The sequence below is a fragment of the Aplidium turbinatum genome, chromosome 9 (genome assembly GCF_918807975.1).
Source record: "Aplidium turbinatum chromosome 9, kaAplTurb1.1, whole genome shotgun sequence".
NCBI lineage: Eukaryota > Metazoa > Chordata > Ascidiacea > Aplousobranchia > Polyclinidae > Aplidium > Aplidium turbinatum.
Genome location: NC_137480.1, coordinates 26234624 through 26306712, shown reverse-complemented (window position 1 = coordinate 26306712; position 72089 = coordinate 26234624). Strand labels below are relative to the sequence as shown.

General features: G+C 39.3%; 2 protein-coding genes across 2 annotated transcripts; one reads left to right on the top strand and one right to left on the bottom strand.

Annotated features, from left to right (window-relative positions):
- Nucleotides 1–14229: 14229 nt before the first annotated feature.
- LOC145777118 (endothelin-converting enzyme 2-like) lies at nt 14230–51412 on the top strand. The gene is made up of 21 exons (XM_082588413.1): nt 14230–14383; nt 25024–25107; nt 25622–25790; nt 26685–26889; nt 27450–27508; nt 28945–29066; nt 31893–32042; nt 32744–32812; nt 33237–33425; nt 36676–36827; nt 37613–37727; nt 37978–38088; nt 38805–38903; nt 39314–39391; nt 39945–40051; nt 44100–44158; nt 44518–44637; nt 45099–45223; nt 45743–45808; nt 48291–48395; nt 48693–51412. Exons 1-21 carry the CDS (start codon nt 14339–14341, stop codon nt 48867–48869), a joined length of 2406 nt encoding a protein of 801 aa, XP_082444539.1. The 5' UTR covers nt 14230–14338; the 3' UTR covers nt 48870–51412.
- Nucleotides 51413–63169: 11757 nt separating this feature from the next.
- LOC145777119 (transmembrane protein 8B-like) lies at nt 63170–67312 on the bottom strand. Its single transcript, XM_082588414.1, has one exon. It carries the CDS (start codon nt 67263–67265, stop codon nt 65382–65384), a length of 1884 nt encoding a protein of 627 aa, XP_082444540.1. The 5' UTR covers nt 67266–67312; the 3' UTR covers nt 63170–65381.
- Between the last annotated feature and the right edge of the window lie 4777 nt (nt 67313–72089).

Genomic DNA, 72089 nt, shown 5'->3' with positions numbered 1-72089 from the left:
TCCAAGACCATGGCGATTTTTCTGTCGCTTTTTCTCATTTAAAAATCTACTTTTCTAAGCCACTTTTCGAACAGGACAGCGGTCATCCAAGCTTTGGAATTGGCTTCATAGGGAAGTGGTAGTTTTCTTACGTTTTTAAAACATCTTGGGTTTGCCGCTTTTCCAATGACCAGAGGCTATAATTTTTCTCCAGTCATACTAGCTGTCACCAACACAGTTAATCTTTCTTTCGACAATTTACCACCTGCACATTTTTCGTCTTTCAAAACGTGCGTCTTGTCAGGTAAACACCTATAAAATAGACCCGTTTCATCTGCATTGAATATTTCTTCTGGTTTGAATTCTTTTAAAAGAGCAGGAAGACGGTGGTTTTGCCACTCATTGACACCATCTTGGTCGACCGACGCTGCCTCGCCATGAAGCTTTTTGCAAACGACTTCCTCTCTTGCTTTCCATCTGTTCACCCAGTTTATATCCAGCCGCTCCGAGTTTTCATATCCACTTGCACGGGCAAAGTTTTGTGCTTTTAACAATAACATCTCTCCGCTCACCGGTATTTTTTCATCCCTTGCACACCTGAACCATTTCAACAATGGCTCATCGACATTTTCATAGTTGTGCTTTCGCTTTCTTTTTAGTTTTGGATTGCGTCCTGCTTCAAACTCAGACATTATCTTTTCTTTATTGCATAAGATTGTTTGCAATGATGACCTCGGAATTTCATATTCTTTTGCAAGCTCTGAAACGCTTGTAGCCTTACCGCTGTTGAACCGGCTAACAATTTCATATTTTTTCAAAAGAGGGAAATGTCTTCGTTTGTTTGGCATTTTGCTTCATAGATCTCTTTGAGTTGTTAAAGGTCAGCTGTAGAGCTGCTTTTTACACGTGATAGTTTTTCACGTCGGAAAAAAAGTTAATTGAGTTACGTAATTAGTTTATACAGTAGCCTACTGCACCTGCACGTAGGGATGGGCAAAATAGAATAATTAGCTATTCTAGAATATTCTAGAATACCGAAACCGAATATAGAATACACATATCTATTCTAGAATAATTGACCGTTTTTACCATCAACACATTTTAATGATTTCACAAAAACAATGAACATCACCAAATTGCTTATTGCAGTGTAACAAATTTAGGCTTTTTAAATGTTCACCAGTCAAACAGGATCTCATCTTGGTAGCAGTTAGTGTTGGGCGATAGGCTATATCGAATTAAAATTTTCGATACGATATTTTTTCAATATCGATATGTATTTCAATTTCATTCGATGTTTTAACTGTCACAGCCCTAACTCGTAACTGCAAACCCTTACAAAAACGTTGCCGAGGCCAAACGGCAAAAGTTCAAATTGCCTCGGCAATTGCTTTGAACGTTTATTACGAAAAAATTGTACCAAAACATGTAAAGCGAAAAATATACTAGAGTAGTCCATCACGACCGCGCTGTTTGATTTGTTGTGATGTAATAATGCCAAAAGTAGCGATAAAGTGAGCAACGCGATACGCACGCTGCTACGGTAACTCACGTTAAATAACTCACGGGGAGGAAAAGTAAGTTAATTTTGGGTTGATTCAACGTTTGAGTCAGCACAAATCGATTTAATTTTCCCGGCGGGTTATATTGCGTAACAACAATGCCCAAAAAGAAATTTACGTTTGTTTTATATTAATTCGACATCTAGCGACGTTGAATTATCATAAAACAACGTTAATTGCTCAACCAGGTACCGGTAACAAATTAATAGCTCCCTGCGAGAAGATTGCCTCGATTTACGTATGCACTAACATAGTTTCGGCACAATTGGGATACTGCGAGCAACACAAAGTCTATTTGATAACGAACTAGCTGTCAGAATCGAAATCATCAGATCCTGTATCGGAGCACAAGGTTGTCGCGTCATCACTGGAATCAGACACATCAAGAGGCTCATCGCCTGGCTGTAAATCTACACTGTCTTCGCCGTTCGCAATGAAGCGTCCACGTTTTGCTGCTTTCGTGTTTTGACACTCATCCACACGCCTCTTTCGCAGAGCTCCATCAGGGTATTGACTATAATGACTAAGGAACAATTCTATGGCTGTGGCATAACGACTGGCAGGAATGTCTAACCCTAACCTTACAAGCGCTCGTGTGGCCTCGGCATTTTTATTGCCGACGCTAATTTCAAAGACTGAGAAACTCTTTTCTTAATTAGAACAAAAATATCGAGTATTTTTTCAAATATTTGTATCGTTTTGTTTTTTTCAATATCGCCCAACACTAGTGGCAGTTAAACCTGCACTTGAAAAACATCTCTCTGAAGAAGCAGATGTGGCAATTACACAAAAACATTGCGCTTGACAAGAAAGATCTCTTTAATGCGAACAACGAAACTCGTACGTTTTTCCTATGCCGGATTGCACTAAATCGATAAACAATTCTACTTTCGCTGCAGCGAATTTGTTGCGACCAGACGGAGCGGCTCGGAGTCGATCGTTAAAGCGGTTTCAATTATCCGATTTCATATGCATTTTGAAACCGGTTTGGCTTCACAACCGGTTATTCTATATTCGGTATTCTATTTTGCCCATCCCTACCTGCACGTACCTGCACCTGCACAACTGTTGCTTTGAGTTGTTTAAAGCAGGGAGTCGAACCGAACCGGATTTTTGTAAACCGGTTTTGGTGCGATTTTGTCTGAACCTTAACCGGAACTGAACCTAAAACTTGAGTTAGCTTAAACCCTAACCGAACCCGAACCGGTTGAAAAAAGCGGTTCAATCCAGCATTACGTCATTGTTCGCATTGTGGTAAGTGAAGTTGTACGTAGCATGTTGTTATCTTGGAGGCCACATTGTACGGATGAATTATAGCCTATTCCGTAACACACAATCCACTATCATCGATGCTTTGGAGAGGAATTTTTTGAGGTAAACAACTTCTGTTCTGTGACATCATAGACAATATAGTTTGATTGTAACTTGTGCAACAAACAACAAAGGCAAGTTAATTGAGCAAAGCAGTGTTGAGATCAGTGTTGCCAACCTTGCGGTTTTCACGCCCAATTGGGCTAGTTAGTAGTTGGGCAATAGTAGGCCTAGGCCTAATTTTATCGGACCTGAACCGGAACTTATAAAACCGGTTTTAAGTTTCTCCGAACCTGAACCGGAACTGAACCTAATTTTGAAACAATCTTTGAACCGGACCCGAACCGGAAAAATCAAACGGTTCGACTCCCTGGTTTAAAGGTCAGCTGTAGAGCTGCTTTTTACAGGTGATAGTTTTTCACGTGGGAAAAAAGTTAATTCAGTTAACTAAAGTCCCTGCTGCGAACGACGTAGCAAAATAAAGGGAAGACATTTTGCAAGCAGCAGCGCTAAAGTGACATTATAAACGAACAAAAGACGTCTGGGGACCAATAAAGGGTGCTGGTACATGCGAATTGACGTTATAGGCGATGCTGTTGTAGCCGAACTACAATGTACGTAAAAGATAGGAATTTTGCCGGGACCGAGCGAAATGTGACGTTATAGGCGAATTGACGTTATAAACGAAGCCGTTATAGGCGAATTCTACTGTACAAACCAAGTCAACTTTGGACTTAGTCAGAGGATTGTGCACAGGTGTCACACTTAATATCAGTTGTTGAATGTTCTTTGCAGATAAATATCTTGGTGTCATATAAAATAAGCTCGTTTACCTCTGCTAGACTACGGTATGTTTGGGAGTTGCAAATTACGCACAGAGGCCACCTGCATGTCCAATTGTCCATGATACAATTTAATAATTGCCACGGAATTGTTCATGTTCTGTATCTACCTCTCTTTTGGTAGAATTATGGAAGTGAATAATTTCTAGTTTTTTGTTTCGGCATCAACTGAAGCATTGTGATGCTCAATGGAAAGCAAAAACACAGATCTGTTTGTTTTTGTGTGTAATGGAGACCAAAGTAGCTTGCTTTAGAAAGGCAGCATTGATAAAGAAACCTGGGAGCTGGTCTAGAAGTCTCCACCCTGGTCATAAATGCTATGAGCTCATGAATCAGATTGGAATTCAACCTGCAGGGTTAGGGGAAGGTTTCGGTTGGGGTTAAAAATAGTAAAACAAAGGTAAAGTAGTCAAGACACAAAACAGCTACCGGTACCTACTTCACCCTATATTTTTGGTTAATTCCAATCTGATTCATGGCATTTATGACCAGTTACAAAATAGTGAAGTAAAGGGAAAGTGGTAAAAGCATAAACAGCTTTCACTTGGTTGAATGCTGTTCAGTGTTCATACACTTCACTCTATATGTCTTAGTTGATTCCAATTTTTAACATGAATTTATTTAGCATTTATAACCAGTCCGAAGATTTATATATACACCAGCTTCGCTGATAGTCCTAATACTAAATTTACAGTACAAAATTTGCTCTTTGTGTCATGTAAAATCCTTTAATATTTTGATGATAAACCTGATGATATACGGTACAATTGTATTTGCGTGTTACTGATGAAGATTCATTGTGTTGTATTAAGTCAAAATTCCAAAAATGTATGGTTGATATCTCAAATTGGATGTCTTATAATATGTTGAAACTGAATCAAGAAAAATGTGAGTTTATTGTATTATCTCCGAAACGATGTATTTCAAAGTTTAATGGCATGACCCCTACCCTGAGTAATATCAATCTTTCTTCTTCTAACTCAATTAAATTGCTTGGTGTAACATTAAATCAACATTTGTGTTAGAGATGTACGGTACCGATATATCGGTATCGGTGATATCGGCCACTTTTTGAGTATCGGTATCGGCAAAATTTGGCCGATACTGTGGCCGATACTAAACATGTAAAAAAGGCGCTTGCTGCGGATTTTCCACAAAATAAAGATACAGATTTTTTAAAGTTGTAACTAACGTCACATTGATATAGAAAAATAACAACCTGTTCAAATTGCTGATATCTCACACTCCCATGACTTCTTGCGCGTGCCTTTTGGCATTGGTTGCTTGCAGTGATTCTTTCACTCAAACAAAACGTTTTGTTTCAGCAGTTTTGCGTTGTTCGATTCTTAAGTTGTCAAAGAGACTCAATTTCTCCAATATGTGTTTCTTTTTTACTCTCAGCAGAGTGTAAAACTTGTAAAAGTTTTTCATCCACACGACGTCATGAATGAAATTATATCTCAAATCGGCGTAATGACGTGACATCATCTAAATATTTTATCGAATAATAAATTAACAAATTCGATTGTCACAAGTGGTTTGGTTGTGGTAAACAAATACGTTTTAACTTTGAAGTGCATTGAAACAAAATATCCATTACCGGTAATCGATATGTAATATAGGCTATGTACGGTAGTCAAATTCCATATCAAGAATAAGTCCATATTTTTAAGGTTTACGTCAGCTCCAGAGATCAGTAGGCACAACAAGACCTTTTACTGATTGGTTCAGTGAGGATTCGTGGTCCCATTGCTCTCCTTTTTAGTGAATAGACTCGTTTTCAATTCATTCTTATAAGACATTACGTTGACATGTTATTGCTTTAAGTTGCATTGTAATTTACGTCGTTACTGATTGCTTTGTTGCTGATTGCTTTGTTACGTTGCCTTAAGTTCCTTTGTCGTTTTTACTGGTGTTTATTTTCAGTCTCAATTCAGTTTGCAGTTTATGTCGTCAGAACAACCTAGTTGCATTTTAGCGTAATAAACTTCTTAATAGAGGAATTGTAGATGGTTTCACTACATACGTAATGAAAAAATATGTGATAAGGTTGGAAGACATTACGCCATGTCTTTTCAATACAAATTGAAGTTTAACATTTATTCTTTTGTTCATAGTCGCCCACCTTCAAAGCGGTATTACAAAGAACAATTTTCGTTATGGGGGGCATCAAGAATATGTCGACATGACTTTTAAGGTTTACGTCAGCTCCGGAGATCAGTAACATAAAATAGGCCTAAGGTTGTTCTCTTTGATGCAACAACACCATTGATTGATTGGTTTAGTGAAGATTCGTAGTTCCATTGCTTTCATTTTGAATGATTATACTGATTTTCAATTTATTCCTACAAGACATTACGTAATGAAAAAATATGTGATAACTAAGAATGGAAGACATTACGTCATGTCTTTTCAATTCAAAATGAAGTTTAAAAATTATTCTTTTGTTCATAGTCGCCCACCTTCAAAGCGGTATTACAAAGAACAATTTTCGTTATGGGGGGCATCAAGAATATGTCGACATGACTTTTAAGGTTTACGTCAGCTCCGGAGATCAGTAACATAAAATAGGCCTAAGGTTGTTCTCTTTGATGCAACAACACCATTGATTAATTGGTTTAGTGAAGATTCGTAGTTCCATTGCTTTCATTTTGAATTATTATACTGATTTTCAATTTCTTCCTACAAGACATTACGTAATGAAAAAATATGTGATAACTGATAACTAAGAATGGAAGACATTACGTCCTGTCTTTTCAATTCAAAATGAAGTTTAAAAATTATTCTTTTGTTCACAGTCGCAATCCACCTTCAAAGCGGTATTACAAAGAACAATTTTCGTTAAGGGGGGCATCAAGAATAAGTCGACATGACTTTTAAGGCTTACGTCAGCTCCGGAGATCAGTAACATATAAGGTTGTCCTCTTAGATGCAACAAGACTATTGATTGATTGGTTTAGTGAGGATTCGTAGTCCCATTGCTTTCATTTTGAATGATTATACTGATTTTCAATTTCTTCCTACAAGACATTACGTAATGAAAAAATATGTGATAACTAAAAATGGAAGACATTACGTCATGTCTTTTCAATTCAAAATGAAGTTTATTCATGACATTGTTGCTACTTGTCGGTTTGTTGTCATTAGTCGAATCCGGGGCTCACCACGTGGAGGTTGACAACTTGAGCCACCTTGCGTACAAGTGCACTAGCCTTGGTCTACAGCTCAGCCGAATATGCCTCAGCTGTGTGGAACCGCAGCAGACACACAAAAAAGATGGATGTATGCATTAACGACACCTTGCGCATCATCACTGGCTGTCTCCGCCCCACACCTACCGCTTATCTGCCAACTTTGGCTGGCATTGCTCCTGCTCATGTCCGTAGGGAAGAAGCCTCTTACAAACTGGCTCTACATGCGAGACTCGATCCTCAACACCTTCTCCACAGTCACTCCCAAACAAATGGACCAGTCAGACCTCAACGCCTATCATCAAGGCGCCCATTCCATCGATATGCTATACAACTTGTGGATAAGAACTTCAGCTGCATGGAAACATGGGCCCAAGAATGGAACGAGCTGCCACATATCCCTCCCCAGTTTTCAGTTATTCCAGCACTCTCCATTAAGGCGATGTGAAATTTGAATGGACAAAATCGAATTATCACACAGGGTGACTACTGTTGTGTAGAGTATTTTTGTGAAGTTTTATGCAATAAAATCCAGTATCCGTAAACATGTAAGCGTTTTAAGGTTAGTATTTTCTAATTCTTGCAAGGTGATTCCACAACAAATGCTATCACAACGCATCAATCCACGTGATCCAGATAGCGCGCTCTGAATGGCTAGTTAGGGAAAACGCGTTGTGTGCCGCACACACGCGCGCGCGAACGATTGCTGTCTGCTGCTGAGAGATTTATAGCTTGAGATGCTGAATTGCTGATTATATTGAAGATAAGGCTGCAAAATTCAGATAAGAAGTTGTGTTCAGCCGAAATGTTTGTTATGATTTTATGCTTGGTTGTTAAATAATCATTCAGGGTTCGGTTCAAAGTTAGTTTAGGCTAGGTTTTCCAAATTGTGTAAAGTAGGCCTAAGAGGCAGTGTCTGTAATTATCAGGTCTTCTGGAATGAGAACTGCTTATTCAGGTGAAGTTGCTGTTTGTGGTTCTGCATTTTTTATATGTAGCTTTGAGAATGACACTAATAAAGTTCATAGTATTACGGAAGGCTCAGACAACTAAGTTTTCAGCACTTAAACTCTTAGTTCTGTGTAGGGTAAGTGGGCTATGTTTATTTTTCAAAAAATACATTAATCTCTTCACATATTATCTTTAGTTCATAAAGCTGACCTTGTTGTGGGTAGCATTGTTAACTGTTAAATCATGCCTAAAAGTTCTAAAAAGAGAGTAAGAAGCATGGAAAGCTCTTCTGTCATTGGACCCTCCAAGGAGCTTCCCACTGCTGATTTACCAACACTACGATATGTTCTTGCATTCTGTACTTTGTTAAAGGTGATACTCAAGTACTTTATTACTGCAACTTTTTCTCTGACCGGTTTTAATTAAGCTTGGTAGTGACATAAAACATAGACCAACTCGTATATCTTCGTATGGATGAAGGGTAGTTGTTAAAAATACTAACATATAGCTTGCATGAATGAACAGTACACGTAGGCTACAATAACCAACTAGCAGACACTTTTCAAAACCTTAATGTGTTGAAATAATTAATTGCACGTTTGCAGAGACAGAGCACTCATAAGAAATTAATTTTTCAGGAAGCTGGAAAAAAAGCTAACTATTCTCTTTTCAAATAAAACAATTGAGTTTCTCCTCTCCCAACGTTATTGTGGAGTAGAAGCACCGTTATACCAAATTGGGCCTCCTGACAAAAGGACAACGAAAACGCTTCAAAAGAGAGTTAACAAAAGGTAAGTTTTTACATACGGTATCTTTTCAAACTTTTTTGTCGAGTAATTTTCTATGAAATGTAAGGCTTTTATAAGTATATTCTTTGATAACAGGGTCAATGGGTCATGCATAGACATGTCCCATGTTTGTAATGGGGTTGGTCAGCTGTTGTCATTGACATGGCTCTTCTAACAACATTTGTTGAATGGAGCCATATGAGAAGGAGAATGGGTTACTGCCAATTCTACAACCCCACTTCACCATTGCAGATGTAGTGCAACCAACTCTAGATAGTAGGTGGTTTAAGGATTTTTCGCTTTCCTAAAGCATTTCCTCGTGGGAAAGTGATTCAGATGTTCTGATTTCTTTGTCTGTAAATGCAGGCAGCTTGTGCTTTCACTAAAGCTAGTCGTGCTATGGCGAGAAGATTTTTCTTGACTATCACTGATTTTTACTGCCATTTGTCCGAAAGAGTATTATTTGTTATGTTTGGCATATATTGTTTTTTGTTGTGATAGTCAGAAATAAAAACAAACTGAACTGATTTACATGGATTATTTTGTGTTCTTTACATTTATCATTCACACAAAAAACTTGTTTTTCAAGAGCCTCAAACAACAGCGAGGAGATGATTTCGCTGCAGCAAAGAAGTCACAAGTGATAGAGGAAGAGAACTGGAAAAAAACAGCAGTTTTCTGCAGCAATTGATGAAGAAATTGGCTCTCCTTTCGAACCAGCTGCACCTGGTACATCTGAATGTGACAATGCCCCGGTATCCAGTGATGATCCTGCTCTGCGATCTTTTTCTGTGAACATGTTAGAAAATATTCGCAAAGGCAGTAACTCTTGTGATGTTTCTGTCCGCACTTTTACCCAACCAAAATTAAATTTGGATGCCAACTCACTGTTCTCTTTGATTGGGACCATGCCACGTTTACTGAGTCTATCCTTACTTCACACTTGACCATAGATGAACTAAAGGGTTTGATAAACACAAAGTTTGAATGCCCTCATTTTCCTGCCCATACTGAGGCTGTGCAGCGTATCATTTGGGAAGTCACTAACGACTGTGGAAGTGTTGCTGGCCATCAACGACGGTATGGTTTCATTCGGGCGAGAATTGCTTCGCGTAGGGTCTTGCCGAAAGCAGACACGAAATCTGACTTTCATTGGCTGCAGTACAATGTTTTGATATTCACCATTGTTTCTTGTTCATTGTCTTTATTCTTCATTCGTTTATGCACGTTTTACAAGCACATATAAAGTTGGTTGGTTGATGTGTAAGCTACCATTGGAAAGTTGCAGTTACTATATCTGTCAAAAAACAAATGTAAATCTGCGAAAACAATCGAATATTAATGCAGTGCGTTGTGTGATTATGTAATACATATTACTACAACAAAACCAAAGTGTCATCTTATGCACAGTGCATTCCTACTCTTGCCATAGAAGTGAAAAAGGCTTTAATATCATCAGTTTTTGCTGACCAAGCAAAAATAGGGTTGCCAGGTGATTGTTTAATATCTTACCGTACACCGCCAGCCTTTACCTAAAAGGGCAACTAGCAGTCGCATCATATGTAATTGTTGTTGTGGTTGTTAAAGTTGGAAATTGTTACAATTTAAAAAAGATAAACAAAGTTATTTCTTCAAAAAATTTGTACCTGGCAACTCTGTGCTGGCAACAAATGCCAAAGACAAAATCGACTACATGTTTAAGGTTACTGAATATTTTTGCGTGAAATTTTACAGAAATAATCTACATAGCAATAGTCACCCTGTGTGATAATTCGATTTTTGATTTTTAAAAATTGTTTGATTTTCACATCGCCTTACTCTCCATCCCTCCTGGAGCAGACCTCTCAAGAAAGGCATGGGTCACATTGAACAGGATCAGATGTGACGTTGGCTGTACTGGAGCTAATCTGTTTAGGTGGGGGTTGCATAATTCGCCGATATGTGTCTGCGGAGCGGTAGAACAAACAATGCAACACATACTCCACGAATGTTCCATCTTACGACCCCCAAGTGGAATCACTGGTATTCGACAACTGGACCCAACTACCGTATCTTGGCTGCACGAGGAGGCATTGCCAATCTAAGCTGCTACAAGTCAAACGAGAGAAGAAGAAGAAGAAGAAGATGACATTGTTTAAGCTTAATAATAATAATAACAATATTAAATCACAAGCTGATAGAACCAGCTTACTATAAAAACAACCAAGTTACATGGGTTTTTTAAACGTTTAGTAACATAAAAAAGATGCAAAATTATACGCTTTTGCTACCTGGGTAGTCTTGGCCCGGCAAAAGCTTCTCAACCAAACAACATTGCACATTACTTGTCTAATAGTTTTTGTTCGACTACACAAATGACTTGGTTTACATCTTATTATGAATTATGATAGCCTATTTGGAGAGTTTACGCAAACCCTAAAATATTAATGTTTCAGAAACCCCAATTATGATGTAATGTTTCTTCCCTTATACCCCAGTCCTCAATTACGGTGGCCTTTCATTACCAAAACCTACTATTATGACACAACAATGCGGTTGAGATTGAATTTTTGAATCTTTAATAAACTATGCCAATTCAAAGCTTTTTTTAATAGTTCTATATGCAAATAAGGTCAAACTTGGCGGTGGGATGGTGCAACGGATAAGGCGTTGGCTTTCCAATTATGCAAACCTGGTTCGACTCCCGGCTTCAGCTGGTTGTTGATAAACACCGCTCACCTATACCCAGGGTGTAATAAATTGGATGGGCATAGTTGCTGAAGTAAAGGCGGCCGAGAGAGAGGAACTGGCCACCCTACTCTCCTTAGTGTCGAAGGCTTAGTATAATGAGAACCTTATATCTTCTCATTCCCCAAAGCTCAGTATCTGAGTATGGGACCTTTAAAAAAAAGGTCAAACTTAGCATTTGATACAATTCCTTGCAAATACCAAAATTGCTTCTATTTGTAACACTAAACTAAAGTATCGGCCAAAATATCGGTATCGGTATCGGCCTAAAAAAGTGATATCGGTATCGGCCAAAATATTGGTATCGGTGCATCTCTAATTTGTGTTTAGAAAACTTTGTCAGTTCCACTGTTAAATCTTGCTTTTTTCATCTTAGAAATGTGACATCCAGGCTTGATTATTCAAATTCATTGTTAAATAACATTCCACATTGTACTATTTTGCGTCTTCAAAGAGTTCAGAATGCTGTTGCTCGGTTAATTACTTTAACACGTCAACGTGAGCATATCACTCCTATACTAAAATCTCTGCATTGGCTTCCAGTATTGTATCGTATTCACTTTAAATATATCTATTAATTTATAAAGTTTTCCATGGTTTTGCTCCGAACTATCTGGACACTTTGCTTGTTCATTATAAACCTGCCAGAACTTTGCGTTCTCAACATCAATTGCTCTTGTGCAACCCTTCATATAAGACACAATATGGAAATCATACCTTCCCAGTTGTTGCTGCCAGTTGCTGGAACTGTTTGCCTATTTGTGTGAAAGAAGCAGAAAATTTAAATGAAGTCAAAGCTCGCTTGAAAACGTTCCACTTCAATGAGCATTATGACTGAAAGTACCGTATTAATTATCACCATTGTCATGTACATTGTACAGCGCCCAGGAGCATAGTTTGACTGTGGATGTGGCGCTATATAAATATAATATTGTTATTATTATTTTCTTCTGTCGCAGACAGATGTTCAAGGCAGTTACTTTGACTGTGAAAGTGCTGAAATTTCCTTGTATCTTTGGGTGTTATTGGTAGGGTAGGTGACGCTTGAGTGAACAATGAACATTTCACTTTCTGTAATAGCATCATTTGACAAGAGTTTTACTATGGATTTAGGCTAAAAGTATTCTCAAAATGCTCAACTTTATGGACCTACCGATACTTTGTTTCAAAATTTTCTGGGGAAGGCCTTCCAGACCACCCTCTCAGTACTCTGCTTTCGCTGACTCATTAGCTGATGTAAACTGTCATGTGTATGATAATACTTATTTGCCCCCCGACGTTTTGTGTTTGCTACACCCCTGCGCACACCATACTAATGTGTGCTCCCCTGAATAATAACCCCCGCCTGAAACAAAGTTTTATAACTTCATTGTTTTTCAGATTAAGCTTTTTTGGTCTCGCATGAGCGTGCTCTAATTATTATAAAGCCATTATTCTTGATTTGACTTAAAAAATCAATGAAATAATTTTCGCTGACTTGTTAGCAGATGTAAACTGATATCTATATATGATAATACTTATTTGGATGCAACCTAATTCGTACCATAAACAATTTGTACCGTCAGTTCGTACCTTGAAAAGATCGAGAGAAAAAAATTAAAAAAGCCGAAGTTGCTGATGGCTGTTTCCGCAAACATTTTAAAATTTTTCGCAACAAACAAAAACTCTTTGGATCATTACCAGAAATTTTAAAATGTTTGCGGAAACTCTGATCAACCCTAATCCTAACCCTTTTAAAATGTTTGCGGAAACTGCGATCAGCGACTTCAGCAAACTCTTAGGATCACTACCGGAAATTTAAAAATGTTTGCAGAAACTGCAGAAAAACTTAAACTGCGATCAGCGACTTCGGCTTTGTTCTATGTTTTTCTCTCGATCTTTTCAGTTTGTTTGTTTGCGGAAACACCCTAACCCTCTTAAAATGTTTGCAGAAACTCCGATTGGAAAAATCGTATGGAAATGCATTGTGTGTGGCTGCATCTTTGGGTTTAGTTGAGCAAGGGTTGAGGTGTTTTGTCGCTTCTACCCTTTTCTCGACCTTTGCTATGTTGACGTGTATTGTTTTTGATATGATGGTCAGAAATAAAAAACAACTGAACTGAATCGATCAACCCTAACCCCTTTAAAATGTTTGCGGAGACTGCGGAAAAACGGAAACTGCAATCAGCAATGTTCTATTTTTTTCTATTGATCTTTTCAGTTTGTTTGTTTGCGGATACCGCTAACCGATACTGCGATACCCTAACCCTTATAAAATGTTTGCGGAAACTGCGATCAGCGACTTCGGCTTTTTTTTGTTTGTTTCTCTCGATCTTTTCAAGATACGAACTGACGGTACGAATTGTTCATGGTACGAATTAGGTTGCACCCTACTTATTTGCCTCCCCCCCCCCGACGTTTTGTGTTAGCTACACACCTGCACATGCCATACTAATGTGTGTTCCCCTGGTTAACAACCCCTGCCTGAAACAAAGTTTTATAACCTCATTGTTTTTCGGATTAAGCTTTTTTGGTCTCACAGGAACATGCTCTAATGATTATAAAGCTATTATTCTTGATTTGACTTAAAAAATGTTGTTGTCAGATAAGGAATTCTTCTCTAATTTGAGAAAAGTTTAAAGCTGTTGAAAACAAAAACATGTATAAAATTTGGGAATTTTTTTTTCAGTTCTGGGCAAAGATCAAAACCCTAACGTTATTTCTAACTCAAACCCTTCCTAACTTTAATCCCAACTCTGGCAACACTCATTGTAACCATGGCATTAAGTGTGGAAAAATAGCCACTTCCAATAATTTTTCAGCAACCCAACCCAGATGTGTGCTGTTGGTTTCAGCTAACAAGATACTCCAAAAATTCATTTAAATTTTAGAAATTCTTGGCTAACATAGGTTATATATAACTGCTGTGCCATCTATGCTGCTGCATTATACTTGTTGGTTGGGATCTGAACACTAAAGTCAGATTAGAAGGTTGGCATTTTTATTTCATGCCGAATATCCAAGTCAAATATGCCCCGCTTACACAGCATGAGGTGAGTAGCAACTGTTTTCCTTGAAAGTTTTCTTCCCTGATAGCTCAGTTGGTTTACTTGGTTAGCGCATGACTTTGTGAACAAAGAAGCTTCAAGATCAAGCGGCTCGGGGTGTGCGCTTGAGCACCGCATTCTAAGGACTGCTCTCCATTCAGCGGCACCTAAAGGATGGAATGATTTACCGGCAGCAACACTTCAACAATCGAAAACTACACTCTGTCAATCTCTGTAACTAGCCCTGTGTAAAAGCCTTTTCAAGTATATATGCGAAACTACCAGGAATAACCTATCAAGGCTTTGTCAGTCCGAGGATAAAGATTCAAAACCAAACCTATGGTTTGGTTATCTTTCACGGTAAATACTAATGTTGTTTTTGATTAAATTGGATGGTAAATGTTGGTCAAATGGTCATGCCAGCCATAGCATGAAACTTAAAGGTGGCCTTGGCAATAGTTTACGAGTAGAAGGCTGCACACAGGGTTGGTTGGGTAAAACCTCTGGGAGGTTTTTCCCAGTTTCCCATGGGTAAAACTTGGGGGAAACTGGGGAAACCCTTAAAACTTCTAAATGTGTTGTTTGTGGAGTTTCTTATGCAATATAATGACTAATCAGCTGTTTAGCTGTTATCTCATGACATTTTCCATCTGAATTGCATCAATACTTAGATAAAATAGATAAAGCTCCAGATCATCACAGAGTGATATTTCAGGTTTTTCTTTTGACACTTTCTCAATGCGTACTGACTCACGTCTGCTGGCGGGTCTTCTACTATTCGGTGAGTCCGATTCGGTGAGTTCCTAACCTCTAACCCCTAACCCTAAAACGGCAATGATAATTAGGCTACGGTACCCAATAATTTAAAAAAAAATTGAAAAAATCCCCCGTTAAGGGATCGGACTCACCGAATCGGACTCACCGAAACGGGCCATTCCGTCTGCTGGCAGTACCAAACTACCAATAGTAATTTCTTATTGAATTCAGATGGTCTATCTTCAGCTCAAAGACCACGCCAGTCAGTGTTGTGTTGTTGTGACTAATTGCTTCAGTTTAAATTGCAGCTTGCAAACCAACTGATATCTTCCAGCACTTTGCCGGAAAGCAGTAGAGGTCGTCCACACAGCCTTCCCAGTCCGAGTCCCTCAGTGGTAAGCACTTTCCTAAAACGCTTCTTCCCACAGAAAAAAGAAAAGCCTCAAAAACGATGTCTGGTGTGTTACTCTCATGGAAGGAGAAAAGTGAGAAGATTGATTGATTGAATCTTTATCCTCGGACTGGGAAGCTGTTCAATGTGGACAACGAAGACTGTTGACATGTTATCAATGACTGAGATTATATCGGCTCTTTATCTTTTCTTTCTTTTGGCTTTTGTTGTTCAAAGTTTACAATTTTGTTTGCTGACTGCATGTTAGGCACAGGGCAGCATCTGACTTGGTAACATACTGGTATGTTCAATTGTTCATCTATGTAAACTAATAATTGGACCAATGGACCTACTTGTTATTATTAGATATTAGTAAATCACAGTATTTTGCTTTTTTTTTTGTAGGATGAGCACAGGAAATCTTATAGGTTCATTGAAAATATTATGATAATAAACATTAACTATGAGGAGTAATCATTATTTCATTCACATTTGCAAATATTAACAACTCAAGTTTTTTCCAGTTTCCCCCAAAAGGTTTTTCCCAGTTCCCCCCAGGGTTTTACCCGGGTAAAACTAAAGTGGGCGAAACCTCCTTGACCAACCCTGGCTGCACATAACTCCAAGCTGCATGTTTTCATCTTTGTTAATATCCATTGTGGATAATATCAAAGAGGTGTTGTCCAATTGCAGAGTCGGGTCTGCTACTATTCGGTGAGTTCGATTCGGTGAGTTCCTAACCTCTAAGCCCTAACCCCAAGGGTCTGCTATTATTCGGCTAGTCCGATTGGGCTAGTCCGATTTGGCTAGTCCGATTGGGCTAGTCCGATTCGGCTAGTCCGATTCGGCTAGTCCGATTCGGCTATTTCCCTTTTCGGCTACAGCCCGATTCGGCTAGTCCGATTTGGCTAGTCCGATTGGGCTAGTTCCCTATTTGGCTACAGTCTTTATCGGTTGGTTCCCTATTCGGCAATTTTTTGAAAATCCAACGATAATCCTTCTGTAATCCAAAAAAATCCTTCTGTAAATCCAATGACGCCTTTTGTTTATTTAGAGAGTTTTGTATTTTATTCCACAATATGATTTCTTTTGCATTCCGACAAAGAAAAACAAATTGAAATGAAATTTAGCGAAAAATGTTTGAACTATTAAATTGAACTGTTTGCTCACATAAAATCGACAACGACGCCTTCTGTTTATTTAGAGAATGTTGTATTTTATTCCACAATATCTTTTCTTTTATAGTTGAAATTATCGAAACTTTAGATGAGTGGGGTTTAGACCTAACCACTGAGATCTTAAATCATATTTATGACACCGGAATTGTTCCACAGTTTGGAATTGTTCCAAACAAAGAGACCACAAAAGGAATTTTTACATTAAAAATGATAACAGAGAGATGTATGTAATGTCCGATTCTTCTGTGTATTATATTTAGAGAATTTTGTATTTTATTCTACAATATCGTTTCTTTTGCATTCTTGCAATTTTATCCAGTGTTTACCTTTGAGTGCCTTCCCAGACGGCAAAATCCGTCATTTTTACATTGATTCAACGTCTGCAGACGTTGAATCAATGTAAAAATGACGAATTTTGTTGTCTGGGTTTGTTCAAAATATGTTTTTTTTACATCAAAACAACATTTTTCATTATTACCAATAGAGGTTAATGAGATAAATAGAAGTGTTTTGTTAGTTGTTCGAGTGTGTTATTGTTCAAAATACATGTAAAAACTTACATACGAGTTATTAATTACGGAGATAGCATAAATTTGATGCTGTAAAACAAAGTCATATATTATCATATATAAAAAAATATATATATATTATCATATATATATACTGTAGTATAGTCAAACTGGCAAATGCGCGGACGAACAGTTTTTTACGATAATTTGCGGTCCATCAATTTAGAGTGTTAACTGGCGGTAAGTATTAACTGGCGATTCAATTCGACATACTCGCCGACTTCTGGGGGGCGGCGCCACCCGTAAATTTATGGTTGAGGGGCAACAAAAGTGGTGATTACAAGTGGTGTTTTAAAGATAAAACACTTCGCGAAAGAGATTTAGATAATTTAAACGGACGACTTAAATAATGCCGAGAGCAAGAAAAGCCTACGTTGCTCTTGCCCGCAAAACAGCAGCTGATCGCATGGCTTTCTCATACGGTATGGAAATTTCAAAGTGGATGGTAGAGTAACTTACGCTGCTGGAATAGTCACGTAACTATGCACTGCAATATTCAGTAAACCAGCTAAATTAGACGCGCTATTTTCAACGAGGTCTTCCCGCTGTGAGACAATTATGATTCAACAGAACGCATTGTTTTCTTCGCAATGTGTGAGAATTAAATCGAAAACCGATAAAAGAAAAGGTGTTTAATGGTCTTGGTCGCAGATATTGCCTGCATTAACGACGTCTCTTACCGCTATTATCACCTAGCTGACCTGACATCATTGTTTTATGCGGCCGCTAAGGTTTGACATCGACTTTAACGATCATGGAATGTTACGTAATAATAAGAACGATTATATCCTACACGCAAAAATAAAAAAATGATCTCTTAAAACAGCTCTTTCTGTTTTGTCTCGTGAGCTTTGCATACTGCTCAACAAGTGCATAAAGTTTAGAATTGACAAGAAATCATTGAATTTGAAAATTAAGTTTGAATCACTGCAAATAAACGTGTTCAAAACTTTTACTTAGGCACACTCCGTAATCTACGTCGACAATGATTTTTAGTGCGTTCATTTTGAAAACTGCCGAGCTGGAGACAACAGCACGTCCCGTGTTAGTTGAACTTGTCTTTTTGATGTGAAAATCACTTGCGAACATCTCGACCTTTACTCGAGTATATAGCCTACTGTATTCAATAAAAGACTACAAAGACTTTCGATAAAAAACAGAAGAGAAAACACTTCGCCGTTGTCAACGCTTTGAAAGAAAGTAATTAGCGAAACGAGGTTAATAAAACTGATAGCGGGTTTTCACTCTGCTTGAGATCATGATTTTTTACGTTTTATTTCGATAACTTCACTGTCTTGATCGTTGTTATTCACTCGCACGAAAAGGAAACGAATCGTCTTGTTTTCCAACTGTTCCAATTATGAGCTAACAATATCAAAATTTTTACGACTAGGCGTAGCCTACTGCATGCGTAAAACTAATCCTTTCAAGCAGCGGTTCTAATAAATTCGGTTTGCGACCTAGGTGTCAATATAAACAAGACACTAAGCTTAATCAAAGACTATTTTAATTGAGTAAAATAGCGTTACGGTTATGACGTCATCACCTTTCTCGCCCCCCAAGGTTTTTTGAAAAGTCGGCGCCTATGCAATTCGATAATATCAAACCTCCATCTTTTACACTCTGACTACAAAAAAAAAATTAGGCCTATATCACGTGAAAGTTACGAGTAATTAAGCATTGATTTCAACAACCTAATTTTTGGGCAAAATCAATTTTACGACCGGTTTTGCGAACTTTGATCTTCCGCTTTGCAAGGCAACTTGATAGTTACTTTGCGTTTTAGTCCAACGTAGAGTGGTTTCACTTTAACCTGAATAAAAAAATGTCTACTTCTGGCTTTCTTTCCCAATTCAAATCATTAATCAACGCATTCGAAAAGGTTTTCAAGAATTTCGTTAAATTGCTTTGTGACAAGCATTACTTTTTTCTCCGCTATTCTTTTTTAAATACCGGCGCGCGTAGTCTTGCTCCTCGGTCTAGGAATGGTAATTACATAGTTCATTATGACGCAACCAAAGGCTTTAATTTATCACATGGCTCACCCAGACAGTAAGATCCGCCATTTTTACATTGATTTAACGTCTGCAGACGTTGAATTATTGTAAAAATGACGGATTTTGCCATCTGGGAAGGCACTCAAAGGTAAACACTGGATAAAATGCAAGAATGCAAAAGAAACGATAAATTGTGGAATAAAATACAAAATCTCTAAATAAACAAAAGGCGTCGTTGGATTTAGAATTTTGTAATAGTTGAGGATTCTAATATATTCTAAGTTTGCATGCAGACGGCGGCGCAGGATACGTGTCAATTTTATCTGAGCAAACATTAACAGTTCAAAAATAAATTTAATTCGCTTATTAGTTTTAAGATCTCAATGGTTAGGTCTAAACCCCACTCATCCAAAGCTTCGATAATGCAACTATAAAAGAAAATATATTGTGGAATAAAATACAACATTCTCTAAATAAACAGAAGGCATCGCTGTCGATTTTATGTGAGCAAACAGTTCAATTTAATAGTTCAAACATTTTTCGCTAAATTTCATTTCAATTTGTTTTTCTTTGTCGGAATGCAAAAGAAATCATATTGTGGAATAAAATACAAAATTCTCTAAATAAACAGAAGGCGTCATTGGATTTACAGAAGGATTTTTTTGGATTACAGAAGGATTATCGTTGGATTTTCAAAAAATTGCTGAATACGAACTAACCGATAAAGACTGTAGCCAAATAGGGAACTAGCCCAATCGGACTAGCCAAATCGGGCTGTAGCCGAATAGGGTAATAGCCGAATCGGACTAGCCCAATCGGACTAGCCGAAATGGGCCATTCCGAACCCCAAACCCTTAACCCTACAACGGCAATGATAATTAGGCTACGGTACCCGATAATTTAAAAAAAAATAAAAAAATTACCTAATAGGGACCGGACTCACCGAAACTGGCCATTCCGTGCAGAGTCAATAGGTATATTTTTGTCATTTACAGTTTTGCAAGCGCGATTTGGTTGGGTTCTAGTTATATTGTTTCCTTCTCTAATTATGTTCGAGACAAATTGTTTAATACTGTGAATGACAAAAATATATTTAGTAACTCTGCAATTGGACAACACCTCTTGAATATCGAAGAATCTGCTTTGGACTTGACATGTTTTCAATTCTTGCCAAAGGCTGTTCTTCGTTCCGCCTTGCAGCTCTGGAAGCTCTGGAAGCTTTACCTTGTGTTAAACTTCAGTATCGTTAAAGCAAGCGAGAAGGATGCCAGGACTCCTTTGTGATATGTGTGTACTTCGGATTTGAGTTTAACCATTGGGAAGATTCATTAGTGTGTACAAAAAACAGGTTTTTAACCCCACTTCAGATTCAATAAATCAAAGCAAATATGTATACGATTGCAAGTTATGGTTGTGACAGGAAGAAGGGATTCTAGGCAAGCATTAAGCTCCTACTCTTGTAACCAGTCACTGAAGGTAATTTTTTAAGTTGCAACTGAAAATCTGATGAGAAGTGTTTGTCTCTAGTTGTGTCGTTGAGACTTGACTGAAGCAGTTACACATACATGCATTTTAAAAAATATTGCCAGTTAAGTTTGTTTATAGACAAGCTTGATTTGGCTGTCAACACAGCATAGGCAGGCATCAAGAGTGTCTGGTAAACGTCGTGGCGTTGCATGGTAAGCCTATGCATGTTCATACATTAAGATGTTAAGTTTGTATCATTGATAGAAACCATCTTTGCATCACCAAATAATCTATCCATTTCATGAGTGTTGATGTGGTCTTTGCCGTTCATGTTCGTCTTGTAACTTAATGGATTACTGCATCATTGTTTACTTTGGCCTAATGCCGGACTTAAGTTGTTACGAACGTTTATACTTGGGGCCTGTTCCATTGCAGATATCTTGTTGGTGTCAACATTTTTGGCATAGTCTCCTTAATAAGGTTTGTAGTTTAGTGCACTTGTTGTGAGTGAGTCAAGTATTCTGGACTGGTTGCAGCCATAAACTGACTAGTCAGACATTAGTTGGTTTCGAATCTTTATTTTCGGACTGACAATGACTTGATAGGTTATTCCGGGTAGTTTCGCATACTTGTAGAGGTTTTTTACGCAGAAAAATTGAAAAAATGAAAAATTCCATTCATTAGGTGCCGTTGAAGGGAAAGCAGTCCTTAGAATGCGTATGCTCAAGCGCACATTCAAAATGCATATATAGGTACATTTATTCCAATACACATTATTTCTGAAAAATCTTGTGGTAGCGTAGGTATTTTGCACTGTTTCCGTTTAAAATGCGCGCCTGGTGGACGGTCTCATGTAAATGTTAGTTCGTTTCAGCAACCGGTCACATCGCACGTTTCCTCAGTTGTTGTAATCTTCCGACTAGAATGAAGTTAATGTGAAGGCATTAATTTGTTGAAACGTGATGCCCACCAAATGTGCGTGGCAAACAGATAAAATGTGATTTGAGACTTGGTTTAGCAAGCAGGTGAACCTAGCCAGGAGGTGATTCAAACGTGGAACTAACCTGCGTAGGAAACGTCAGTTTTATAGTTACTTCCTGCATCACATTCGAAATTAAACTTGTCTCACAATTTTACGTGTGATTGTTTCTCTGCTGACAATTTTTCAGACAGCAAAATCCGTCATTTTTACAGTGATTCAACGTGTTCAAACCTTGATAGATATAAAAACGATGAGAGATTTAAACTCAACGATAAATTTTGCTGTCTGGTAGTTGGTTGCTGATAGGATTTAATTTTGGCGTCGTTACACGTTGAAATGATATTAAAATGTCAACTTTTGTTCCATCGATTGATTCGCGGTTTGACTTGAAATGGAACCAAGTGCTTGGGTTATAACGTATTACTGGTTTGACGTCAGCCTTTAAGCCTGATGAGTGTTTTGCTTGGGACAATTTTGTAGCAGATTTATGCGTCTCCCGCACGTATGTTAAACAGACCTGCGCTGCATCGGAATTCTAAAGTTGTGATTTTTTAATGCAGGAATCATAGGAATGTGTTGTCCCTTTGAAGTTGTTTACAACGTGGTAGCTCTGAAAAGGCAAGCACGGCTTAGAGTGGTAATTACCTGTCGGCATTTAATTACGCTGCAAGATTGTGAGACCATATGCATTAAGCAAGCAGTGACCGCGGCGCGATATTTTGCAGTGTGTGATATGGATCAGTTGCTTGTGTACAAATATACTTCTCATGTAGCGACTGGGTTGATATGTTTTGGAAATAAGTTTGAGTTCTTCTACAGTAGGTGAGCCTGCCTCAACAAGACAGGATGATAAAAATAGACTCTTTATTTAATGGCTTGGAAATGATAAGTTTGAAAAGCAGCTGACGAAATATATTATTATAGGAGCTCTTCGGGTATCACTTGGAGCAAGTAGAGACAATGAAACGTAGTTCTTACATTTTATTTTATATATTATATATGTGAAATAGAGAAAACGGTATATATCACGTTTTATTTTGCTTTAACTTAGCAGCTTTTAGTTGTATTGAAGCTAAATTCCTGTGTTTTCATGTCTGTGACCGACGAATCCGACAGCTCCATGCAGTTGGTGGTAAGAAGTTATGTTGCTTGTCAGTTGCTCTTTGTCGCTGTAATGCTGTCCTCTGTTTTGTAAATGTACTGATGCAAGATATGTTTCTATTTAAATGGTTGTTGTGAAAACTAATCAAGCATTTCAAGCAGTGTATGTCGTGCGATGGTGATATGCTGTCTTGTGGTGGGCTACATGGGAAGATGATAATTTTTTCATCTGCACGAAACATTGTATTGTAAAAAGTTTTATTTTTTAACTTGATTTAGCTCTCCTGACTTGTCCGGTGACAGTAGCGGCAAAGTTTTCCCCGAGGTGTCGTCAAACGTCAGCGTAGGTTGATTGATAAATATTCTTCTTTTAAGCAGTCAGTTATATGCAGGTGCGGAAACGATTACTAAATGTTTGGTTTTCAATTGATGTTGACCTTGCTACATACCTGTGTTGTGTTGACCATTCCCAGGCAGCAAATCAGTCAGACATTGAATCAGTGCAAAAACGATTCAAAAGGATTTTGCTGTCTGGATGTGATAAGAGCAGGTAAGATGAACTTGATGTTGGCTACCTCAGTGCAGCTTCCTAAACCCGCCGACTCTTGTTCATCCCGTATTTTGGATATCTCGGCTGTACATGGTTGTGCCGATTTCTCCTTTATTCTTGCTTTAGTTTGAAGATGATCAATTATCCTGTATTGTAATGTCATTTACTTGTTGTTCGACACGGCCACGGCCCTTATTGTGACTGATAACTAGGGCTAAGTCAAAGATTTGTTCACAGCGTGTTGCTTATGTTTGTTACCCCATCTTGGTAGGCTAACTGGAAGTTGCAATACATTACTTAGCATGTAGTTGGTGTAATTTTATAGTTAGCCAGTTACCATCGACAATTTGTGTATGCTGCCTGCTGTAACAGGGTTGAGAAAAACCCGGGTTTTTTTAAAAAATTCCAACCCGCCCGGTTTTTTTTTAAAAAAAAACGTTTTTTTTGGGGTTTTATTGTTTTTTTTTTAAAAAGATGCAAAAAAAGGTAGATTGATGCTTATTTCACCTCAAAACTACTTTTTACGAATGAAGTGCCTTTCACTCACAGTACATGCTTGCATAACTTAATAAAATAATGCTCTAGGGTTGTTGTTGCTTGAATGTTGCATCATCCATTAATTTCAAGATCAAGTTGGAAGTTGCATCATCCACTGATTTCTATACCAAGTTGATGCTACCGTGGTAGAAATCACATTATTGCATCATTTGCTTTAGATTTGAAGGCAAGGAGCATTTATGCCATCATGTTTAAATCTTTTTTATCATTTATATATTAATGGATGAGCAATTGCGTGGCCAATGGCCATTTAGGCAAATGCTCTGAAACAGCCATGCGTTAGAATCCAGAATCTGTAATTGGTAAATAGCCTCCTAAATTGCATTTCACATCATATATATATATACAGACTACAGTAGAGTAGTACTTTCACCAGTCTAAGGCCTTCTTGCATAAATGAGTTTTAGTGTAGTACAAAGTGGCATTACTTGATTTTTGTGTACAGAAATATCCACTGCGTTTTCAGTTTATCCTTTGAAATTTCCTTCACAATCACATCCTTAAGTCCTAATTTGAAGTTTGTTTTAAGTACCTTGTAGTGTTTTTGTTAATTTTTTTAATTTTCTAATAAAAACTGGACAAATATGATGCTCTGGGTTTTTTTATGTTTTTTTTTGGGTTTTTTTAAGTGGTTTTTTTCAAAACAACCCACGCGGGTTTTTTTGGGTCGGGTAAAATACCGACAACCCTGTACTGTAAGGTTATGTTTGTAATTGTACATTCGTTTTTGTACAGTAAGATCAGGGATTCGTAGTATAGGGATCGTCAAATCGGCTGGATATCTGACAAGCGGAGTGTAAAGGTGTTGCCAAATATTTTTTAAATTTTTAGAAAAACTAATTTTTGGCATTTTTAAAGAATAATGCTCGACCGAAGCTTGTCCGTTTATTTACAGGCAAGTTTTGGGCAACTACTACTTTAAAAATGCCAAAAGGAGATTTTTTTCTAAAAATTTTAAAAATATCTGGCAACATTTTTACACTCTGCTTGTCAGATATCCAGCCGAGTTGGCGATCCCTATACTACGAATCCCTGAGTAAGACAAAACTGTAATTTAGTTTTAAGACCTGATGGCAACTTGTGTTGATCCACTTTAGGTAACTGCCACCAACGGAGACCACCACGTTAACAGCCGAGCAACCATGGATGACGTCATGCCGGTCATTGACGCAGAAGATGACGTAATTATTTGTAGTTTATCGATGATTGAAAGCGTATGAAAACTAATGTCATTGATAGTGGACGTGTTAGACCAGTGCTGTGCCAAACCGGTGCAATCGTTTCATTGTTGCCATTGCTCTTGAAATGACTTGTTCTAATGGATGATGAAACCAAAGACTGGCTGCTCTCTAGTAGCCTTCCCGTGTACTCCGGGAACATCGTGCATCTGGGGTGGTAAAAAGATATACTCTCGGCCCCAGAGGCTCACACGACGACGACACTTCATTTGTAACAAACTACTCAATTATTACCTTAAATCACGGATTCTAATGGTTTTAAGACTAATTTGTGAACATTAACAAAATTAATGCTATTTTCCACAGCTCAGAAACTAGAGCTAAGCAATGAATGTGAATTATTAGGTGACAATGAGCAGTTAGAACCGAAAGAGCTTCCACAGCGCCTGGCAACGGTTTCAGTTGATCGTTTACTTGGGCAAAGTTTTACTATTTTTAATTTTCTGTTTTATTTCAGCTGACCTTCCATAAGTACTCAGGAGACTCAAGGTACAGAAGGATGAGATGTTGGTGCTGCAGAGGCATCAAGTCTCTCACCAATCTTGAGAAGGTTCTCATCTTCCTTGTCGCTCTACTTTCCATATTGCTTGTGGTCAAATTAGTGATGGACGATGCCAATCCATCAGGTTCGTCTAGTTTCTTGCTAACATAATAAACAAAACGAACCAAATCGATTAAGCCATCACGAGTTTTGAGTCATGCATCCGTTTATGACCTATACGATTTCCAGTCAACTGTACTTTTGTATTGCTGCATAAATGCAGAGATGTACGTATACGCCGCAAATTCTACGCCGCATACTTGCGGCGTAGACTTTTTGTTTACGCTAACGCTTGCGGCCACATTTTTTTGGATAGTTTACGCTTGAGGCTACGCCGTAAAATTTTCGCGTTTTTTTAGCGCATAGCGTCAACGCATACTTTTTAATGTCTTTTTTTCGCTACAACACTCCAATACCTTCCAGCGCTGCAGTTAAAAGAATGTTTGCAATGGGCAAAGACATATTGGAACCAAAACACAGCAAAATGTCAGATGAACACTTTCAGATGCTTGTGTATCTGCGTGAAAATTCAAAATAAAACTTATTTGTTTCGAGTCGTTTATACCGTGTGAAATTGTGAATGTTTAGCACCTAGGAAACAAAATTAGTTTTCGCTAGTGTATGCACTGATGCCGCCAACTTTTTTTACAAGTTACGTTGACGCATACGGCGTATGGTTTTTCGAACGTTTGCGTTTGCGCTGACGGCGTCAATATTTTTTGTATGCGCGTACATCACTGCATAAATGTCGCTTAACCATTGCCTAGAGATCATGTGGCCCTTCGTTGAGACGAAACGAAATTAATCTCTTAGTCTTTTTTGCTGTATCTGATATTCTTGCCATCATCTTGGATGTTTGTTGGAAGGCAGAGAAATCCTTACGAGTTATCAAATGTTTTTGACTTTTTGTATATTTTTTGAATACGTCACAGCAGTGCGCTACCGTATGCGTCTCTAATTGCCACGTTTTTTAATGCAGATGAACAATGCAGCCAATCATTGTTCACTACATCGTCACCACTCGACCAGAACACGACCAAGCCATGCGTGACACGGGACTGCGTTGAAATTGCGAGTCGGGTGGCGCTATCCTTGGACGAAACGATGGACCCTTGTCAGGACTTCCATCAGTTTGCCTGTGGGGGGTGGCAGAAGAGGAACCCCTTACCTCCGGGACAGGCCATGTAAGAATGTTACAGTAAAATACTTCTTAACGTGACGCTGTAGCCTATACGTTGCAGTGCCATCTTATGAGGTTGTGCTCAACTCGCCCTGATAATGCCATAGAACCAGATCATGATCGCTCTGCGTTTGGTGAGACTTAGCTTGAACAGTACATGTCAACCTCCTTCGGCTGCAAACGTTTCATTTTCCCATTAAATTAATCGCTAAATAAAGAACCATGTACAACTATGGTGGAGAACAATACTGCATTCTGCTATGTAAAACAGTGATATTATAATAATGCGAAGTACGGTATCACATGGAATGATGAATTCAATCTTGCTCATGTTTTTCGAGACGTTAGGTGTGCCCTCCTAATAAGCCCTCAGCCAATGCAATTGTGCTTGACAATGTATGTCAATTGTCAATGTACTTATGATTTTGATTGAAGATACTCTATTTGAATAAGACCCACGAGACTCTTAGAAGACCGTTAACCTTCAAACGGAGTGAATGAATGAACGTGTCATGTTGTGCGGGTTTCAGACTTAATGAATTAACCGACGTCATGTGCGTGCAGATGGAGCACATTCAACACGTTGTGGCAAGAGAACCACGTGATCATGAAAGCAATGCTGGGTACGTCATCAATAATTTATGCTTATCGATCAGTGCACATTTTGCTGCATCTCGTTTGATTGGTTTCGTCTCGGTGGAATCCCTTGCGGAGAATCTCAGCTTGTGACTGGAACGAGTCGTCATTTCTGGGTTCCCAATCCAGTCAGCGAATCAACCATTTTTCACATTTGTCATCAATGTAAAAAGGACTGATTTGCTGGCAAGGAAGTTTAATCTTTGGTTTCTTGTGTCCGTAGATTCCGTTTCTTAACAATTTGTAACGAAGACAAAACCCTAGTTTGATCTTGAAGGTGCAAATCGTGTGGCAAATCCCTCAGGGTAACCACTCAAACGATTCCAGCCAAGAATCGGTCCCGTTTTTACATTCATCAATCATTTGTTTGTGGTATTCTAAAAACTAAAGAGTCTGAATTGCCGCCTGCATGAACCGCACGCTTTCCTCGTGCAAAGTCAATTTCTCTATGATTGGTCACATTGCCAAGCAGAGGTTGGGGGTTCGACACCCTGCACGCACTTGGTGTCGTGAAGGAACGTTTGCACGGAAGTAACAAGGCAATCCACACGCGACACAATTCGTGATCAACTCCAGCCAGTAAAGCGGTGCCTTGTTACATTGATTCCATGCCTGCAGACGTTGAATCAATGTAACTAGACTGACTTGCTGGCTAGGCATGTATGCTTGGCCACAATGTCAGCTTTGTCTACAACAAAATAGTGACGTCAACTAACGTCTCTTCTACGTCTAAGCGACTTTAGTCAACATAAGCAAGGTCGGAGCCTGGGGTGGTTGACACTATTTGATTATTATCTTGTTTACACCAATCATTGAGATTTTATCTGTCCATTTTGAAGTGTTTCTTGTTTTTTACTGGCAGAGTGCCAAGTTGTTCTGTGTGAAATGTTAGTTAAACAAATTGGTGTGAAAGTAACTTGACTCAAATCTTGTAATTTGTTTCAAACATAATACGCCAGAATGTTCGCCACATTTCAATCAGAAACTCCAATGTGAAACATTTAATTGTTATAAAAGAATTTGTTCGTCTTCTGGGCTGCGATGTCATCCATGGCGATGGTCTGAGGAGTTAATGCCCGTTCCCTTCAACTATCGAGTCGAGTTGAAGGTCACTCTTCTTTGCACTGTTTTTAATTCTTACTATATCCACTGTTCCATGACTATGTTCACTGTTCCGTCACTGTTTCCAGTGGTTTGTTATGTCACACTATTACCGTCTTGACGTAGAAAGCAACTCAGAAATCAAAAAGCTAGAGAACGTCTTCTGCGGCATTTTCTCGTTCAACCTTTAATCAGGGTCCATCGCAATGAACGTATGTGCATGAGAGTTGTCAAGGTTAGGACACATTTTCCCCTCACGTGGGAGATTGGGTTGACTGTTTAACCTCTCGTGGGATTACTTACTTTTGTAACCTTTCACCAGAGTCCAATGTGACGTCACAGTCGTCTGCTGAAGAGAAAGCGCGGGCGATGTACCGGTCTTGTCTGGACATGGACAGCATCAATGCGGTGGGGGCTGACCCTCTCATCTCCTTCATCAACAAGGTCAGTAGCTCCGACATGGTTTCCTGTGTACCAAGTTATTATCCCCACTGCACTAGCTCATTCTCTAGTTTGCTTTAAGGTTTTCTGGCAATATTACAAACTATGATATTTGCTATTTTTATTTATTAATATCAAAGTTTTGCAAAATATCAACGAAACGTTGCTCTACGGATCTGAAAACGTTTGTGATTAGAGATGTAAAAAAACGTTTTTTTTTTTTTTTTGAAAAAACGAGCTCGTTTTTTTTGTTTTTTATCGTTTTTTTTGTTTTTAATTCGTTTTTTTTTGTTTTTTTTACCTATTTTGACATTAAATGTCACAATATGCAGCAATTAGGGTAAACTCATTGCAATAGCGTCTCTTTCAACAAAGAAACAGTCTCATAACTCGTATAACTTACTTTAAATCAGACTATATATGTCTGGTATAGGCCTATTTTTTCATTGCAATTTTGTAGATTCCAAGTCTCAACAAACGAGCCATAAAGATTTCTCATTGTCTCAAATAGTAGTAACAGTGTCCTATGGTTGGCACATCTCAAGTATTGTCTGTAATTTGGTCGAGCCAGTTGTTAAATGCAGTACCACACTCGTGTACAGTTTCGAAGCCACCTGGGATTTTGGTTAATGGGCATGTTAGGACCAGGTGGTCAGTGTCCTGTTTTTCTACTTAACACAGGCACTTTTGACCAGCACTCCACACCTTTTCCAGTACAACGTCAAGAGGTTGTTCCAGTTGATGTGCATTTGGTGCAAACTTGATAAAAATCACACAAGCGGTTCTCGAGTTATAAGTGAAGTAACCTTAGCCACTAGATGGCTTCATGGATAAGGAGCAATAGAAAAATGGCAATATCTCAAGAACCGCTCAACATATTTGGATGATGTTCAGCTCTACCCCATGTTTTCTGGGGTGGGCTATCTGTTAATGAACATTAAAACAAGTTTTGGCTACTACTTTTTCAGATAAAAAGAAATTAACCTCTTGTCGTTACGCACCAATAAAACCATGATGCGTAACTTAAAAAAAAAATTTTTTTTTTATTGGGTAGAGGAAAGATTGATGAAAAGTTTGGCAAAAGCAGTGTAGTGCTTAAGTCCCAACTTTTAGCCCAAATCACATTTAAATGTAGTGAAAGATGGAAACATTTTGATGTTTTTTATTTTCCCTGAAGAGGTTCAATACTCCTTTGTGATGTCATAGTCATGTTTCTTTTCCCTTAGTCATACCATTGTGCTGTCATAGACATTTTTAAAAGAAGTATGGTTGCACTTATCCATCCAAATTGAACTACTGTAGTTTTCAGAACTTTGAGACTTCCGCACTTTTCTGTTTTTGCCAAACTTTTCATCAATCTTTCCTCTACTCAATAAAAAAAAAAAATTAAAGTTACGCATCATGGTTTTATTGGTGCGTAACTACAAGAGGTCAATTCTCACTCCTTTTTACTCCAGCGTAGTTCCCAAATAAAATAAGTTTTCATCTTTGATGTTTGTTTGGTATCTTTATCCTGCATTGCGGGAATATGGGTAAAACTTTATTCTTGTCAGGAAAAGTATTATGAAGCATTTATTCACAATGTGAACACTGAGCACTGAGCAGTGCTGAAAAAAAAACTCCACTTTGAAGGGAAAATTTCTTCATTCATGGTTGGTAGTTACTAGCAATAGTCAACATGGGTGGTGGGCATTTGAAAGGAACATTAACCTAAACCTTTTCTGACAAATGCACTTACTTTTGACAGCTAAAAATATTAGTGATAAGATCTCTTGCATTATGTCACAAATGATCTGCAGGAAGCATCAATGATAAAGTGTGTAAGACCTTTTACAACACACGAAAAGAATACTTATGTTTCAACATTTATAAAGCATATACATCGTTGTTAAGCTATCAGTTAAAAAACATGTTTAAATAAGCTATTGGCAATAGCAATAGCAATATTACCACAAACAAGGTAATGTGTGTTCAGAATACTGCCATCTTGTTTTTGCCAAAATTTCGTCAACCCATTGAGTGTGTACAAGAATAACCGGTAGGCCTAGCGATATACTGACATCGTAGGCTACCTTCCATAAAGGGCACTTCCATAAAAGGAAAAAGAAATTAACTCATCTACATTATGTCATGTATCAAATTGCATTAATTCAATGTTTGTCAGGTCTACTGCCACAAACATGCCTGAGAATGAAGAAGAAAGTGAAACAACGAAGGCTATAGGGCTATGCAAAAAACATATGCTGCTGCCAAGCACAAACACTTAGGAATTTCAGCACACCAATAAAACCAATTTTACTAGTTTAATGTTTTTCAAGACCACTATAATGAAACTAAGCTGCAAATTGTAAAAAATTTGCAACTTTTCCTGAAAAATATGAAAAAAAACAAAAAACGCGTGTTTTTTTTGGCCCAAGTTTTTTTTTTAAAAAACACGTTTTTTTTTTGCATTTACAACTCTACTTGTGATACATCATCAGCAATTTGCATGACAGGAGATTTTTAAGCCTCCAAATACAACCTTCTCTTGGTAAGAAACCAGTTAATCTGACATCAAACTGAATTTCTGTTCAAACGCCATAACAAACAATTGTCAGTGCTCACTGCTCAGCGTTCGAAGGAACGTGGTTCGGCTCCCGCCCAGATCACATGGTTATGTCTTGGTAAATACACTTCTATAAAATTCATTAGTATTTTATGCGACCAGACCTGTATGACGTATCGAGCATTTTGATGATGAATCGTTTTCACATTGATGCGTCTGACATTGACTACATATGGAAAGGTCGGGTTTTTTTATCTGAGTTGATGTAATTCTGTTTATCACAGTTTGGAGGGTGGCCGCTACTTGGCCCAGCTAACCTCACCGAGTTTGACTTCAACAAGACTTTAAGATCTCTAGCGCCACTTGCAGCGTTTCCCTTCTTCGACATCTCGGTGGGAACTGATGGGAGGAAATCCAACTCAAACGTCATAACAGTAAGCATGTGGCGATTTCATTGTATGCATGTATGTTTGCGTGGAACCGAGGTTGGGTGCGACACGGTGGGGAGTTGGAGCGCTTACATGTCGTTGGGAAGACAATTTATTTGGCATCCCAACTGAAAACACGCAGCTGTGTCTTGGAAAAACACTGATAACATGCTTGAAGGTGGACACGGATTAGCTTCCTTGCCTTCCCGTCCACTAAATCTAAATCTTCAACCACCGGTGTAAGCCTGGATACAACAAACATGGCAGATAATTAAATAGATGCCGTGTGCTTTTCTGTTGTACCACAGACACGCAAGGGGCGACAACTCAACATGCTTGAGCATTGTAGTAATAAATTATACATATTGTTGTGCTTTGCCTACCTGTGAACGCTTTCCGGAAATTATTTCATTGCTTGTGAGTTCATGGCTGCTCTTTTTGTAGGTTTTATCCGCAAGAGAACCGCTGACATAGCTTGTCCACGATTCTTAACTAAGAAATGTTTCATCTTGTTCAGCGTTGCAGTTGTCCTTTGGCTTGTTTGCGGCGTGCTATAAAACTTGTGCGCTCCTGTCAATGAGCAAAATGGGTTGTTGTGTGGTTGTGACACCCCTCCCTCCCATCTGCGCTAGTTGTGTGTTTAGGAAATGTGCTTTCGCATTTATCATTGTCACTTGGTCGTTTCAACGTTTATTTTCCGTTATTAGATCAGCGAAGGAAGTTTTACAGCAGGATCGAAGGAGTTCTACATCAACAAGACAATCGACAATGATCCGGTAGGTGGCGCCATGTGCGAGCACAGAATATTAATTGCTATGGTCTGGCGGTAAAACTCTTTTGAAATATTGTAATGACGTATCCACACAATGTTTCCTCTCAAATTTGCATCATTTCAATCTGTCAGCCTTATTGTAAAGATCAGATCATGTGTGACGTGCATTTACGAGCTGGCCAGGCCTGGGTTCAACCCCTAGCGGGTGCACCTGGTTTGCGGAGGAAATCCGTAACCCGCCAGCAAGGAAACCCGTGATTTTTTAAAGCAACCCAGCCTTGCTTTGGTTGAGTTTATTGAAGTAAATCGCCGGCTTTCTCATGGTGACCAATGATGATTGAAACAGCGCGTTGCATCCCGCACACAATATCTTGTATGTGACGTCACACGACACATCACGCCAATGACGCGTCGCTCGATTGTTGCAGATCCTGTCGGCCACACTGGAGTACATGACCACCATCGCCACGCTGCTCGGTGGCGACAGGAACAGCAGCGACGCTCAGATGAGGGAGCTGTTGCAGCTGGAAGGGGAACTAGCCAAGATTGCGCAGCCTCTGGAGCAGCAGAGAGATGAAGAGAAGAATTACAATAAAGTTTTATTGAAGGATATGAAGGTGACAAAGTCATGTATTGTCACGTTGGTTTGACCTCATTCGATCAATAGTGACACAAGAAGCCGCATTATGACTGAGCGTTCTTTGTTGTGTGAGTTTAACGTGTCTCTGGTAACATTGAGTCGCACGTACATAGCGCAAAATAATACTAAGGAACACCGCATATGCCATAGCCTGGTAGGCCTTGAAGCAAGTGGCAGTGCGCAGGCTGTGCTTTCAAAGGCATTGCTTGAGCGAGCTGTGGTGAGTAGGGTGGATCGTTTTTCAATGTTTTTTTCTTAATCGCTGATTAATAGTGCGGAAAAGTTGTGCACTGACATTGTAAACACAACACAAAAAAAAATTTCAAAAATTTAAATATCTTGGGTGCCCCAAAGAAGTTGAAATATTAGAAAAAGTGGAATATTTCCAAAAATTTTATTTTTTGGTTTAATTTTTAATCGCTTATTAAGAGCGCGGAACAGTAATTGTGCACTGACATTGTAAGCACTACGCAAAAATAAATTTCCACAAAACTAATATCTTGGGGTGCCCCAACAAAGTTTAAAATTCAAAAAAAAATTCCAAATTTTTAAAAATTCTATTTTTACACATTTGTAACTGCCAGTAGCGTAGCCAGGAATTTTGAAAAGGGAGGGGTTTTGACGACCCAACGGCGGGGGGTCTGGAGGGCCTCCCCCAGAAAATTTTGAAAAATTACTTTGAATTTGGTGCATTCTAAGAGCATTTTCAACAAAAATGTGGTTACGAATATTCCTGTAAAATGTTGGTGTCTGATGGCATAGCAAAAGGATAAGATCATGTTTTCTTCGGCATTTTTCGGAAATAAAGCTAAGTCTCTATGTTTTCTTGTTGCTAATTCCTGACTGAGATGTTTGGTATTGGCAAAACTTGCTCTTTTAATGCAATTTTGTTTAAAATTAAGCAATTTTTTTAGACTGAAAGCATCATTCTCAATATCGTGACGTCACACGCGTGCCAAAGGGAGGGTTGTAACCCCCCCCCCCCTTGGCTACGCCACTGGTAACTCCACTGCCTCCCGCAAATCATTGTAAATTACGCAAAAAATCAATATTTACAAGTAGAATTATGGTACAAGTAGATGTAAGATGCGCAAACCTTTTAAGAACATAATCTAAAATCTTGTTTTGTATTGAGACGGGCCATGTCTTTGCTGGACTGTAGCCGACTTCTGATGAATCCAACACGGTTAGCGGCACCACATACTGCAACAGAGGCCTCCTTGACACCTCGCTCGACTGCTTGCGTGTGGCAGGGGAAATTGAGAGAATGTTGGCTCGTGTTGATGTTTTTGAACGACCACAGTTCTCTGTTGTCATTTTCATAGTTATTGGAGGTTCGGTTTTGTCGTTATCGGTTTGCCAGCATATCATATCAACATAACTGACAGCATTAAAATTGAATTTTGGCAGTTTGAAGCGCCGGATTTCAGTGTAAACGGGAGTTTCTCGTGCAAGCAGTATACGGCGTATTCCCAGCTCACGCACATGTGATTCTTTGTCAAACAGCATTGATAAGAGTATGTTTTCACTGTTGCCAAAAATCCATTTCTTTGAACAACAGGGTCGACAATGGCCTTTAGTTTATCCGACAGGTAGCAAGATTTTCTGATGGTTTGCCATAGATGAAAAGCACCGCTGATACAGAGTAGATTGCACTTTATTTCGAACCACATAGGAGCATATACTTTCATGACAAAGGTAGCCAGCGTTTTTAAATTATCAGAGGGTTCTGTGGTCCCTATATACAACCGCAGAATGCGATTCCCCGCAGTTAGCCAGCGTGAGTGATTAAGCTTAGCCTACCTGGACCTCTTGTGGAGAGTGAACTGGGAATTTCTACTGTACAAACGCAATGACAAATATCCCGGAGGTATCTTTGGTCTGTGCTTAACTCGGTCACACCCATATGAGGAAAATTACTTGGTATTGATTCAAATCGTCGGATAGGCATTTTATCACATGTAAGTAAAGCCTTTCCAATCTGTCCGGAATACCCACGAGGACCAGTTGTACTGCCATCCAAAAACTTAAAAAAATGCCGCAGGGGTAATTCGTTTGCGTGGAGTTGACATACCAGCCATTTCAGAGGTTTTCGAAACTCTAATTCCAACAGTCGGATAACACCGCCTGCATGACCCGTATTTACGACGTACCATCACACTCCACGGCTGTTATTAAGCTGGTGACTGTTTCTCTATCATGAACTGCTGATATTATGGAGTCGGCAATGCTTCTGGCTGTTCCCACGGTTGGACGTATTTGGCCAAAATACTAAGATCCAGGTTCGGCGATAATAATACACACATGCTCTTCAACAACAGATCTTCTATGAGACACCCCATGATCATCTACTTCAATCTTTATTGTCTTGTCTTTTCTGCCATCAAAATACAAACCGTGTGAAACGTCCGACCTGGACTCTTGCAATTCTTCTCGATTTCTACTTCTTAATCTACGAACTTTGTTTCTATCAATAATACCAGTTTTATCAGCACTAACCATTACCATACCTACGTCATGCAATGCAGCAGAGGCTACAGCAGCCGCTGCTCGATCAGAGATGGCATAGCGATCCCACATAAGTGCCATCGAACGCATCGCCACAGGACCGGTGGTCTTGTATGGTGGGACGAAATTAGAGTCGTGGTCGTCGTCATGAAATCGATTTGCGATCCGTGTAGCTGCGTGAGAGAGATACAGCTTGGAACCTGCAGTAGCTGCGTGAGAGAGATACAGCTTGAAATCTGCAGTAGTTGCGTGAGAGAGATACAGCTTGAAACCTGCAGTAAGTCAAGTGTGTGCTGTGTTGCATACACAGTACACATAACACACAAAAGGCCCGCACTAAGAGGAAGGAAGCAAACGTTGGTGAATGTTGATGTTATTAAACAGGATACAGACAACCATGACATCAGCAATGCGAAGTAAATATTCATTTTCCGGAAATTTTCTGAAGCGATTAAAAACTAAAAACAAAAATTAAAATTTTTGGAAATTTTTCACTTTTTCCAATATTTCAACTTCTTTGGGGCACCCCAAGATATAAAAATTTTTGAATTTTTTTTTTTGTGTTGTGCTTACAATGTCAGTGCACAACTTTTCCGCACTATTAATAAGCGATTAAGAAAAAAAGTTGAAAAACGATCCACCCTAGTGGTGAGTCATGTTGCAGGGAAGCCTCCGTTTCAGATAATTTCGATCTATATACTGCATTGTTGCATTCACAGGATATAACACCGGTCGTTGATTGGTCGGGTATCGTCCAATCGGCTTTCAAGAACATCGCCAACGTCACAATTGACGACAACGAACCGGTGGTTGTTTTGTCCATCGATTACATGAAGAACTTATCGAGCATTGTGTACAAGACGCCGACCAGGTCAGTAGCACTGTTGAAGCATAATGCGCAGTTTGTTGCGTCATCACTGGGTAGTGGGTATGCTTGCCGCATCTAACGAGCAACCGATCCATTCCTCGCCATTCTATTACCTACCCTTCTATAACTGCCTTGTGTTGTTTGACAGGCCACACCCTCAGCATGACGATTAATCCATGGTCCGTATAACCATGTTATACCATATACAGTATATATATAACCAGGTTTTTTTTAAGGTTTGGTTTGGGTGACCGCTAAGTAGTTTTAAGAGACCGCAAGTGTTTCATTTAAATACCAAAAAATAGCCATATTTGCTTAAGACATAGCGAGAAACAACCATTACTTTTCTACTATAGTTGTAAGTCCAAATTTTGGGAAACCGCTGGAGAAATTTGGAGGACCGTTTCGGTCTCGTTGTATGCGTTGTATGTAAGCGTTGTATGTCATTGGACTTCGGTTTATTTCCATCTCTGACTATCAAAGTGAAAATTAATACTTGCAACATGTGGGGTCTACTACTCTAGAAAAAGGTAGTAGCGACAAAACGCAAACATTAATTTGTGCTCGAGTCCAAAATGCCACTACGTAGGAAGGGTTTATCGTGGTTGCAATTACAAGAAATTAGTGTTTTCTGCTTCCATCCACATCAGCAGATGGTCATTGTGTTTGAATCACTCACGTCAATAGATCGATGAAGGGTGGTTCGAATCCTGGGGTACTCAGGGTGTTTCATCGTTCATGTATTCACGTGCCTGTATTGCTTCGACACGATCTGTTGTGTTTTGCAGAATTCTACAGAATTACGTCATTTGGCTCATTGTCGAGGCAACCTCAGGCACCCTAGGTCAGCCATTCATCGATGCTAGGAACAAGCTGGGAAAAGTCAAGTACGGCGCAGACTTTGTGAGTTTCCGTGGCTTGTGCAGCATCAACTGTGCAGTGGGACTGTCCTCATGTTTAATTTCCAATTTCATTCTTGAATCTAAATGTTAAACCGCAGCATTTCCATTTTCCTCCTTAATTGAGTAAAGAGGAGCGACGTACAAACTTATAGGTTTGCTGTAGTTTTCACCAAGGCGGCGTTGATGTTGTGCAACAAACTTGCAATGTCGAATGAGGTTTGCTTTTCTAACAAATCCCTTCTGCACCACAGAACTGCCGAGAGCGTTGGCGTACTTGCTTGGACGTCGTCGACAGCACAGTGGGGCAAGCGCTTGGTCGTTTGTTCGTGCGGGCGGAGTTCGATAAACGAAGCAAAAAATCAGTGAGTGTCGATTGTGACGTAGGTTTGCTACGTGGTGACATCTAGCGGTCATCTTCATCGCACCCGGCCCGGATTGAGTCGAACCCGGTTCCAACTGAACCTACCCAGATATTCCAAAACCCACACACGCATTGTCGTCATAATGAAGTACCCCGAGCCGGCTCTCTTCATCACAACAAGTTTGTAGAGCATCATCAAGCTAATCATTGCCAACCATATAATTCGATATCCCTTACTTTATGTTTCCACCAACTGAAGCCATGATGACTTTGCGTTATTGTGGAGTGCTAGAGAACTGTACGGCAACAAGATGAACTAGTTTAAACCGGTTTGTCCATGTTGGTCACCATGGCAACCTTCAACACAATCACTTACCTTGACGTTTGAAGTGACGTAACAATGAACAATGCCACCAGTAGTCTGATGACAATATCCTTGCTGCTCTTCCCTTCTCATCCGACACATGTAATATCGTATTTCTTCAGTTCTTATTGTTAGGAATCCGTACGTTGAAACCGCTTTGCCCTGCACGTGCTTGCAACTGGGATTGTCTCATCGTATTCATCCATATTTGTAATTGAAAAGAATTTCAGATTTCAGCGTATTCAGTAATATTAATGGTAAATAGCTCAAGAGTGTACATCGATTGCGCCACCTGAGCCTCGGTTGGCGCCCCTGCCTTCTATGAGCTCACAGTGATACTTGTCTTGGCGCAGGCCGAGGAGATGGTCGGCGCGATCAAATCGGCGTTCCAGCGTAACCTCGACACGCTTCAGTGGATGGATCCAATCACGAGGCAGAGAGCATCCGAAAAAGTAAGTCACCATTATGACCTCATAGCTTTTGTGTCGTACGAGGCAAGTTACTGTGCTTGACCCCTGACCTCTAGCATCGCTCATTTGACCTGTTCCTTTTTACATTCCGTTTCATGGTACGATGTAGATACAGCGATCTACCTAACGTCAGCAGAAGGCTGACTATAGCGAGCATCGCGTTTCGCTAACCATGCCGTTGTAGCCTCCATACTAGGCATCAAGACTTTTCGAAAAGCAAATGGATCTCGGCTGTCGAATGTAGCGAGAAACGGCTGCGATAGGCAGTAACTTCATTGGCGAGACAAATGTCTATCGCTGTCAATTCTTGCTGCACTCTGCTATCAAGAAACACAAGTCTTTCAGATGTCGTTAATCTGCTATGACCTCCCTGTGGCTTGTGTAATTTGCAGGCGACAGCTGTTGAAGACCTCATCGGATTTTCTGACGACATCTTGAACACGACCTACCTGGACACAGAGTACAAACAGGTTCCTTGTGTAGTCACATTGTCGTTTATTTGACAACAACCAGCTGGATTGTTTCATGAGACTTCTCACCATCGCTTTCATGTGGCACGTTTTGCTAAACTACCACAAGATGTTATAAATGACAACAATATTTTTTCCGACGTTTCGTCAGTCAGCCCGACTGCCTTTAGCAAGGGGCTAAGCTTGAACAAACGGTATGTACGTGTACTAGGCAATTATACTGCCGCAGTGCAGGTACGTACAATCGTACATGCTGCTGAAAACAACTCGTATGACGTCATGCCGATCTCGTAAGAATCCGTGTTTCTCCAGCGGATGGAGTCAAAGTTGTCTTCAATGTTAACAACTCTATAAATTGAACGAAGCTACCAAGTTGTTGTGCAACTGGCGCTAATTTGTCGGTAAAAAAATCATCAAATTGTGAAGCGACAAACAAGAATGACGCGCGGAACCTATTGTGACTGGCAATACCATGCTTCTGTTTCAATCCTAATACAGAAGATCTTTAACTCCAACTCTTCTAACTGTGTTTCAATGTTGAGAATATTTTCAGTTGAAGATTCCATCTCCTCCGGACTTCTTCACCTTCCACCTCAATTCGATGAAGTTCATGGTCTTTAAGATGATGGTAGAGCTGAGAAAACCAGTGAAGCGTGACGAGTAAGCTTGTCCATTAATAAAGTTGTAGTCTTCTGTTGCAACCGCGAGTACCAGCAATAATCGCAAAGTGTGTTTCACATAGCGCTGTATCCATCGCAGGCATCTTGCTCCTAGCGCCATACAGAGCAGGCAGTTTCAGCGTAGGCGTACAGAGGAGCAGCCCAGCCAGTACGTTGCTTCGATTTCCACCGTCAGAACTTCATCTCTGACCTGATGTTGATTTATCGCTCCTGCAAGATTAATTTGTTGTGCAACAGCAATTGCAACAATTTTTAATAGGGGAGAGTGGGGAGGTTTGAGCCACTGGGAGGTTTGAACCATGGCTGTTATTGCGGATACCATAAAAGTAGAAATGACGTAACTATGTCTGTAGACAGAGGAAGTAAAGTGATTCCAAAGCATGTCTACGTTAGAGCGATAGCAGCAGCGATTTTAGCGCAAGCAGGTTAGAACTTGTTTTCCTTGCAAAAAGTAAATTTTAGGAATTTCAGTTTGTAGCTGCATGCCATCTTCGCTGTTTTACTTAGGCAATAGTTAATACTACCATGAGTAGTCCTATCTAAAAGGTGTTTAATGATGCTGGCAAATGCTCTGTAAGTGAAAGATTTAATAGCTGATTAGACAAGTTTCTTAAAATGGTGGCAACAGGGAGGTTTGAACCAGTTGATTCGGGAGGTTTGAACCGGTGGCTCAAACCTCCCAGAAGAAAATAAGTTTTAGTAGCTTCTTCTGAAATAGTTTGCGGTCTGTAGTAGTCAATGTATTGTAAGTCTAGTGCTTTAGTATGCATTTGGCTACTTATAAATAGGCTATACAGTCTATGTTAACTGTAGTAATATTGCGAATTGCTTACACAGGGTATTCCTATTGGCCACAGTAAATTACAAGCATTAGTTGAATTTAAGTTTTTATTTCCATCACTATGCCTCGCAAACATGTTAGAACTACAAGCCACGCATCAGCCACTCGTGAGGAGATGTTGCTTGCTTTGGAGGAAATAAAGAATGGAATGTCGATCAGAGAAGTTGCCAAAAGAAGACATATTAACAGGACCACTTTAGGTCGCTATTACAAAGAGTGCAATCGTCCTGGATCTGATAATGGTAGACTCTCAGAAAACATTGGCTATAATAGAACGAAGGTAAAAAGTCTGGTGTTTCCTTGGGAGTTGGAAAGTCTGCTCGCACAGCACATAAAACACCTGGACGATAGATTTCACGGACTCACACGCACCAAATGCCGTGAGTTGGCTTTCAGTTTGGCTGACAAGAACAACATTCAGATGCCAAGTAACTGGGTGGTTTCTAAGATGGCAGGTTTGTTTTATTTTAAGCCTATGTTGTTTAAAAATTGAATGAGACTGTTCACCAGGCATTTAATTCAATAACATGATACGCTCTTCTGGTGTAAAATAAGCAAAACTATCACAAGGTGTTTTTAGTGATAATCTGCATTTATTTTCCGACGTTTCGTTAATCAGACACGATTAACTTGTTTATTAATTCTGTGTGGAAAATTGTGTACGGTAGCACATTGTAGATCACATTGGTTTGTTTTTTCGACATTACTCAACACACACCACCTCTCAATTCTTTCCCATAAACTTTTGCAGGAATTGACTGGTTTGAAGGTTTCAAGGAGAGACACCATCTGACATGTCGTAAACCAGAAGCGACGTCTTTAGGAAGAGCGACAGCTTTCAACAAAACAACTGTTGGGGAGTTTTTCGACAACCTTGGAAGAGTTATGGACAGGTCTCGTAACAATAGCCTAACATTGCTTTGTACTTAGCAATTCTTATGATCTGAAAAAGGCTTCATTGTATCGTTTTGTGTTTTAGGTACAACTTTGCTGCAAGTAGAATATACAACCTTGATGAAACAGGTGTCACAACCGTGCAAAGACCAAATCATATCGTGACAACGAAAGGAAAAAAACAAGTTGGTTCTGTGACATCTGCAGAGAGAGGAGAACTTGTAACAGTTGTATGTGCTGTCAGTGCTTCAGGTGTTGCCATTCCCCCCATGTTTATCTTTCCAAGAGTAAGATATAAGGAGGAATTTGTTAGACATGGACCAGCAGAATCCATTGGAGAAGGTACCAAATCTGGGTGGATTAACGAAGAAAAATTTTTGGTCTACTTGAAACATTTTGTGAAACATAGTGGTTGTTCCCCCTCTCAACCTGTCCTCTTAATTCTCGACAACCATGAGTCTCACGTTTCTTGGGAGGCTGTGGAGTTTGCTGATAAAAGTGGCATTGAATTGCTGACTTTGCCTCCTCACACTTCTCACAAACTTCAACCGCTTGATAAATCAGTGTTTGGGCCATTTAAAGGCTATTACAACCAGGCTGTAGATGGATGGATGCGAACCTACAACAACAAAACTTTTCGGATTTATGACATTCCACAATGCGTTAAGGAGGCTTTTTTAAACGCTATGACGCCAAGGAACATCACTTCTGGCTTTGCCTCTACAGGAATATATCCTTTTAACAAAAGTATATTCACAGACACAGATTTTGCCCCATCACTTCTGAGTGATAGACCAAATCCCCAAACAAGTACCTCCCATCAACCTGAAGTGAATGAAGCTAATGTTATGGCCGCAGTTCCCAACACTATTGCTAACCGATCAACTGATAATGCTTATTTCTTTGAAGGTGCGACACATTTACCCGTATCTTCATTGCAAGATCTCGAGGAATATCACGCCTCAGAAAGCTTCATACCACCCAACGAAGTTATTCCATTACCATCAAGCAAAACCCCAAGAGTTCAACGCAAAAGGAAACGAGTAAAAAGTCGGGTTCTCACAGAGACTCCAGAAAAACAGGCAATAAAAATTCAGCACGAAGAAAGACGTGCAAAGCAGGAAAAATTGCTCAGAAGAAAACAAAAAATTATTAGACCAAAGCCAAAGAAACCCCCCACAAAACGTGTGCTAGCTCTTAATGAAAGCTCAAGTTCTGATGAGGATGATGCAGTTCCTTTGGACGATATGTCAGACACAGCATCAGAGAGTGGAAGTAGTGTAAATGAAGAGCAAAATCCCAAAGAACTTGCTGTAGGAGATTTTGTTGTTGTTAAATTTAATACCAAAGAGAACACACGTCATTACATTGGCAAGATAGATGACGTGGGCACAATCGACGAGGAGCCTGAAGCTCGCTTCTTGCAAAAGGTTCCATCTACAAATAAGAGTGGAAAGCCATCATTTACATTCAAAGAAAATGATGAAGGGTCTTTTCCACGAAGCGACATAGTAAAAGTTTTACCCAATCCACAAAAAGCGGGAGGAACTGCAAGAAGGGAGAGCCATTTTATATTCAATTGTTGCCTGAAAGAGTTCAATTTGGAATGATAACATATTGATGTTGACAATGCTTAATTACTCTTACGAGACAGTTGATTGACAGTTACTGGTCGTTGTTTGTGTTGCATGTTTTTTATTATTTTTGTACTTATACCGCTGTAAATGTTTGAGACATCTTTTTCATTGATTATTTGTGAAACAATGTGTATTTATCCAACTTTAAAAAGGTGGGTTAAATTACCCCAGTGTGGTTCAAATCACCCTTTTGAGTGGTTCAAATCACCCCAACCCAAGGGTGATTTGAACCACTTGAGAACTTTCTGAAAATACTTTATATTTTTCGTTGTAATAAATTTCATTTGCAAATTCACTTTGGGCTTGCTCAAGTACATCCTAGACTTGGATGTCATGCAAAAAAATTGCTGAAAAATTGAATCCTGAAGCAGACATTAGGAATATTGAAAAAAGTGGTTCAAACCACCCCACCCTCCCCTACAGTCAAATACCAGGATAACTGGAAAGAACTGTGCATGAACGCTTAAGCCTTGGACAGGCATGGTGCACAAAAAAGAAGACTGATTAATTGACCTGGTGACTCGTCAATGTCTGCGCTCTCCAACAAGAGTCTGTGAGCGAGGTTGTCTGCTCACCATATTCTTCATCAAAGTGGAACTGGCTTTATTTTGTGTTTTGAGGCAAAGTTCATAGTGAAGTTCAAATCTATGTTTCAGTTGGTCAGTGACTCCACCCACCGTCAACGCTTTCTATTCGCCCCACAAGAACATCATCGGTAAATATTATTGCGGTTACTTTGCGTAATATTGATGTTGCTGAACGTTTATTGAACGATGGGTTGCTTGTTTTCCGTGTCGTTGGGTTTCCATTACCTTGCACTTGCTTCAATGATAACAGGACTAGTTGCAACGTTCATTTGATAAAAGTAAAAGCAAAAACGAATGAGTTGATTTATTACTTCACTGATGTTTCGCGCATCATGACAATGTGCATCCTCTGAGCGAATCACATGCAAAATAAAATTTGCTAAGTTACATCCTGCAGTGTGATAATATTAGTCTGATAAAAGATAATTATCCTGATGAACGCTCAAACTTTTCAGCATTTTATTATAACAGTGTTGCCAATTTTCAGTGTTTCCAGCTGGAATTCTCCGTCCACCATTTTACAGCGCAAAGTCTCCCAAAGCGATGAATTTTGGGGGTATTGGAGTAGTGGTGGGACATGAGCTGACCCACGGCTTTGACGATCAGGGTAAATATGAGAACAAATTTGTTACAATAGTTTTTCAAATTCATCAACTGTTTGAACCAAGTCAAGCTCATGTCAGGAAAGTCACGGATTAGTTCGATTTCAACAACATTGTACAATGTGGGTTGTACATCTTCAAATCACAATATTCTGAACCAGTACGTGTCCGGTGGTCTGATGAAAGAAAATGCAACGAAGATGAATATTGGTCTGCCAATCGTTACCCAAACAGCAAAATCGGTCATTTTTACAATAATTTGTCCCATTTTTACATTAATTCAACGTCTGCAGACGTTGAATCAATGTAAAATAGACCGATTTTGCTGTCTGGGTAGCTACAACAGTCCTTATTTTTCCTGTTACCTTGATTATTACTTGATGCTTGTTGCATATGAAACATTAAATTCATGCACCTTACCTATGCGTGTTTAACTGTTTATGATTCCGTGCCTTTCATCTTCCAGGCTCTCTATACGACAAGTCGGGCAACCTAGACAATTGGTGGCTGAACTCAACTCTGGTCCAGTTTCGCGCCAAGACTGAATGCATGGTCAAGCAGTACAGCAACTTCGAAACCCATGGCCTACATGTGAGAGTGTACTACATTACAGTATAAACAACAACTACCATGCGTTTCTATGCCGTGCAGCCATGGCAGATGTACCCTCTTTACAGCACTTTGTAAAGCAAACCATGTCAGTGCAGCCGTGTGGAGGCACAGCCAAGCACATGTTATTCTGAATCTATTCCTCTGCTGAGTGAAACAGGAATGATTTTAAACACCCGATACCTTTGCAGGAGGCCCAGGAGGTTAAAGAAAACGTTGCCTGACTTTTGCCATCGTGCATATTTTTTGAGCGATGTCTTGTTTTTGAGGACCGAGAATTTCATTGCTACCGGGCCAAATTACACATGTTGGTACCTGGGGCCGGTACCAATGAGATCCTCATGCCCAAAATCAAGACACTTCTAAAATACGCAACACGTGGTGGTTTCTTGTGGTGTTTATGCATGTGGTGTTGCATTGCAAGAAGCTTCATATTGCGCTTGTGGCGTCATCATGCAAATGCTCTGACGAATAACCGATCTATGTGACGTCACTTTCCAGGTGAACGGCAACCTGACTCTGGGGGAGAACATAGCGGATAACGGGGGACTCAAGCTCGCGTACAGTGTAAGTTGTGTTCAGCAGTAACTGCCCATGCACAGAGGTGTTTCGTGATTGCAAGACGAAATATTTAAAAATTCATAATAATAATAATTCGCGACAACCTGCAATAGACCAGTGACGTTCGGTGGCTTAAACCGTTGGGAAAGCAACTTGGAAATATGCTGCAGCAAGGTAGTAGGTACGAAGGGCGTAACCGTCGGGCGAAGCCCGAAGGTGTGTTGCCGAAGGCAACACTTCCAGCGGGGGGTCTGGGGGGCCTCCCCCAGAAATTTTTGAAAAACACTTCCAATTTGGTGCGCTGTGAGAGCATTTCCAAAACAAATCAAAAATAAAAATCTGTCAAATTGTGCTTCGCCTATGTCGTGATCATACATCCATTTAATGTTTAGAAGTCATAAACAATCTTAATTTTAACGTTGCAGGACCAAAATCTAATGTTAGACATGGAATAATAGTTGTCTAAATATTTAATTCGTCATGAATGTTCATTCTCAGATATTCAGTTAGGCCTACACTACAAAAACTAACACTTAGGTCTAAAAATTACAACCGCAAGCAATTTTTACAAAAAGCTGGATAAGTTTGCCTCCTGCGTATAGAAGCTTAACAAACTAAATATTGCATCCGCACCTGAACACTCATTGGCGAAGTAACGTTATATCAACGCTGTAAAAAGGGCAAAGGCATGACTATGAAAGCTAGTAGGCTAAAGTACATGGCGAGGAGACATCAAAAAACAGCAACAATTATTTCTGCATTATGATGCTGTGCTCTGTACCGTGACGAGAGACCATTCTGACGAGTTAGTCTAGCCCAGTGGTTCTTAACCTTTTTTTCCCCAGCGCCCCTTTTCAGAGATTTCCATAGTCTGACGCCCACCATAATATAAGGGCTGTAGCCTACTAATGACATTTTCTTCCAAGACTATAAGGCTAGCCTACAGCCAGTAGTAATTAGTTATTAGTTAGTAAGAAAAAACTAGTTTAAGCCGATGTTAGTTTTAATACTAAAAAATCAGCACAGATGTGCCTTAAGGCTCTTAACTTAAAAGTCTTAAGGCACATCTCTGCTGATTTTTTAGTAGTTAGTAAGAGTTACACTAATAACCATTATTGACTGACTATTATTATGACCAGTCCTTATGGTTTGCTTGCACTGCCTGCCCGCTGTCCCTGCCAAAAGCTGACCACAAAATGCCATTTACTTACTACAAGGAAAGGGAAACAATGCCCATTATCAACAACAAAGGCCATGCACAACACCATCCAACGTCCACGCTTGTCGGATGGTGTTGTGCATTGTGCTGTATAGGCCAACATAGAATGCTCTGAGAGAGAATCACTACTTCCCTTGTTAAACACAATCTCTATACTGTATATAGCTCCTCATCCTCGGTGGATTCTCGTACCCCCAGCAGAACTACTAAAGCAAATTTGCAGTGAGGAAAATATCGTTACACCTTCTGAATGTAGCGCCCCCTATAACGCCCCCTGAATATTTCCGCCCCTCTAAAAGTTAACAGCGCCCACTAGGGGGCGGTAGCGCCCAGGTTAAGAACCACTGGCTCTAGCCGCTCTAGCGAATGTTCGCATTGACGTCACTGGGAAAGCAAAACTAACCATACCATAACCATAACACATCTGATTGGCTAAGCAGCTGGTGACGTTTTGCAAAACGGGTAAAGATTGGATAAAACGAAGGCGTTTTTTGACATATTTTTTGAATCTGGGAAAGCAAGTTTGATAGTTGCTTACCTGTAGCCTCAATGATTGTTTCTGACAGAAGCGTTTGCGTTAATTGGCATTTATAGGCAAGACATGCGGTTTGGTGAGGACTTAGACTACTCACAAGCGTTACGAGTAATTCTAGTCACGAATACAGTAATTTTCAAGTTAAAATAGACGTGAGAAAAATAATAAGAAGTTAAACCTAGAATTCAGTCATTATATTTTGCATAGTTTTCGCTCAGGTAAGCACTGCTTTCCCTCACCGATCGTCACTGCAATAGACTGAGATCACATGAGCAACACAGGAAGCAGTGAGAGACAAATAGTCATCGAGTCAACCGCTCCTATTGTTTTTGCCATTAAGTTTAAGTGTCTTATTGCCGAGACATAGCCGCGTGCTCTGGAGCAGTGCCGAATTGATTTATCGAAGCCCACATAATAGCCATTGTGCAGAATACATCACTTTTTAATAATCATTTCGTGTGATTAGCTATGGTAAGCAATTTTAATACACAATATTTTTCGGAAATTTTTGTGTCGTTTTTTTACGAGAACAACGCTCGTTGAATAGCAAGTCACACTTGTCACTGTGGAAGAAGATATTTCAATTGTTCCTACTACCGCCCGCATTTGCGAGTTGTTTGGGAGGTCGTCCACGCCTATGAGACTTCAATAGGAGCAAACCTTCAGTGGTTGCCAACCACGTCAAAGTATAAGTAACGAAGGTGGTTATGTAACGAAACCACTTTCTCCTGCAGGCCTACCAAGCATGGAAGTCGTCACCACAAGCTGGCGAGGTCGATATGCTCCTTCCTTCACTTAACTACACCCACGATCAACTTTTCTACATCAGCTTCTCGCAGGTGATTATTAGTTGCGGTTGTTTTGGCGACGTTGCATCGAGATTTGAGTGATACATCAATGTTGTAGATGCAACGTTATTATGCGGTAAAATCATCCGAAACCTTTCGTTTGTAATTTCTGATCGCCTGGCTGACTAAACTTGACTACTTGTACCCATGTGTTAATGTTATATGTATCGCCTCCTGTTTTAAAGTAAGTGAACCATGAAATTGCGTGACGTGTCTCCCGCACATTTAAGCGACACCAACCAATGCTTCCCCACTTGGTTAGCATTGTGACGTTACAATGTATTGCAGATGTGGTGCGCGGTGGAGACTCTGCAGCACCTCCGCAATGACATCATCACTAACTTTCACTCTCCGGCCAAGTTTAGAGTTCTCGGATCTCTATCAAATTCCAATGAATTCGCTGACGCATTCCATTGCCCATCTGGAAGTCCAATGAACCCCAAGGACAAGTGTACGGTGTGGTAGCGCACCCTCGTATCGAGCCAAGAGCTTTAACTTTTATACAACGTCCACTGATGTTGAACTTAGAATGTTGTGATCCAGGAGTATGTCAGTGAGTTCCAGTCGACCTCATCCCCACGTCACATCTTGTTGTCTGCATTGTCGTTCTGGAATTACATTCAAACCAATCGTCACTACAACGTTCCTGGACGTTTTTCAGAGCTTTACTTTCCTGGCTTGTCTTTGATGTTTCATGAAAACTTTTTGTATTTTCTTACATTTCTATCGCGCATGCCACTACAACAACTGCAGGCAACGTACCAGTCCATGTTATGTTATATCAATGCAAAATAGACTGATTGCAGGTCGTTAACATTACCCCGGTTGATCAGAAGTTTTGCGTGGAAGGCTTCCCCACTGCAGTGTTTGATCTGCGATTTATCCATCACATACGAGTACGTAGTTCTACTTTAATGTTCGACGCTTAATTCCCTCAGCATTGAACTTGCCATTGTTGGCAAAAAGGTTTCATGTCTCCTGCTTGTGACGTACTAATCTTGCTTTGTTAATATTGTAATTACGTCGCAATGTGTCTACCCGCTAACTACGTGGGACGCGTTAGTTAGCGGGTAATTTGCGGACGCGAATTTTTTTCCCACGAACTTTTTGTTACTTCGCATAGAGTTTGTATTTATACCGTGTGAATGCAAACATTTTTAGTTGGCTGTTTGGTTCAGTGGTTTCGTCTTTTGCCTTATACTCGTGAGGACATCGGTTCGACGCCCACCGAAGTCACTTTTTTCTTTACATTAATTTTTGCGGTGCACAAAAACTTTTCAAAAAAAAGTAAGGTTAGGGCTAATTCTTAATCAATTCAGAAAATCTTACTTTTAGATTAGTGACCAGAATCAATTTCTTTTCTCAATTTTTTTAAACGTGACTAGACTAGGTGTGTCTCTCGACTACGTTTTTTTTTCAAGTTCAATGTTTAGATTTGGACCTGGAGGGCGAAAATCGGCTGCTGTGAGGTCGAAAATCTGTAAAAACAGTTACGCGCCGCACCGTAACCAGAAGGCTAATGGCTACACTTACTGAAATATGCAAATGAGACAAAAAGTTCGTGGGAAAAAAATTCGCTAGCGGGACCAGAGACATGTTTATTGTTTATTTAAGTTGTCGATTTTACAATCCTTTATTTTTAATTACGAATGTAGCCTACGTCACCGGAGATTATCCCACATTCACCACAACAACGTCTCTGCTGTTGGAATTGAAATTTGTAGCCTATTCAATATTCATTCTAAAACTATATGCAATGAATTATGCTGGAACCGAGTTTATGTAAAACAACGGATTCTAAAGAAATCAAAACAGGCATAACTCGCATAGCTTCTGAGGCGATGAAGCAAGTTTGTGAAAAATCGAGCAAAATTTTATTTCTCCAAAATATTTGCCTAAAAACCAGAAAGAATTTTAGTGGACAACTGATGGATGTTTTAAATGAGCAGCTACGCGGTAGATCGGCCATGTCGATGCGGAGTGTTGCCAGTTTTTGTTTATCGCTTTTGTAAAGCTCATGTTTTGTATTTTTATGATAAAAACCTTTCGCTTACACACAAACAATGCGACTCATTCTTGCCACGTCACAATACGATTACACATTCGTATCGTCATGTTGTTTGCTTGATACGTCACAATTTGTTTTTGCTTTTATGATTTTATAATGAGATTTGCATCGTGAAAGGGAGATTGAAAGAAGACGTGAAGGATCGATCATGTACAAACGTTGAATCGACGTAAAAAAGGTTTTGCTAGCTGGAGTGAACGACTAACACAATTGAACTGAATGGCATCATTGAAACTAATGTGTGCTCCGATTCGAATACACAATATTGCACAGGAGTCGTTTGATGTATATATTATCCCAGTTTAAATACTTTCGTAATACTTCATTAGCGACTATCTGTTTATTGTTAAGCAAAATTACTTCCAACTTTGTGCCATAGTTGCTCCCGATTCTACATTATAAAGCTACTGTTGAAGGGTTCCCGCCCTGTTAGCTCAGTGGTTACGCGCCCGGCTCAAGACCACGCGGCGCAAGTTCGACTCTCGGGATGTGCGCTTGAGAAACGCATTTCAGGGCTGCTCTCCATTCAGCGGCACCTAATGAATGGAGTAATTTTCCGGCAACAACCCTTCAACAATCGGAAACTTCACTCTGCCAATCTCGGTAACCGGCCGTGCGTCAAGAGCCTCTACAAGTATGCGAAACTACCAGGAATAACCTGTCAAGGCTTTGTCAGTCCGAGGATAAAGATTCAAAACCAACCAACCAAAGGGAAGAAGTTCTTGCAGTGGCCCGTCAACTTGTGTGTGGTGATAATGATACATCGCTTACTTTTATCGTATAGCCTATATCATCGTTACAGCACTTGTCTTTTTAACATATTTAACACATGATGTTGTTTATGTGAACTTCATTAACCGATAATGTTATTCGTGCATCTGTCTACGTTGAGACCACTGCTGGTCTGTTCACCAGGCATATAAACAACAAGTTTTTGTTTGTTTGTTTATCTTTATCCTGCATTGCGGGAAAGCGGACTTGAGCGCTATGCATCGGTGTACGCCTTCCGACGTACACCTGACCCACGCTGCAGCCGACGGCAATGTCTGCTTCCGGTTGTCTACTCTACTTATGACTTAAATTTGGTACTAGGCTACCCATTACTCGAAATCGATCACTGGGTAGAGGCAATTATCGTCAAGTTTCTTGCCCAGAGAAACAACAGCAAGTGCGGGTGGCTGGAGTCGAACATGCAGGCTCTCTACTGCGAGCCCAACGCGCTAACCACTCGGCCACGGCTATGGGCGTCCGCACATAGGGGCAAATGGGGTCAGCTGACCCCTCCTGGAAAATTGTTGGATGAAAAATGAAAAAGCGAGAACATGCAAAAATAGGCAATTTTCTGAAAGGGGGGGGGGGGGGGTGGGGTGAAGGTGATACGAGTGATGACTGGCTGGTCAAGCTCTCCGATTGTGATCATCACCCTTCTTCGGGAGTATCCCACTTCTTCTATTAATTTACGAAGATGCCTACGAGCTACCCGTAATCGCAAAATTCGACAACTTGAGCTTCTGTACTCTCAGAACCACATTACTAGTGCGGGCACTGGCTTTATCTCACATAAATCTGAAGAAGAATAACACTGGGCAACATTTTACAACTTATTTTTTATTCCTTGCTCGTTTCAAGTTTGCTTAGACTAATGTGGCCATGCTGAATCCAAATCTGGCCTTAGATTTTTTTCTAACACATCACGTTTTTGAAATATGATAATAAAAATACCTTGTTTTTACCAAAAGTGGAAGATTTGGCGTACCGTTTACCACCAACATATGCAGTGCCATAGTGAAAGGTTAGTGTTAGACAGGCCAAAATAGCTTAAATAAGAATTACTAGACAAGCATTGCCATAAGCCTTCTTAAATCTTTGTTATTTCATGCAAAACATAGACAGGGGGGAGGTCAATTATACTTTTAGCTTGATATTATTGCTTTGTTAATAATGTTGCTTCCAAAACAAATTAGTATCAAAATTGTAGTTTGTAGATGTATTTCAGCTATATATGCACCCCATGGCCTGGATTTCTGGATGCAACACAATGTGTAATAAACGCAACGTCAAACCTTACACTTTTGGCAAAAGTAACAATTTGCTGTTATCATATCTCACAAACCTGACGTGATAGGATAAATCTGAGGTCAGATTTGAAATCAGCATCCCAAAGGTCATAGGCTATATTTTCATTTGAGGAATAAATTTGATGTTGTCCAGTGTAATTCACAGTTTCAGATAAAATCATCTCGTATTTCGTGAATTCAATGAAGCTGTTCGTAACATTGAATCATACAGAAAAGAACAATCAGCCACCAGTTTAGTTAATCAGTTCTTGAATAAAAAGTGAAGTCGACGTGGGTCTTTGCCTAATTTTTCGATGACTTTTTAGATCAACAAATTTTTGTCCGAGTTTATTCGGCTTCTGTGAACATTCATCATACACAGCCCGGATAGCCTGTCGTCAGACATGGTTGATCTAAGCCATGTTTTGACCCGCCTCATTGTGTTGAATGATTTTTCTACCGTACAAGTAGTGGCGGGGAGGGTCAGTAATGTTATCATCGCTTGACGTACAGCTGGAAAAAGTTCCATATTTTTCACCAAGTCCACAAATTCCAATTCTTCCTGGTCTTCGGACTGAGGAAGTTTTCCTTTTATGGTTATGTCATACCACGACATGGCGTCCTGCTGAAAATTGTCAAAGTTGTAGAATTGGTGTATGGTTTTGACCAGGGCTTTGTAGTCTGAACGGTCAATTTTCTCCATCTGCGCTGGATGAAGTCGGTATAACATGAATGCCGGCATGTTCGTCTCTGAGAAGCGGCTTTTCAGAGACTGGATTAAAGAGTCCATGGAAGAAACGTAAATGGAGCGGCGATAGTAGGCTATTCCTCACTGGTGCCACCAGTATTTGCTCTGAATATTTGACGCTAATTTTCAAATTTGCTGTCGATATAATCACAACTCATAACTTTTTTCTGTGTATGGTTATTATAGACTCCCAAGTACCATCGCGTAATTGAAATGCTTCTTTTTCTCTGTTTTTACCTTCCTTTACTATCTCTTCTTGGAACTACTAGCAGTCGGTCGCTGCAGAAACCACACAGTTATGACAAAACAAAGTGCATTATTACCCCAAATGTATATACTTATTACACCTTACGCAAGGTTCACTTGAGCACGATAATAGTATGCAATAAAACGATTATATAACTCTGATAATTTTTGCTCTGGCCAATTTTGATAAAAATCCGTAGAAAGGTAAACACTGATAAAAATGATAAATTGTCTGGATGGTGTAATGGTCAAATTTTCAAAAAATTTTTCCATCCGTCCGAAAGGGCAGAGTGAACCCGCCTTGACCCCCCCCTAACCGAAAACCTGCGGACGCTCTTGGTCACGGCTCATATTCAATCAAGCGTGTTATGAGATTGAAAGTAGAACAGCAAGTTATTTTACAAGTTAGCGAGTGCAAAGACTTAAACCTCAAGTCCGACACGTGGCATAGTGGTATTTGAGTACGGTAGTCAAGACCTAACCCATCAATACGGAGATCGGTGGGGCTCTGTTCATGGGGTGTTCACCATCACGCCATGGGTCTGATCTCGATTACTGAGACTGGGCCAAGCAAACTCACACACATTTTAACTGTTGCTGTTCGCTCACGTTTTCGAACAAGTTTTCAGAAGTTTATTTTCAGTTAATCATTAGAAAGTAAAATGTTTGTAGCAAATTTTGTTTTGAGTTATACCAAGATCTCCGAAGATGTCGACATAAACCTTTCGAATGCATGACCGATTCTCATTGGCTTGCTGTGGTTCAAACACTTGTGTAGTCAAGTGTTGCTTTAAATGCAGAGATGTGCGTATACGCCGCAAATTCTACGCCGTAGACTTTTTGTTTGCGCTAACGCTTACGGCCACATTTTTTTGGATAGTTGTCGCTTGAGGCTACGCCGTAAAGTTTTCGCGGTTTTTTAGCGCATAGCGTCAACGCATACTTTTAATGTCTTTTTTTCGCTATAGCATGCCAATACCTTCCAGCGCTGCAGTTGAAAGAATGTTTTTAATTGTAAAAACATATTGAAACCAAAACGCAGCAAAATGTCAGATGAACACTTTCAGATGCTTATGTTTTATCGTGGAAATTCAAAATGAAACTTGTTTGTTTCGAGTGGTTTATACCGTGTGAATGTTTGGCACCTATAGCAAACAAACTTAGTTTACGCTAGTGTATGTGTAGGGTTTTTACGTGTCTGATGCCCCTAGTGTAGGGTTCTGCCTAACTTAAGTCCCCAGCGTAGGGTTTAACTGTCTAGTTGTCGTATTTTTTGTTTATAAAAAGGAAATAAAAGGAGAATTTACAAGAATATATTAAAAGGATAATTTAGGCTTCTGGCTGTCTAGTCTAGGGGTATGACTTCCTACAAAAAGTAAACCAATCGAATAGAATCATACATTTTATTATTTATCAATGTTACAAGTTTTAGTATTTGGGGAGTTGAGAAAATATATAACTAATTTAATTTATTGAGACGGGTGTCGGATGAATGACATTCTCCCGGCGTGCATTTAACCTTCTCTTTCTAAAAAATTCAGTCCGTTTGTTTTGCCAGTCAAATTTCGAAATACCTGTCATTTTCAATTCCCCGCTTACTTCATAATATACCGGTAGAGCCTTTTCATCAATAACAGCTATCGTAAGAATCAAGGGAAAAGCTATACCGGTTTCATAGTTATGTCGCTTTAGAAATACAGATGTGTTGAGCTAGATTCTGTGTGAGTGGCATTTGTTACAGGAAGCTTGACTTATGTTCTGTGAGAACGCTAGGTTTTGAATTTGCAGCATTGAAATGCATTTTGCAATACTGATAATTTTCGGTTAAATGTTAAAATATAATTTTGTTAGTTAAAAACATGGTACATGTTACACACTTCCCTCCTTACGGCAAAATAACAGATAAATAATATTACAATAACTCGGTTATACATGTTGCAACAATATATAGGTGTGTGGTTATAAGATATGTTTTTTTACAAAGAAAATTGACAATTGTAGGCTAACAATTGCTAGGGGAAGACACATGACCCCCCTCCTTTCGTGGGATGAGGAGATTGAACGCACACATAAGTTAACAAGTAGTCGATAACGTGATTGCAGGGATAACAGTCGATTATCATAAGAGATAAGGCGATGTCTTGAGTTCCCTGGGAGCCGTTTTGGCTTAGTAGGCTACGATATACAATAATTGCAGGACTGTAATAGGTTACAGTAATTGCGGTTACAGGGGTAACAGTCGTTTATCATAAGAGATAAGGCGATGTCTTAAGTTCTCTGGGAGCCATTTTGGCTTAGTAGGCTACGATATACTATAATTGCAGGACTGTAATAGGCTACAGTAATCGCGGTTTGCAGGGGTAACAGTCGTTTATCATAAGAGATAAGGCGATGTCGTATGTTCCCTGGAAGCCATTTTGGCTTAGTAGGCTACGATATACAATAATTGCAGGACTGTAATAGGCTACAGTAATTGCGGTTACAGGGGTAACAGTCGTTTATCATAAGAGATAAGGCGATGTCTTAAGTTCCCTGGGAGCCCTTTGGCTTAGAACGATATAGGCCTAGAGTAATTGCGGTTGCAGGGGAAACAATCGATTATCATAAGAGATAAGGCGATGTCGTATGTTCCCTGGAAGCCATTTTGGCTTAGTAGGCTACGATATAGGCTACAATAATTGCACTTGCAAGATAAAATACACAAATATGGTAGGCTAGGCTATATAGGCAGGTGAGTGTCCTTGATTGTTCATGCCCCGCGTTCGGGGAGATAGGCTTGACACTTCATAGAAGCAAACATAATAATAGAATAGCGGTGAGCTACGCGTGCGCGAAGGTTGTGCTAGGCGAAGATGGCGTTCATGAGAGTAATGTCTTTGAGGACAAGATATGCTATTGAGTTCAAGCATGTTGAGTTCGAGACTATGACAGCAGTGCTGATGAGCAGTTCAGTTTAGGTCTGTTGACGGATGATGAGCAGTGAGCACGACATGAATGAGTAGTCAGCTTGTAAGGTCGCAAGCTGTAAAGCAGACGTCTTGAGAAGCTGGATGCTGGATAGACAGTGCAACTGTGGTGCACGTCGGTGTGTCGCAAGCAACAGTGCTTCTTGTGTGAAGAAGGCTTGAGTGCGTAACAATGCAACTACGCGTGGTGTCGCAATGTAGCAGTGGACATGAGATTGACCATGTTGAAAGGTAACGATGAAGCTTCGGTGCATGTTGGCGGCTATGAGGTTAGCCGAGTTGACGTCGTCTGCGCAGAGCTTCTTTAAGTAAAGGCATCTCACGTGGAAGTAAGTTGATGAGAGTCACCGTGTGGTGGCGATAGAGAACTCTGTCGTGTCATCCGTCGTAGTGCTGTAGTCTCTCAAGGTCTCTCGAGGTCTCTCGCATCTCATCTAACAACAACCATGTGGTGAGGTGGCGCATCTGCAAAATTCGATACAGAGTAGCATCCGCAAGATACATAATTGCGGTGTGATAAGTAAAGTACGTACACAATAACACAATAACAAAATATAGCATAAAATTGTTGAAACCACTAGGCGACATGATTTAATCATGGCGGCAGATGCCAGCTTATGGGGTTCTAGAAGCTGTTCAAGTGTGAGAACAGGCAGGAAAAATCGGTAGACTGTAAGTATGTACAATGTGATATAATAAAGGGGATGCAATGTCAGTGAATGAGCGAAGTCGTTGAGGACGAATAGCTTAGTTAACGTAGGCTAGGTGAAATGGTGAGCACCTAAAATTGTAATTAAAATGCAGTGAAAAACAGGTGATGATGCGATATCAGTGAATGAACAATGTCAGTGAGACATGGCGTAGCTTAAAGTACGATATGTAAAAGCGGTAAATAATAACATAGGATAAATGGGAATACTACGTAACATGACAGTGTCATGGCGTAGGCTAAGCTTACGGCTAATAGGGTGTATGTAACAGGAAACAGTAATGGTTCAATAGAACATACCGAGATAAAATCGGTAGGCATAAAGCGGCTAGCATGTTTTGTAATGGTTAATCAACGTTTGAACGACGTGGGATAAATGGTGCTGTTTAATCGATTTTAGAACGTGGCAGCGCTCCTGCCTTATCAAGAAACAAAAGAAATTACATGGCCAAATGCCAACCAAGCTTTTGCACACAAAGTTCCATATTCAGGGTAAATAACTGTGCATATACTGCAATTCCAAACAAAAGAAAACAGCGGCTAAAACATAGCTAAACAAAGTTTCTCAAATCATGTTAGCTCCTAATAATTATAAAAAAATGGGGGGAACGATAACAACCTTATGTGTCCAGGCGGCTTCGCATGATTTCCCCTATCCTTTGCCCCAGGGAGTTGCACGAACTGATAGCTTCAGCTGAGAACGTATAAGGGTACCAAAGTGTCTCCTAGCCGGAGTAAAAAGACGCACAAAAATTACGATGGTTGCTTGGGAGCGAAACCACAACGCTTTGCAGAGCGGTGCCTGCACGTCTGTATAAAATAAGATTGGGACGGGGTGTCCTGCAATCTGCGATGCCGAGTAAGGCAAAATAAAAAGAATATTAAAATGAGCTAAAAATTTAAGTTACATTTGACACTGTGAATTTTAAACAAAAAATTACATGGTTATGTTTCCCTGAAAAGGCAACTTGTTGGTAATTACTAATTAGTAAATCTAATTATTCTAATGTGAACGTTTAAAAATATTAAAAGTGGCAAATGGCGGTTTAGCATGTAAATAAATTGTTGACATCGGCGTCTAAATGGGCTGTCTGCCGCTGAACAATTCGCTTTATTACTTTCCATGAGCAAACAACAAAAATCAGTTACGTTTGACAAGCAATGAATTGCCGGCGTTGCGCTTAAGAGTACAGTAGGCTACACAAAATTTATTGTCGAACTAACGTGTGAAATGTTATCAAGTAACATGTTTTTAAAAGATATTTATGATAAAAATTGTAGCATAGGGTACTTACCAGATTTTTTTATAGCTAGTTTGGAGAATATTTCTAAACTTACTTGTCTGAGTGTCACCAATGTGGTAGGCTAACATTTATATTACATATGTCAAATTAAAGGTTTAATAAGTTAACTATATTAAGACTGTCTGACTACCTGATAAATATTCTGTCTAATTTGGTTACACTAAAAATTTTTTCACAAACTAAAAATTTTTTACTTTGTTTGGACGAGCCCCCAGTGTAGGGTTTTTAGCTTTCTACTCCCCTTAGTGTAGGGATTTGCCTAACTTAAGTCCCCAGCGTAGGGTTTAACTGTCTAGTTGTCGTATTTTTTGTTTATAAAAAGGAAATAAAAGGAGAATTTACAAGAATATATTAAAAGGATAATTTAGGCTTCTGGCTGTCTAGTCTAGGGGTATGACTTCCTACAAAAAGTAAACCAATCGAATAGAATCATACATTTTATTATTTATCAATGTTACAAGTTTTAGTATTTGGGGAGTTGAGAAAATATATAACTAATTTAATTTATTGAGACGGGTGTCGGATGAATGACATTCTCCCGGCGTGCATTTAACCTTCTCTTTCTAAAAAATTCAGTCCGTTCGTTTTGCCAGTCAAATTTCGAAATGCCTGTCATTTTCAATTCCCCGCTTACTTCATAATATACCGGTAGAGCCTTTTCATCAATAACAGCTATCGTAAGAATCAAGGGAAAAGCTATACCGGTTTCATAGTTATGTCGCTTTAGAAATACAGATGTGTTGAGCTAGATTCTGTGTGAGTGGCATTTGTTACAGGAAGCTTGACTTATGTTCTGTGAGAACGCTAGGTTTTGAATTTGCAGCATTGAAATGCATTTTGCAATACTGATAATTTTCGGTTAAATGTTAAAATATAATTTTGTTAGTTAAAAACATGGTACATGTTACATATGCGCTAACGCTGATGCCGCCAACTTTTTTTTACAAGTTACGTTGAAGCATCCGGCCTATGGTTTTTCGAACGTTTGCGTTTACGCTGACGGCGTCAATATTTTTGTATGCGCGTACATCACTGTTTTAATGTCGTGTTTCACATGCCACTAACTTTATCAATAACGACTTGTAGTAAAATCGTTGTTATGCATGCGAGACGCTTGAAATACGACAATGTCGGCATCGACGGTGTTCTAGTGTTGGACCCTGCACAAGCATACGAAACCACCAAGGTTGCTTTCAAACAAAAATCTTCGGTGCGATGATGAGTCTCATCAAAGAATCTCATTTTTGTTGATTGAGTCTCAATATTTGCCGTTTGTACAACCAAGCCAGGGGCGGATCCAGGTATTCACGTTAGGGGGGGCGATGTCATTGACATTCAGGAAAGTGATCAGCCCGGCACAAACAACGACGGGGGTCTCCCCTAGAAAATTTAGATCGAATTTGATGCGTTGAGAGCGTTTACAATTTTGGTAAAGAGGTCATTTTCTTCAACCACAGACATATACAACCAAGCAACCACACGGCATTTAATATAATCCATTAAAATTGAACATAAACTATAAGACAATACAATCAATCCTCGCCTCAATACACAGTTGTTTGCCTCAGGTGCTTCTTATTTACTCAACGTCTTTTCTTGATACGTCATATGATGCGTCTTTGCCTCGCGTAATTTAAACGCCATGTGATGTGTCTTTCTCCTATGCTCCGCCGTTTCATTGTGCATTTCGTTTTTCAATTCAGTGTTTAGATCAGTTATTCATTTTCATTGTAGATATGATAAGCAGTTATTTTTTGTTACTTGATAAGGGCTAACGTGTGTATGGCCGAAAACATTTGTAGCCAGGCGCGGATTTATGGGGGGGCCCAGAGGACCCGCCCCCCCCCCCGAAATTTTGTGAAAAATTGTATGTTTCCGCATCAAATGGTTTGATATGCTTCTAAACAGCTGATATTAGTCCCTCGGCATCACAATTGATGAAAATGGTTGTTTTAATGTCTATTTTCTAGCATATCGTAGTATCATTGTTCATATCTGTTTAGCTTTTTCTTTCTTTTTAATTGATTTTCAAATTTTCTGGCCCCCCCCGAAAAAAACTCTTAGATTCGCGCCTGTTTGTAGCTTATAGTTTATGTTCAATTTTAATGGATTATGTTAATGCCTTGTGGTTGCTTGATTGTATGTCTGTGGTTGAGAGCATTTCGAACACAAATTATGAGAAATTGAAATTCTATAACTTAAAAAACCTTCAACAATGCTGTTGTTTAACAAAGGAAGGGATGAAGAGCTGATGTGCCCTTGCCATATCAAGTTGAAGCCTGAACAACCTAGCCGTGTTTATAGTTGAGACTGAAGGTTGCACTTTTGATTGTTTCACGGCAATTTAAAAATTGACCTCGGAAAGATAATAACAGGTAATTCTGTCTTCCCAATATTGATATAAACATTGAGGTTATAGACTTACTGTAGCCTATAACTTCGAGGTTTTATTCCTCTGACAAGTTTTGAATTGTTACAAAGAGCAGCGAGGAAAGGTTATGCATACCTTCAACATAATGAGCAACAAAAGTGGGGGCCAGGTCAAAACACTGGGTTATGCTCCACCCCCCGTAGAATCGCCACTATAGGCTAGGTATCAATTGTAAATTTTTATTTTGGACCAGCGAAACACTACCATTTGTACAATAGAATGGCAGTTAAACATAGTTAAATGACGACCAAAAGATATAGTCCTCCTTAAAACGTGTCATACACGGTCGTTGCACCAGACAAAAAAAGAAACTAACAATAACAGAAACAACTATTTCTGTGGACTTCACAAATAAAACTCCTTGCTCTTATTTGCTATGAGCTAAAAGCATCAAGACGTGTTCCCCTCACGACCATCAGCACTCTTGATAACGCACCATGGCCGATCTTCATAGCAACTGTCCATACAAATCTTAAATATATTAGCTAAAGCTATGTGGGCTAATAAAGCTATAGGCCTAGCCTAAATTTATGTTTTTTATTTTATTTTTTTGTAACATTTTATGTTTTTATTTTCCCTTTAGATCTTAAATTTTTCTGAAGGTGTTGCGACCGTGCCAAATTTTTTTCAACTCAATAACTTACTTTGGTCACAAGCACGTTTTAACGTTCGCGTTTTGTCGCTTCTACCTTTTTCTCGACCTTTGCTATGTTGACGTGTATTGTTTTTGATATGATGGTCAGAAATAAAAACAACTGAACTGAAAAACGAAAATAAAAAGCTACTTTGCCGGTACGGGTAATAGGCCTACTAACAGGTGTCGAACCTTTGACTACAACACAAAGTCAAGTTTACGGTTTCTACTGTTGGCAAATCGATTTATCACGGAGTCTGTGTCAATTAAAATGTCCCGATGCTGGTATAGTAAGGCCAATCCATTCAGTCTTTCCTCGCCGATGTTGTTCCTCAGCCAGGTTTTCAACGACCGAAGAGATGAAAAGCTTGTTTCGGCTGATGCTACGCTGACTGGCAAGGTAAATAGTATTTTTAGAAGAGTGTACGATTGTGTACACATTTTCATCAAACGGTTGTAATGCTTCTTCCGCAGTCATCGGTAAGACTGCAGCAGTCGCCGGAACAGTTTTATTTTTCCACTTCTCCTTCCATAGTTGGATCTCTGAGCCTAGAGCAGATTCCACACTATATATATGACGTAACAAGCCGTTGTAGGCATTGCAAATGACTTTTGTCAATGCTATCGGGTCGGTACTTGAGCAATTTCGTGGTAGCAATGATGTTAGGTGTCAAGATGCTAAAGTCTCATTGAAAAAAATTGAGCTTTGCTGCTTCTAGATGCAATTTCAAAGTAGAATTTCAATGGTTTTAGTTCCACGTCTGACCGTCAAAGTTGCCAATAACCTGATCTGTCAACCAACTTATCTAGGCTTAAAGGGATTTATCGCTATGCTCTACAGTGCCGGCAAAAAGTTTATAAACTTTTTAAATTTTAGTAATTTCATTCGGAAATTAGACTCTGCGACGAAATAATAGCCTTATACTATGTTATTATTATAGCCTACCCTAATCTTTGAACATGGCGAAAGACTTATTCAGCATTGCTTTCGATATGTTGTTTTCCAAATCGTATAGGCTACATATAAATGAAGAATAAAGCTACTTTCTTGGGTTTTAAAGGGGGCGATCGCTCAAAATCGCCCCCCTCTGGATCCGCCCCTGAACTAAGCATGCCGTTGTTAAGTGCAAATCCACATAAGTATTGAGCTGTTGCAATCTTGGAATTCCCAGCCTCTACAACGAAACATGTCATGATGTTACATCAACACGAAACTATGATTGCGCAATAGTGACGCCAGGTGTTGCAATGACTACGCAGCGCATGGTCTAATTGTTGCATGTATTTACAGTCACTCGCTTCCTGTGGCGACCACATATAGCCATAATATATTGTACTGCGAAATACGTAGAAAAAAATAACGTAAGTCCGACACGTCGCAGGTTGGTATTTGAGTACGGTCGGTAGTCAAGACCTAACGCATCAGTACGGAGATCGGCGGGGCTCTGTTCGACCATCACGACATGGTCTGATCTCGATTACTGAGACCGGGCCAAGCAAACTCACAGACATTTTAACCGTTGCTGTTCGCTCACGATTTCGAACAAGTTTTCAGAAGTTTATTTTCAGTTAATCATTAGAAAGTAAAACGTTTGTAGCAAATTTTGTTCGGATTTATACCTAGATCTCCGAAGATGTCGATTTCAACATTAGCCTTTCGAATGCATGACCGATTCCCATTGGCTTGCTGTGGTTCAAACACTTGTTCAGCCAAGCGTTGTTTCACATGTCACCAGCTTTATCAATAATGACTTGTAGTAAAATCAACTCATGCATGCGAGACGCTTGAAATACGACAATGTCGGCATCGACGGTGTTCTAGTGTTGGACCCTGCACAAGCATGTGAAACCACCAAGGTTGCTTTCAAACAGGAATCTTCGGTGCGATGATGAGTCTCATCAAAGAATCTCATTTTTGTTGATTGAGTCTCAATATTTGCCGTTTGTACAACCAAGCATGCCGTTGTTAGTGCAAATCCACATAAGTATTGAGCTGTTGCAATCTTGGAATTCCCAGCCTCTACAACGAAACATGTCATGATGTTACATCAACACGAAACTATGATAGCGCAATAGTGACGCCAGACCAGTGTTGCAATGACTACGCAGCGCATGGTTTAACCAAGATATCTATGGTTTAACTGTTGCATGTATTTACAGTTACTCGCTTCCTGTGGCGACTACATGTTAGCCGCATGATGTAATGCGAAATACGTAGAAAAAAAGGATGTAACAATCGCAGTTTTTGTACACTTCAATAATTTTCAAACATCGATGCGGTACCATCGAACAAAAAACGTATTCGGCTGCATCAAAACTCACAATCTATCGTTCCAATTACACATTCTGTTGGTGGGGTGCCAGAAAGGAACCCAGTTGTTGAAAGGCTTTTAGAGAATCACTTTTTCCTCACAATGTTGCCTCAAAACATCCAGCTGATGCCCACTGTGACAACTTCATCGCTACGACAGTGCTGACGAGCAGCACTTTCTTGTGCAAAAACATCAAGGTTTGTGACACTGACAACTTATTTGCCTACTTCACAATGTAGATTTTAACGACATGTTTTAGCCTTCTTTGGATAAAACAGGTCGTTAAAATCTGCATTGTGAAGTAAGCAACGATCATGATGCTAAAAGCGAAATTCATTCAATTAAAAACGTGATAACATACGCAATAGTTGAATCTATATGAAATGGCCATATACCCGATGAGGCCAGAATTTACATTGCGTTGTAAGGATAGATGAAGGCCTAAACATCACAATTGACGTCAGATGGAGAGAGTTGATTAGAAAAGCCACCTGGTTTCTTGGGCGATACAACATTAGTGACATAAAAAAACGAAGTTTGACACATTGGGTCTGAACTGCAGCTGACTTGAGATCTCCAGCGGTTTAAATAAACAAAGATTTTGTGGATTACACGGATTGACAATCTTTTCTCGTCGAAGGCTTTCCGATACTTTAAAAAAATAAAAGAAATATCGACAGACCCACCGGGCTGTGACGTTTCTCAATCGGGGGCTGGAAAGTGCAAAAAGTACGGAAATCCAGACAAGTGTTAACCATAAAACTACATTGAAACCACATTTCATGGATAGCATTCTAATAGGCGGATGCCAAGGATAGTTTCAGATGCTAGACTGTTCGAAGGGTGCTACAGTCAAAATGTTGAGAAGCACCGCTTAACTGCATCAAAACTAAGTATGTACTATTGTACAGCATCACAAACCGTTGCCGGTCGTTTGGTCGACAGGACATTTGGGTTAGAGTTAGGATTAGCCTAAAATGAATCGTTCTGTCGACCAAATGTCCTGTCGACCAAATGTCTTGTCGACCAAATGACCGGGTACCATTACAAACAGGTGGCAGTAGTGCATTGCTTTCAAAGTAGCGGATGCCCAATTTCGATTACAAATATCTACAAAGTGGCTACCGTATCAGTAAATTTTATGTATATTGTATATGCAAAATAAAACACATCATGGAGAATTTAAAACTGAGTTCTTATCAGTACATAATATAGTAAGTGCATAACTAACTTCAGAATAAATCCTAATGTGCAAGGTCGGGCACAATCTTCACGTTTACAACACTGAGAACAATCCAGACTTTGCATTGAGCAGATAAGAATTTGATTAAAGTGCTGAGTGCTGACTACTGATATTTTGTTATGTCATTGCTTGGCTTCATTTGATTCTAGAACAACTTGATAAATACATACTCTCTATGTCAGATTGTCAGTCCATATGTTGCATGATCAAACAGGACATATACTTAATCATACTATACATTATACAGTATATTCACAAGTCACAACTTCAAAGCATCATCGTTTTGTACAAAGCGAAACGTGTCCACTGCGTTCATGTCGTTGCTTGCATTGTGGAGGAAGACAGGATTGACTGAACTGTTTTTCATGACGCTGTAGGATTTCTTGTTTTTGTCCTGAGAAACAGGCAACAAGAAAAGAACTGCACAGGCCATGAGGATATGCCAGATGCTATGGACAATGTAGTAGTTGTCACTGGTTTCAACAAAAGCATACAATGATATCCCAACAGCAGCACATAATAATCCCGGAACTATTGAAATGAGAGTCCTCCTGCGGCCAGGGTAGCAATGCTTTGTTTTGTGGCATTTAAATCCCCACTTGGTAACTACAATTGTCAGACCAACAACTGCTGGCACCACAGTGGTCCACAAACTGAACCTTTTATAAGAGACAGCGACAGAAACACCCAGACATCCCAAAGCATGCAGCCAAGATTCCAGTGGAAAAGACAAGTTAGCAAGTGCAACCAAAGTAAACCAAATTGCTGTAATTGACCCAAGAAAATCACAAAATTGCAGAGTATCATATGGTAAGAGACAATATACAACAACACCTGGCTGATCGCATGCATGATAAAACGTGGACATGAAAGCAACAAAGAAATACACTAAAGCTTCAGTGTAATACTTTCTGTAAATAGCCAACACAACACAAGGTATGAACATTACATTGCTAAGAGTTAACAACAAAGTATGTAACAACTGAGTGTAATAGCTCAAAGCGAATCTTCCATCATTGCACGCCAGCCCCATCCAACCAGTCTTGCACCTGCAAGCAGTGAGCAACACATCATCGGTTCTGTACAGGCCACAGTTGCCATGCTTCAAGTTGGATTGGCAGTTTTCTACACAAGTTCCAACTCTAACAGATAATTCTACAGGCTGAATAATATCACTACAATTGGAGCTGAAAGGACATTCCAACCAAATGTCAAGCATCCAAGTTCCTGCTAAAGGAAATGGAACATTCCACAGCATTTCATTCCCCAAGTGGGAATGATTTAGTTTTAATAAATCTCCAGAGCAGTTCACACCAGGAAGGGTGAGCTTGTTGGTCAAACAACCATAAACTGATGAGGTAAGAGATGAGGCCAACCCAGCATTCATAGAAGATAGTTTCCAAGATTTTAACTTGATCTGCAATGTTCCACCCGAATCTGTGACTGGATAGATATCCCATGTAAACCTACTTGAATTGTCTATCGCCAGATTAAAACTATTTGTACTGGGCATATATGTGACTGCAAATAGGTCTGATTGTTTTCTTGTTAATTTCATTCCTACATCAGCTTCGGTTTCATCACTGAGTCTAAGAGAATTGGTGACATTAAAAGCATATACTTTCAACGTGGAATAGTAATGGCAATCTTTTGTCAATCCCGCAACGTCAATATGATCCAAGTCGTATGGCAGAAACAGAGATGCAAAGTAATGTGAACTCTCGCTTGTGTTCACAACAATTTCAACATCATGAAACAATCCAGGATTTTCCCAAGACACTACAAAGTTACCAGAATATGCAACACCATCATCATGTATAAAAGTATTCTGTGGTGTAATTGCATCACGAGGGTTGAGCAATGGAATGGCATGCTGGCGTATCACCATAGAAATGTTGCCATTCGGACAATGAACCGAAATACCATCCCCAGATTCATTCACAGTTCCACTAAACCGTAAAATAAATTTAGCAGTTTGGGGAAATACTGGCCAATGTAAAACCTCCATATCACCAATTCCTTTGAACTCATAAACTTGTTTAGGCCCCAACTCAACAATTAGGTTGTCATCATCGAGACTCTGAGATGCAACAGATACTAAAACAAACAGGAGTCTGACTATCAACAACATTTCTTTTGACATTGGAAAGTTGACTGCTTTTCACAAACTAAGGACAACTTGATGATAACTTTAATACAATCTTCTTTAAATTCAAGCCTCTATGTTAGATCACTAAAATACAAAGAAAAATAGCCACAAGTAGTTTCATGCTAATGTCACGCAAAATTGTAGGCTACCAAACTTCATGTGGTTCTCATTTGAAAATAGATTTTTACTTGTTTTCAATGTACAAATTTTTTAATTTAAATGTTAAGAGCATGTTAGTTTATTGTATTTCACTTCAAATCGTGGTATTATCCTACCTTTTCATTTTGCTGGATGTTAGCATTGACTGCAAATTATTTGGCAAATTAAAAATTCATTTTTTGATATACCAGACCTTAAAGCAACAGGGTAAGTCTTTGTCAACTTGACCAGAAAAAAGGGAAAATGTAACCCATGGTCTCAGATTTTGATGAAACTTAGACACTTTGCAGAGCAAGTCATTCTGAGAAAAATGATACCAATCTCAGCAAAATCGGTTCAGCGGTTTTCGGGATATGGCCATTTGAAAATGAGGTGTTTTTGCGTTCGCTCAAGCATGAAATTAGTGAAAAGTTGGTACAACAAATTTTAAACGTAAATAAAACATACGCCATTAATGTTACAAACTTCAAATTTTGTGAGAACTTAAGTTTGGTTGAAGTCAACACATTTACAAACTTTCAACAATTTTGGTCATGGTTGAATGATTTTGAAGACAAGTTAATATTGTTGTGGAATTGAAATCAATCAACCGTGACGTAACTTCCAAGCACTATACTGAAAAAGGCCCCTCTTCAATTTTTTCGAGTAATACATCATATGAAAGGTCTTGACTTCCTCTATACAGTGAAACAAAGATATCTTTGTGTATTTGAGAAAATCTAGGCGTAGTAAGTCGAAATGTACCATATACACAAAGTGGCTAAATTGATTGTTTTTATAATTGTTCAACAGTGCTTTTCTTCCCTTTTTTCCAATTATGCACAAAATATATACATTAGTAAACGTAATAGGTAAGTTGAAAGCTTTGAATATCTTGCTTAGTCGATTAACCATACTATGACTACTGAAAATCAAAGCAAAGTTTATTGAAATTCAATGTGTAAAATGTTTCACTTGAAATTGGTTTTTAATGATTGTATAGTTCAATCAATCAATCAATCAATTTTATTTTTTGTTGTTGGCGCAAACATGTTTAATGCCAGAAGGAAATAAAACCAAGAATACTAATAGAGAAGTGGCTCTTTTTACCTGGTCCAAAGATGCAACTTAATTAACAAAAAAGGTTGTCGTGCTTTGAGAAATTGAGCAGTAATTGAGCAGCAGTATGTTCCAACTGCAAAAACTCTCATTATGCGCTTCAGTTTAAAGGTTGATTTCAGTCAGTTTTGCACTCCGTGGTTGGCTTAATTTCATCAGACCAGTCTTACTAGTTTTTGTTCCGATGTAGCTTCTGTTATCGTTTTTATTTAAAAATAAAAAAATTAAAAAAACGGCATCCTGACTTTCAATTGGCATAAAAACGTAATATGTTTGGGTGGCAGCTGACTTTGGTGACCTTTAGATCTTGCGCTGCCATCCTTGCTGAGCGAGTTATTTTTGTTTATTGTATTATATTGTGTATATTTTTTGTTTATTTGCCAGCAAAAAATAAAAATAAACTGATTACGAAGTATCAATGAAAAGTACTTTTATCAGGGTCTGAGTGTTGTTTCTGCCATTGCATTTTACTGTGTAATTTTTTACGGATCATTTTATTAGGTAGGTCCCACAGAATTATTCCGCCAGAATGACAGTGGTGTTTGGACGCAGTTGGATATCAAAACAGCAATCACAAAATGTCCCATTGCTATTTCAATACACACAACAATACCACCAAATTATTAAACGTTTATGAGTATGAAAATGTCTTTCTAATCCAAGAAGAAAATGTTTGAAAACTGCCACTGACATTTTTCAATTTACAATACTCATATAGTTGGTAAAATTTCATTTGAAACAGTAACAAAAATGGGCGTCTTTCGACCAGTTATTGCAATTGTATATACAACTATGATAACAAAAAGTGTAATCGTCTTTTGGTTGCAACCTATTTCGTCCCCTGAACAGAACACTTCGTCGCCTGAAAAAAATAAAACAGAGCCGAAGTCGCTGATCAGAGTTGCAGCAAACATTTCAAAATTTCTCTCAATCTTTTCCGGGGACGAAATAGGTTGCATCCTTATTGAGCCAGGGTTTGGAATTAGGTTAGGGTTAGAAATATATCTATTTCTAACCCTAAATATATCTATTTCTAACCCCTAATAAGGATTCAACCTATTGGTTAGGGAACTTAAGATCAGGGTTAGGGTTAGAAATGTTTACCCTTAACCATAGGCGTAGAATTTTAGCGGGGGTGCAGTTATATCAGAATATCACACGCATAAACATCAAATACCGTATATACTCGAGAATAGGTCGAGATTTTCGGATGCAACCTAATTCGTACCATGAACAATTCATACTGTCAGTTCGTACCTTGAAAAGATCGAGAGAAAAAATTAAAAAAAGCCAAAGTCGCTGATCGCGGTCTCCGCAAACATTTTAAAATTTTCTGCAAACAAACAAAACTCTTAGGATCATTACCAGAAATTTTAAAATGTTTGCGGAAACTCCGATCAACCCTAACCCTTTTAAAATGTTAGCGGAAACTGCGGATGCAACCTAGTTTGTACCTTGAACAGTTCGTACCCTGAAAAGATCGAGAGAAAAAATGAGTGCAACCTAGTTCGTACCTTGAACCATTCGTACAGTCAGTTCGTACCCTGAAAAGATCGAGAGAAAAAATTAAAAAAAGCCGAAGTCGCTGATCGCAGTTTCCCCAAACAATTGGAAACAAATAACAAACTCGAGGGTTAGGGTTAGCGGAAACTGCAGTTAGCGGAAACTGCGATCAGCAGACTTCGGCTTTGAGCTATTTTTTTCTCAATCTTTTCAGGGGGAAAATTTTAAAATGATTGCGGAAACTGCGATCAGCGACTTCGGCTGTTTTTAATTTTTTCTCTCGATCTTTTGAAGGTACGAACTGACGGTCCGAACTGTTCATGGTACGAACTAGGTTGCATCCGAAAAAATAGCACAAAGCTGAAGTTGCTGATCGCAGTTTATGCAAACAAACAAAAACGCTCAGGATCATTACCGGAAATTTTAAAATGTTTGCGGAAACTCCGATCTCAACCTAACCCTAACCCTTTTAAAATGTTTGCGGAAACTGCGAGAAAACGAAAACTGTGATCAGCGACTTAGGCTTTGTTCTATTTTTTTCTCTTGATCTTTTCAGTTTGTTTGTTTGCGGAAACTCCGAACAGCGACTTTGGCTTTTTTTAATTTTTTCTCTCGATCTTTTCAGGGTACAAACTGAGGGTACAAACTGTTCAGGGTACGAACTAGGTTGCACCCGGAAACTGCCATCAACAACAGTTTGTTTGCGGAAACACCCTAACTAACCCTTTTAAAATTTTTGCAGAAACTGCGATTAGCGACTTCGGCAAACTTTTACGATCATTACCGAAAATTTTAAAATGTTTGCAGAAACTGCGATCAGCGATGTTCTATTTTTTTCTTTCGATCTTTTTTTTGGTTTGTTTGTTTGCGGATACCAATACCTAACCGATACTCTGATACCCTAACCCTTTTAAAATGTTTGCAGAAACTACGATCAGCGACTTTGGCTTTTTTTAATTTTTTCTCTTAATCTTGGTAAGGTACGAACTGACGGTACGAATTGTTCATGGTACAAATTAGGTTTGTAACCCTAAATAAGGATTCAACCTATTTCGTCCCCTCAATACTTCGTCCCCTGAAATCGGGGGACAAAGAAAGTGTTCAGGAGACAAAATAGGTTGCATTCTCGTATTTTAAACACTTTGAAAATAACGTAATATTTTTTTGGTGGTTTTGACAAGAACTTGCCAGTTGTAAACTCACAAATTCCTTCCTTTTGGTGGACTGGTTTGTTACTTGTTTTTTAACTCGACATGCGAGCTTTTGAAGCTATAAGCTACCGTACAGTATGCCAGAGTGACATTACCAGTCAATGAAAAATAGCGCGTTGCTTTCGTCTTACACTGACATTGGTATGCTAAGCACCTTGTCAAGTTAAAATGACCTTAAAAACGAATGATACCACCTTTCAGTGCTAAGTTAGTTTACACTGCCATTTCAAGTTTCAACCTGGTCATTTTGTAAAACATTAAATAAGTAGTTCTATTCTTAATTAATAAATATTACAGAAAATGCTCAATGCCAAGCAGAAAAAATTATATGAAATACCGGTATAGTTACTATTCAGTATTCACTAAAAACCTCTAAAGCCTGCTTCACCCTCGCATTTTCTGTAATATTTATTGGTTAAGAATAGAACTACTTCACATCATCAGAAGGTCTCTTTCTTAATCTTTTCTTTCTCAATAACTTACTTTGGTCACAAGCACGTTTTAACGTTCGCGTTTTGTCGCTTCTACCTTTTTCTCGACCCTTGCTATGTTGACGTGTATTGTTTTTGATATGATGGTCAGAAATAAAAACAACTGCAAACTGAACTGAAGTTACTGAACTGAAACTGAACTATTCAAAACAAATAGAAACATATTCTTACGTTCCAGTGTTTCCATAAAAAAACTATAAAAATGATTCATTTTTCTTGACTTTATCGGAAAGTGGCAAAAAGTAGTAGTGAAGTGAAGCAGTAGCGCCCCTCTGCTGCAGTTATAACTTATTGGGAAAATAATAGCGTCGTTACTGCAGCCGCTACTCTTACAAAAATGTAGCGCCGCTGCCTCA

Excerpts from the sequence above, each read along its gene's own strand:
- LOC145777118 (XM_082588413.1), top strand. The coding sequence starts at position 14,339 with ATGCCGAATATCCAAGTCAAATATGCCCCGCTTACACAGCATGAG. Across the intron at positions 29,067-31,892 it reads TCATCTCCTTCATCAACAAG|TTTGGAGGGTGGCCGCTACT; the intron begins GTCAGTAGCTCC and ends TGTTTATCACAG. Across the intron at positions 39,392-39,944 it reads TGGACACAGAGTACAAACAG|TTGAAGATTCCATCTCCTCC; the intron begins GTTCCTTGTGTA and ends GAATATTTTCAG.
- LOC145777119 (XM_082588414.1), bottom strand. The coding sequence starts at position 67,265 with ATGTCAAAAGAAATGTTGTTGATAGTCAGACTCCTGTTTGTTTTAGTA.